We start from the raw sequence: 60,948 nt of genomic DNA, 5'->3' as shown, positions 1-60,948 counted from the left end.
AGTTATATGGCCTAAGGGAAGCAGAGAAGGGTTACAGCTGTAGAAGGATGCTAGAAGATTTCAGGAATAGGAAGAAAAGAGTAACCAATTTGGGAGAAGGCAGTAACTTCTCTGGGTTGGGGTGGGGGGTATGATAAACCTTCTAGGAGAGCTCTTTTTCTGTGCCATTTTATAACACCCATAATTCTACGCAAGAGTTCTATTTCTTAAGAAAATAAAGGACATACATAACCCACAGTGAATGTAAACAGTTTTATTTAGAAACAGATAGGTACCTGTTTGCATTATAGAATATAAAACTGGGTTTACACTCTATAAAAAATAATCAGTATCCAAATTCAAGAGAGCTAGCATTCACAGAACACACAATGTGGGTGTGCAGCTACTGTTCACCAGCCTCAGGCTTGATTTAAACCAAAAGGAAAAAAAAAAAAATCCAGGGGGATCATTAGAGATTAGAGTACAATGCTTACTGATGAGCACCCAGCATCCAGAAGTTGCTGTCTTAGCAGATGGAGGTTTGCTTTCTAGGTGCGTGACTTTAACATAAGGCCTGGGTTCTCTGTACCTAGTGACCTATGAGGATCTCCTGCCACACAATTCATGATGTGCCCTCTCCAAGCCAGGGTTGGTGGCATTATTAATTATCCCTGATCTTCTTAACAATAAAAATGGGGAATCTGGAAGGCAGAGAATTTCCACTCCCTTATATTGGGGTTAAAAGAATGTATCTGCTCTCAAGAGCTCAATGCAAAGGCTGGGGTGAAGTTACACGATATCCGGCTTTTTACCAGGCCAAGTAGCCCACCTCAACATGATTGTGGAAGACCAAAGGATACACCTAGGTTCAGATTATAATAATCACCCAGCACCACCTGAATGTATTATCCAGAAAGATATATGAAATAATAAAGGTTAGATATATATATATATATGTATTTGTCTTAGTAACCTGAGGGCTAAAAACTTGGAATATAATAATTCTCCTCAAAAGAGGTCCATCTGTATGAAAGGGACCAAAAAAAGACAGTTTCCTGTTACGTAAAATATAGGTAAAGTGAGTTGGGAACAGAGGTGGTTTCTTCAGCTCCTTCTACAATGTCCCTCTCTTTGATAAGGAATGGCAAAGTTGATTCATGATAAACTTTTTTTTGGCAGTGGGGAGATGGGGACATAGGGAGTGATGGGTCAAAGGCAGGAAGGGTGAGTGATGGTCCTCAAACCAGAGTCCTCTCATCTTTGAGTCTTAGCTCAAGCTCACCAGCTGACACAGAAACAGGCCTGGTAGTAAGTGGTTAGCATTCTGAGGTATGAGGATCCCTGGTAAATTCAGCAGCATGTGGTTTTTGGAAACCAGCCCACAAGATAAGAACACTGCAACCAAGCCCCTAACTAATACTGCTATTTAACCACCGTCCAAAAGAGAAAGGAAAGAAAAAAATCCCACCACACTAGGAGGTTCTAAGCTTTCATTTAAGGTGGTCCAAATAATCTTCTCTATTTTATCTTAGAGTTTCTTAAGAGAATCCTCATTCAGTGATCATTTCTCTCATTAAAGGCACTTTCAATGACATGATTGGAAAGGAGTACATTTTAACTGCAGTGCAGATTAATTCCTTGGAACACCTGGGGAAATAGGAGCTGAATGGGGGCACTTACAGCGATTCAATAGGCAAGACAGTCTTGAGCACTTCAATAGATGCATACCCAGAAAAAAGCATGTGCCCTAAAAACACTTGTATTTTTCCTTTAGTTTTCCAGCTGTTTCTATGTATAGCTCTGTAAAGAGATCACACTCAGTACTTGACTGACTTTCAAGACAGTGGCCCCAACTCTTCCCACCACAGCTGTGCTTGACAAAATTAGCAAACAGCTAGTCTTACAGGGAAGGAAAAAAAAGAATGAATGAAACCAAGTTGAGTCAAGCTTCCTTATAGCACAGGGATCGGTCCTTGCCCAGACAATGCCAGGACCTGGACCTGGAGCAGCTGAATGAAATATTCGGCCCCTACTACTTATGCGGTATACTTTTCAATAGGCAAGTTTAAGTGTTATCTCTCTAAATATAAATTGTGGGGACTATTTCTTCCCTTTTCTCTCTCTTGAACATTTCTTATTGATCTCAGGCTTAAAATTAATTAAGTCAGAATTATAAAAATTATATGATAAGGGTTGAGAAAGCGTGAAGGGCTAACGTTTGCCTACAAAGTGTGAGTTGAGGATCTTGATCCTTCATATCATACTCCCAACCAGAGAACAAATACAAAAATAAACACACATGTTATACATAATACAAAGTGTAAATCTACAAACACAAGTGTACTAATTAGAGTTTTTCCTCAGAAGCACAGTTTCCCTCCAGTCCCTCAGAGAGGAGGAGGAATGGGGACGGGATTTTTAAGACAGCTTTTCATGTCTTAAAAAGTTTGTAATAACAGTCTCAGTAGCGCAAACAATTTCATGTGAAACCAGAAGCTGTAAAAATAAATTACTTTTGAAGAAATGTAGGTTCCTCTGTCTGCAGCTCAGAACTCGTCATGTCGTACTAAGGCCTCACCAAAATCTGTGGCCTGGCTGCCCACAAATAAATCATACTTGTCAACAATCTCCTCCTTGGTAAGCTTGCCATCCTAAAAGTAGAGAGAACAGTGAATTGATGCAAAATATATTTCTCATTTCAAATTTAGAACACTGTTATCGTACAACAGGGGTTAGTCAAGATTTACGATTCTAATTCCCACTAAATTAAATGTGAACTCAATCCTCCCTGCCCACCCGCAACACACACACGTGCAAAGAGGGAAGAAAACAGCAGTTGATACATTTCTTATCAAGGAAGTTAAAAGTGGAAGGATGGAAATAATATAGCTCAATAGCTCAATGCTAGGGATATGGGTTTGTTTTTTGAGAAGAAAATGCTCCCTTTCGAGCAAAATGTGGGATATCTCCTAGATATGGGTAAGAGATAGTCAAGAATACCCAGGAAAAATACTTCAAAGTGAATCAAGTCTTTGTCTAACAGGAACAATGAAATATGCTAATATCAAGCACAGTCTTCAACTCCAAAATGACCTAGTCACCAATCAGATTCCAGACAGAACCCCAAATGACGGCTCAGATACTCATCTCAAGAATTATCTAGGCCAGATTCCCAAGGGACAACTACATGAGTTTCCTTTTCTCACATGTCTCAGGACACAGCACCTGGCTACTGAAGTGACTGAGCAAGAACTCAAAACAGACTGACCCTCAAAAAGGCTCAATAAGAAACTGCATTAGGGGCTTCCCTGGTGGCGCAGTGGTTAAGAATCCGCCTGCCAATGCAGGGGACATGGGTTCGAGCCCTGGTCCGGGAAGATCCCACATGCCGTAGAGCAACTAAGCCCGTGCGCCACAACTACTGAGCCTGCGCTCTAGAGCCCGTGCGCCACAACTACTGAAGCCCGTGCCTAGAGCCTGTGCTCCGCAACGAGAGAAGCCACCACAATGAGAAGCCCGCGCACCGCAACGAAGAGTAGTCCCCGCTCACCACAACTAGAGAAAGCCTGCGCACAGCAACAAAGACTCAACGCAGCCAAAAATAAATAAAATAATTAAAAAAAAAAAAAAAAAGAAACTGCTTTAAAACCAAAGATCAGTCTAAATAAAAGAACATTTAGAATTCTAGAATCCCCCAACTTTAGACTGATTTTCAGTTTGCTCTAAGGAGAGCATTCAAATCTCTGAAAAAGGTGACAGGGCTCAGCAGTAACACCGCTTTTTAATGAACTGAATGCCTTCTCAGATAATTGATCAAGGGTAATTTTAACAGGTTTCAGAGAAAAGCTGATTTATAAGCTCCTACAAATGACTTAATTTTAAAAAGCATATTTGATTTAAGAAGGAAACAACCAGCTTTGAGTAGGCAAAATGAATCTGTAAAAGATAAAAGAACAAAGGAAATAACAACAAAAAAGCAAAGATTTCTTGGGGTTCCAAAGATAGCAGATGATGCATGCTGGGCACAGGCTATATCCAGAGGCTCTTACTGAGGCCTAAATTCCTCCAATGCTGGGAACATTGGGCAAAGGAATTTCTAAAATGAGATCAGAGAGCTAGCGCTGTCCTGTAAGTTTTCAATCGCCAACTTTAGATCCACAGCCGACTCAGACTAATTAAGACCTTAAATGCTCTATGTACCTCAACAGGAATTCTTTAGGCAATCCCCTAAAAACAGACTTTGATCACTGATAGATTGTTTGGGCCTGGACAGACTTACCTTGTTTTGGTCGGATTCATAGACTAGGTGCCTGGCTTCTGCCTCTGCATGATCATAGTCTGAGGGAAGGATCCAGTCTTTGGTCTCTTCCTTATCCATCTTCCCATCACGGTTCTTATCTCGAAACTCAACAAATTGTTCTCTCTCTGTCTTTACCCATTCTGGCTCATCAGCATTTCCATCATGGCTGTACATGTCACCTGTGTGAATACACATCCATACAAAAGACGGGTTTGTCTTTTCTCAAAGACTGCTCCATGCAAATCTGACCTGACCCTTTTTCCTTATTCATCAGTTTGGAACCTAATAGCAGTTATAAGTGTATTTTAGGTCAGAGAGACCTTAAGAAGCAAGGCATTTTCCTGATGTGTGATTATTGATCTTGCAACAAGAATATTTCCAGCTGTTGGTCTTGAATGATATGAGAGCAAAGAGAATCCTTTAAAAAAAATGCAGAAACAAAGGGAGATGACTAGCATCAAGAAAGGTGAAGATCAGGACTTCCCCGGTGGAGCAGTAGTTAAGAATCCGCCTGCCAATGCAGGGGACATGGGTTCAATCCCTGGTCCAGGAAGATCCCACATGCTGCGGAGCAACTAAGCCCACGTGTGCCACAACTACTGAGCCCGCGTGCCACAACTACTGAAGCCCATGCGTCTAGAGCCCGTGCTCCGCAATGAGAGAAGCCACCACAATGAGAACCCTGTGCACCACAACAAAGAGTAGCCCCCGCTCGTTGCAACCAGAGAAAGCCCACGCAGCAATGACGACCCAACACAGCCAAAAATAAATAAATAAATTTCTTTTTAAAAAAATAGAAAGGTAAAGACCAACTTTCGTAAGATAGTTGTTCCCTACATCCCATTTCACTACTAATTAACCCGACCACTAGTTTTAGAAAGATGTGGTTTTAAATCCTCAAGAAAACTTGAGAGGTCTATAAGTCAAACTGTCCACCAACCAATTACAGAGTATACTTTAATTTTTTTTTTTAAGTATTTAAAAAAATTTTTTTTTTTTTATTTTTGGCCACGTTGGGTCTTTGTTGCTGCGCGTGGGCTTTCTCTAGATGCGGCGAGCGGGGGCTACTCTTTGTTGCGGTGCACGGGCTTCTCATTGCAGTGGCTTCTCTTGTTGCGGAGCACAGGCTCTAGGCACATGGGCTTCAGTAGTTGCAGCACACGGGCTCAGTAGTTGTGGCGCACGGGCTTAGCTGCTGTCAAAATTCTTTTAGGAATTACATGAGTGAAAGTCTGAAGACTCCTAAATTACACTATATCAAAGTAAGTGTACATGCATTTCATGTAAGGTATGGGAACACACCTAATATAAGTCTAAGTAACTTCTAAAGAGTTATTTACTTGTGATAAAAGTAATTTGTATGTTGGGACCCATAAAATGGAGGCTGCCCCAGTGGCTGGGCCCATGCCACAAATCTAAACCTAAGTCAGCCCACACTGCCAAGAAAACCTAACATGTATCAATCACAACCCTCCAGCTCAGCTTCAGTCAACTTACCTTACCCTTAGAAAAGACGACCTGCTATCTTTATAAGGAAATCAATCCCTGACCTCCTAGCCAATCATGTCCTACATCCGAGTTGCCCCTCTAATGTTTTATAAAGCCTGCTCTTGCCCAAAACCCCCTGGGAAGAATGCCCCACTGCTTGTGAGGTATTTTACTCCCCCAATCCATGGATTGTTTTGCCTTGAATAAAGGACATCAAACTTGTACTAAATTCTACTATTTCCGGCATTTGACAGTTGGCACTGTCATTTTCCTGAACTTGAGGGTTAAGAGTAGAACTACTCCTTTCTGTCTTAAACACAAATTGGGAGTTTCAGAGCAGGTCTTGCCAATTCTTTTTTCATGTTACAGCACATTCAGAAAACACAGTATTTGTATGATCCACTGGCCAGCACCCTGCCCTAGCTGTCCTGAGGGTCAGGGAGACCTTTCACTGTATACAGATTGGGAAATTCTGAATTAGGGAATACGTGCGTATTAGGAAACGCACGTTTTCCTAACGTGCATTTAAAAGACATATTTTTCTTTCTTTCTTTCTTTTTTTTTAAATTTGGCCACACCACATGGCATTCGGGATCTTAGTTCCCCAACCAGGGGTCAAACCCGGCCGCCGCAGTGAAAAGTGCCGAGTCCTAACCACTGGACCGCCAGGGAATTTCCTGAAAGACATGCTTTTAATAGAAGCTTGAATATACAACATAATGTAAGTGCATCTTAAAGCTAGAAGAGTAAGGATAAGAATTAATACTATTTAATTTTCTATTAAAAAATTCAACCTATATAATGATATTAAGGAATTACTAATTTTTTGAGATTTTATTTAAAAATTTTTAGAGATACATATGTATCTTAAGAGAGATATAACCAAATATTTACAGATGAAATGAGATGCTGATTGGGATTTACTTCAAAATAATAAAGGAGGTAAGACGTGGATATGGATTTAAAAGGACTGGCCATGGGTTGATGGCTGCTGGGACTGGGCCTAAGTATAGGGGATTCATTATACTATTCTATTTAATTTTGTGTATGCTTGCAATGCTGTATAATAAATTTAAATGGTTCAACAGTATAACTCTGGGGACTTATTAATGCTAAATGTAAGAGGCAAAGACCATTTGTTTCTTTTTGATCTTTCTCCTCAACAGGGCAGAAACTAGCATACCCCTAGAAACTGGAAGATACTGTTTGGGAGACTTTTTAGCTTTACAAAGCCCAGCACCCAAGATGTAAAAGTGTTTGCATTAGTTGATGATTTGCAAAACAAAGTCATACACACACAGTTGATAGTTTTAGTAGTTTCAAGAAACAATTGATCTATATGATGGGAGGGAGACAGAAGTATCTCTTTATTTGGCCCCAATGCTTGATAAATGATGGTACTTAACCATTACAAAACTTAATTCCTCTCAAGAGGTTCAAAATGAGTTCCTCCGTTTTAGCAATGGTGATAAAATGGCAAAAGCCAAGAATTAAAAGACAAAATAGTAAGAAAAAGAAATAGTCGACTTTGAAATGGGCTCAGTAAATGCACCTAGGCATTTATTTCCACTGTGCTGATGAACTCCACTAAAAAAATCATTTTGGAAAAAAATTCCATCTTCCCACTGCTCACCCCTCTCAAAGTACATCATGGAGTCTTAGAAGAAAAGAGTATTCAAGGAGTAATTCAACCGGAGTAACTCTAGAAAATAAATAGCAGGTATAATTAGACAAAATCTAAGGAGTGACTTGTTCAATGGACTGAAGTGACATACAGGGACAGAGGTAGGGGCTTAAGCCTCCCTTTCACACTTAAAATAAACATTCCAGGTAAAGATCAGAAGCCTAAAAACAAATTGTCTTATGAAACACAAAACCAGTGGTGCACTAGAATTAAGTTACTATGAGTAAAAATAAGAATTGGAAATATAAAATTATCTAAAATCTTTTAAAATGGAATGACATTTGTAACAAAGACATTTGTAATATCTTCCATCTCTTCTCCTTTACTTATGCTAATTTCCATCACACTAATTGTAAAACAATTTGCTCAACTACTTGGTAAGAGGCAGCTCCTTTTTTTAAAGCAATGGGAAAATCTTGAAATTATTTTGAGGAGAATAAAAACAGCTTTAGGGACTTCCCTGGCAGTCCAATGGTTAAGATTCTGCACTTCCACTGCAGGGGGCACGGGTTCGATCCCTGATTGGAGAACTAAGATCCCACGTGCTGCACGGCACGGCCAAAAAAAAAAAAAAAAAAAGCTTTACTTGAGAGAAAGGTATAGCATCTAAAATAAACAGAAAACTTGAAGGTATAGTAGCATCTAAAATAAACAGACAACTGGGAATTCCCTGGCAGGCCAGTGGTTAGGACTCCGAGCTTTCATTGCTGAAGGCAAAGGTTCGATTCTTGGTCAGGGAACTAAGATCCCACAAGCCGAGGTGTGGTCAAAAAAGAAAAAGGAAAAGAAAACAAAACCAGACAACTAAAAGGAAAAATGGCAGAAAGCAGTGATTTTTAAAAAAAGACGAAAGGAAACAAATTAGAGAACCTAGACAGAAAACATGAATAGAATACAGCAAAAAGGAAAGACTAAGAGGAATCAACAACTCTTAGTCACCCAACTGTCTCTTTTGTTCTATTTCCCAGTTTCCTAATGCCAGTCTAGGCTCCCTGCAACTCCTTACTGTCAATTCCACAGGGCATCTGGGATGCACTATTTCACTGCTGTCCACTACAGTAGCCACTGGCCACATGGGGCTACTGAGGACTTGAAATGTGACTGGTCCAAACTGAAATGTGCTGTAGTATAAAATAAACTTTTGAAGATTTGTATAAAAAAAAACTCTCAATGATTTATATTGATAACGTGTTGAAATTATAGTATTTTGGAATCTTAGGCTAAATAAAATACACTATTGAAATAAATTTCATCTGTTTCTTTTTATTGTTTTTTATGTGGCTATTAGAAAAGTTAAAACTATATATGTGGCTCACATTTACAGTTTGATTTGCCAGTGCTGCTACAGACACTTTATCATGACCCCCTATTCCTCACGCTGGTCTGACTTAATGATGTGCTAAGAGTTGACCCATGGGGTAAATTGTTTCCATTGGTGAACATATCTTCCAAAGCTTCTCAGCTTCTTCTAAGAAAAACACTAGAAACAGACTTACCAATATACTCCTCCAGATCAATGAAACCATCAGCATTCTTATCTATATCTTCCATTGTTTCCTAAACAGAAGAGAGTAATTAGACTTAGTATCTGGATGAGTTAGTTTAGGCAATTATTTTTCATTCATTAAAATACACACACACACACACACACACACACACACACACACACACGTTTATGTAGATGTGTGTGGGTATGGTTAAACCATAGGAAATTGTGATTTTTCTAGCTGAAAGAATGGTAAAATATTATCAATTTTTTATGCTTCAGCTTAAAATAACTAATAGTCTTCTTGAAGGAACACTTAATAGTGAACTATCCCATCAAGCCCATGATGATCTGGTAGCCCTAGTCATGCTTAACTCTAACAGGAGATGTGACCAGTGAGTACGTCTACAGCTATAGTCTATGTTTTATCAGTAGCTGCCTTCTGTGAAAATTCTTTAGTATCACTGTCATTACTCAGTACCTGATATTTTAAAAAATAGGATTTCCCCTCATGCTTCCAGTACGAAGCCACCAATGAAGGGCAAAATACATAATCTGATGGTACGTATTGTCATACTAAACAGAAAGCCTAAAGCACCATCGAGATCACAGAAAGACAGAGTGACAGAGCTTGGACTCAATCTGGCCAGCACTTGTATAGCAAGTCATTCTTCTAAATACAGAGGAAAGGCTAAAGGGGAAAGCGTAAGCAACAAAAAGAGAAAGCTTCCACTGAGAATCCTTGCTCTCACCCACCCACCTGTACTACTATATCCTTCATGTAGTCATACTCCTCAGGGTGCAGGAAAGCTGTGAATTCCTCCTTTGTGGCAATGAGGTCTCCATCCTTGTCTGCCATTTTAAACCTCCGCTCATCTCTAACCATCATCTGTTTATAGTTAAATCCATCATCAGGGTCTGGATCATCTAGAAAAGAAAAATTTAGGTCAAATCTTAAAAGACTTCCAGAAAACATGAAAATGTACGGGGAATCAATTTCCAAGAAAGATAAACCAAGTACTGAAGAATTAACTCTTGATTACTCAGGTAAAATTGCAGCAGTATAAAGACATTCAGTTTTGGTAATCAAAGACCTCAAAGTCAGGTCTGAGTTGAATGTAAATGCTTGCCATTCAACATGGAACCCTGGCTCCTGTAATCCGTTATGCAATGCTTCACTGTCACTGCTCTTGGGGCAACCAAAGAGCTTGAGTTTTCTAGATATAGCCAAGGGGCAGCGGTGGTTCTAAAGTCATATTGAGTTTGAATCCTAACTCTACCACTTCTTAGCCATGTGACCTTGGGCAAGTAACTTAACTGTACTTCAATTTACTCATCTGTAAAATGGAGATAATAACAGTGCCGGCCTCATAGGATTGTTATGAGGCTAAATAAGCAAATAAATAGAAGTTAAGTGCTAGAACAGTGCCTGGCACAGAGTTGGCTTTTAATAAATATTAGCCATTGCTATGTTGATTAAACATTAGGTTCTCATTAAAAAGCCAGATATCAGGAATTTCCCGGCGGTCCAGTGGTTAGGACTCCGAGCTCTCACTGCCGGGTGCCTGGGTTCAATCCCTGGTCGGCAGAACTAAAATCCCACAAGCCGTGCAGTGCAGCACCCCCCCCACCCCCCCCAAAAGAAGCCAGACATCAAAGGCCTTCTATCCCATTATAGGACATCTGGATTCAAGTACCAGAACACTACTTTGAATGGTCACACTGTAGTTTCTTAAGCCAACTCAGAAATACACCACGAGATACAAATGCTGTTCACTACCCCCCTACCCCCCCTCCCCGATTTTTGTAAAATTCTAGAAAATGCAAACAAATTCGAGTTACAGAAAACAGATCAGTGGTTGCCTTGAGGATTATAAAGGGACACAAGGAAACTGTTGGGGGTGATGGAAATGTTCATTTATTTCGATTATAGCGATGAGCTCACCGATACATACACGTGTCAAAACTCATCAATTGTGCATTTTACATACGTGCAGTGTATCGTATGTCAGTTTTACTTCAATAAAGCTGTTACAAAAGATAAATATTAGATTACAACCAAATTAAATTTGGATTTATCCACCTGTTAGGATGTTGAACTGCACAAGCAGTAGTTATTTAGTCTCTCTGTAAGAATCTAGAAAAATGAAATTTTGTTTCTTTAAGTTGAAAAAATGTGGAGTTAATGGCAGAAAAGGAAAAAAAAAACCTTTTCAATCTGAGTTGCTGTATAGACCAAATAAGGTAACATGTGAAGATATTTTGAAAGGAAAAGACACCATATTAAAGGTAAGAAATGATTGTTCCTACAACATATTGGTCAAATTTAAAAAAAGATACAGCACTAGTTTTATAAAAAAGACCCACAGGGTCCCTTAATAACATTACACTGTTGACTTTCGATATTGTAGTTCAATCTTTCCATACTTTAAGCACAGTTAAAAACAACAACAATAAACTACTGCTCTATTTTGAGAGATGAGCAACCTGAAGCTTCATTCTTTGTTGAGTGTCAAAATTCAGTGAGATAGTTGACTGAATCATGAGGCTTTGCGGACCCTATACATGTATACTCAAAGCCGTAACAGGTTAGAGACAAAGAATTTAAGGAAAGTACGATCTTTCGCAGATACTAAGTCATTTCTTCTAAACAGATAAAGCTTCAGTACAAACTATGTAACATAAATAAGTAAGATAACAGAAGACAACTTATACATTAAGAGTAGATTCTTAGCTAAGAGCCCTTCTCTCCTCCTTAGTTAAAACATGGTGACTGAAATCAAGTAGCCCGATAACATGCACATATATAAGGATGAAAAAGGAAGCTTTAAAACTTTATTTTTAATGACTAAACTCATGTGCCTATCATCACTGCTCAGAGTGCCGTTATCTGTCTTAAGCACCAGTTTACTGGGCCATCTGGCCTGGGTAGGCTCGTGATCTAGTTTTGGTATAGGCAGGGTGGATCATAGTATCTCATATTTTACTTGTGGCAGAGACAGGGTTAATGTTCCTTTTGTGGAAAGCAGATTAAAAGCTAAAATGATTTATACCTGAACTCAGTTGAACCAAGAACACGCTTTCACAAAAACTCCTCAGCACTTTTGTAAGGCACCTCATTACCCCGAGCACCGTCCACCCACAGGCCTCCAGGGAAACATGCCTTATAAAGACATTGTTTCTCCAGCCAGAGCTTCAGCTTATGCAGTCTCAGTCAGTAGAAATACCCATTACATTGAATCATTTGCCCTGTGAGGCAACAAAGCTCTCAACAGATTTTTATGCACATAATCATACAAAGAGTTTAAGATTCATTCTGGACAGCAAGTGAGTGACTAGATTTGAGCTGAGATTTATTAACACACGATTCTATTGAGATCACCAATAGCCTACCCACTGCTTTACATTTATAATTAATTCCAAATAAATCAGGAGGGTGTTGGGTCTCAGCCAGAGAGCAAGAAGCATGGATGCCTCTCTAACTGCACTGACTTTTTAATACACGTGTTTTTAATTGGGTGAAAGATATGTTTGGTTCTTGGGTAAGTGTCAAGCATAGAGAGAGACTGCCACTCTAGTCTTAGGAATGAGAACAACCCTGATACAGAAATAAAAATCTGTTCAACAGAAATGCATGCAGTCCTGTAATTAACACGGACAGCTGGCTATCCAGTGGGGGAAACAGACCATCATACCCTCATTGCTTGTTAGTCAGTGACAGAGAATGCCTGCTTTAACCCAGAAATTTACTTAATTTCCAGAATAAAAATGCAAGAAGTAACATTTATACATTCTTGTCTCAAACTGTAACCATGTGCAATAGAGGAATCTCACTAACAAAAACACCCTAAGTCATCGACTCAGTAAGATCGCCACCTAGCATTCAACAGCAGGCAAGTGTAATTAAGTAAAAGAAAATTACTAACAGGTGGCCCAAGCATACAAGCTACCAAATCAACAGAAAGCAATCAAAGTCACATTTATTTGCCTTGAAGCATTTCCAAAGCAGGCTGACAAACTCGTGTGCCAGAGAAAACAAATGGGAAATAATTCATTTCTAAACTTCAGTAAGCAGACATACTGAAATAGTTAAATTTCATCAAGGAAAACTATTATATTTGATCTTTATTTTATTAAGGACAGACAGTAATTTTCCTTCTATTCTCACCAGTTACAAAGAAATCTAATTTGGTCTGAATTTCAGGTACAACACTTTAATGTGACCATGTCAGGCTTTGAGACATCTCAAAGCCTCTTGCTTTGCATTGTTGGAACAATGTAGCCTTTTAAACGAGATCTACTACAAAAATGGTCTCTCTGAGGGATGACAGCAAGAAAAAATGGGGAAATGTATCTGAAATGCCGAAGATGTAAAAGATGTCAGACCTTAGAAAACCAAAATAAAACAAATTTTAAAAAATACATAATATACAAAATCAAAATTAATAAAGGGAAGGAGAATCAGCTCAGCATCAAACTATCTCAGATAAGCATAATTTCTTCCTTTCCTTCACTGTGTGACCCATTTGTTTCTTTGACTCAAGACCATGGTCTCTGCCAGGCTGACATCTTGCCCCTTACCCAGGTAAGTGCCATAAGTCACGTTTCTGTACTCATCCCAGGAGATTAAGCCGTCTTGATTCAAATCAAACTCCTGCCATTGGTTTTCAACATTGTCATATATGTATTTCTTCTGGGCGTGCTTAATCCAGGATTTCAGCTCCCCCTCCGTCACAAACCCATCTTTATCGGCGTCTATTTTATCTACAATCATTCTACAAGACAAAACAGTTACGTTTCAAGGTGCCGGCTCCACAAAGATTTTTCCCCCAGATAGTAGGGACCTACCTAAAACGTAGCCGTAGGTGGCATTTTTATACTCTTCCCAGGAAACGAGGCCGTCCTCATTGAGGTCATGCCCCTTCCACTGTCGCTCTACATCCTCGTAAATCCAGCGCTTTTGTGCAAATTTAATCCAGTCTTTGAGCTCATCCACAGTGACAAACCCGTCCTTGTCGCCATCTATTTTACTTACAATCTTTCTGTAGAAAATGCAGAGAAATCCAGCAAGAGGTTAAAAGGACACAAGGCTCTGGACTTAGCCAGGTGTGTGCTGTGGCCACAGGTGTTGCCCAGAGCTAAAGCATGGAAATAAAAATTGTTTCCAAAACAAAACTGCCAGACAGGCCATTGAAAATTTTTCTCTTAAGTGCCCGTTGCTGGTCTGAAATGAGCCATCCAGACAAGGCAAGCACAGTCCATGGCTGGTGTACTTGGATCCAAAAGTGAATCTGGACTATCCCTTTAGAGGTAGGTTTCAGTCAATGGTCAGAATTCAGGAGTGAATATCCATTCCTATCTGGGTTCTCCACTCTTAGTATCAAACAACATGCAAATCCTTATATTTTTCTTTATTGCTTTTACGAGAATCTCAATTTCTGGGTAAAAAATCACAACCACTGACTTGGTTTTCTAAAAATTCAAAAATTTAAAGCAGACTTTAAAAAATTCAGCTGTGTTTTCAAAAAAAAAAAAAACCAAAACACTTCTGTTAAAAATACAAAGATATCAAAAATAGTTCCAGGATCACTTATACCTAAAGTCAAGATTACTTTTTTTATGCTTTGTGACCACCTAGAGGGGTGGGATAGGGAGGGTGGGAGGGAGGGAGATGCAAGAGGGAAGAGATATGGCAACATATGTATATGTGTAACTGATTCACTTTGTTGTAAAGCAGAAGCTAGCACACCATTGTAAAGCAATTATACTTCAATAAAGATGTTTTAAAAAAAAAAAAAAAAAAAAAAAGATTACTTTTTTTAAAACCCCAAAACAGGTACACAGAGACAGAAGCATGCTTATTTTAAAAATGGCTAGCAGTTTATTATACACTATGTTGAACTGGATTTTTACATATAAACACAAAACCAGAGAGCTCTGAAGAAGTAATGTGGTAAGAATGTATATTCCTGATTATGAGAATGTTAATAAGCTGAGAGGGTTAGGGTGCAGATGATAAAGCAAAACTACAAAGCTAAAGAATCAATATACTTTGCCCTCCATGAGTTTCTTTCTTCTAGATCTGTTATGTTAATGACAGACATATTTTTAATGATTTATTTAAGGATTTCAAAATATGTGCATGATATGAAAACTTCTGTATAAAGATGCAGTCACTTACTTATATAAGCTAAGACAGCCTATGTAAAGTCACAAGAACTTTAAATCAAAACTTCCAATGGGGGACTTCCCTGGCGGTCCAGTGGTTAAGACACCGTGCTTCCACTGCAGTGGGCACAGGTTCGATCCCTGGTGGGGAACTAAGATCCGGCATGCCGCACAGTGCGGCCAAAAAAACAAAACAAACAAAAAAACCCAACAACTTCTAATGGAATTGAAATCTTGGCATACTCCTATGCTCTATTATTTGTAGGACTGAAAAAGACTGTCGTTTGGTAGCAAATAATGTTTTTCCCCAGTTTGTATTCATCTCATGAATACAACAATGGAAAGTGATTAGAATCACAGAATACAAGCAACACAAATTCATCTTGATATTGATATGCTGTTAGCCATGATTGTCTATTACTTAAATCTTATAATTAACAAACATTTTCCTTCAGAGAATCTTACAGCTTTTGCTCTAAAATGTTAAAAGGTAAAGCAGTAAGAAGTCACCTCAAATATCCTCCTCTATCTACATGGACACGGGATAAAAATTTTTTGCAACTTGAACCTGTAGAATTTTAACAATATTAATAAATTAAGTTTTAACCGCCCCCAAACTTCTGCATTATCTATAATGGGATCCAGTTTGTGTCGAAAGGTACTGGCTACCAAGATTGCCACTGTACCATTAAGAAAAAAAGGGCAAGGTACTTATTCCTGAAAGAAAATTTTAAACTATTATAAACAGCCTAAAGAGAAGGAACACTCAGATAAAAAAGGCATATGACTGTTTAAGATGGGCTTTTCCTAATGAAGTTGGCTAAATGCCATTCTATTCATCCCAACAGAAATATCCCAAATGGTTTAATTCAGAGGTTAGCAAACTTTTTCTGAAAAAGGACAGATAAGAAGAAATTTTCACTTTGTGGGCCACATATGGTCTGTCACATATTTTAAAAACAACAAAAATAACCACACAACCATTTAAAAATAAAAAAGCCACCCTTATCTTGCTAGCTATCCAGCCTGCAGGCAGTTGTGAAAGTACATTGGAAGTGGGCATGTCCTATTTCAGGCATGAAGCTCTAAACTCTGATCTTTAAAAGCCTGTGTAAATTTATGAAGCTAATGGTGTTGTATTTCTATGACACTGGAGAACCCTACAGATCCATGATGCCACTAAATAAGCACTCACTCCAGGACAGACACAATGTACCTAGTGGATCTTATATTATTTCTAAGAGGTAACATATGCCTTTACATTTCAAAAGGCATCAAACAAATCCTTTGGCTTTTTAAGAACCTGGGTCAATAAATGGGCTCCAGGAGGGTTCAAAATATTCCAGAAATTTTCAGCATGCAAAATTTTACATATATTCATATGTATGAACTTTCCCTTAGCTTTCACTAGACTGCCAAAGGGACTGGGCCTGTGACCCAAAAAGGATGATGAACTGCTTTAGTTCATTTCTATAGCAAATATATCAAGGGTGAAAACTTTATTAAGGACCACCACCTCAAAATAAATAAATCATCATTTGAAGGACACATAAATGAAAATTAAGTATATTTAGACTTCTTGGGGGTGGGGTTGAGAATACACACACAAGAAAAAATCTTCTATTTGTCAACATTCTTCATAAGAAAAAGGAACTAAAAACTGGATATTAAAATTGTTTTTAAGTGCTTCCTGAAGTCTTTTAAGTATTATAACTAAGGATTTAAAAATAGTAGTGAATTTTTGCAACTACAAGCATAGACAATGATCTTATCTCCTAATAATTACTGGCCTCCTAGATAGATGGGAAAGGGGGAATCTGTTGTTCCCAACCTCTGATGTATAGTCACGTACCAAATAATGTTTAGAAATGCCACAGTAAGTTAAAAGAAAAAAAAAAGTTCACCTGGAAATCTTGCTTGCAACAGTACATCACCTTATAAACTGGAGATATTTGCCATTATCTCCAATTTGGGAGAGGAAAATAGTACTTAGTTCATTCATACATTCCATGAAAAACATGGTTTTAACCATCTTATTCTAATCAAATATGGAGTCCGCTCATGTGTTGAACTTTTGATATTTACTGATGACAAAAAGAAACATTTTCTCTCTACTGAAGACTGTTAGCAGAGCTATTCCAGTACCTACACAGAGCCAGAACACCCGGATTGACACCAAACCTAAGGGCCCTTCATTATTTAACAGTAATTCTGCACAGAGACATGTGCAGACCAAAATGTAGGCTGGACATGCACGTTATTAACAGGCAAGACACGAAGACTGAGAACACCCTCATGCATCCCTATTTTCAGCCTGGAATGTTAGCACAGTTATAAGATTAAGATTAAAATTAAAAGTGAGCATGGTCCCTCAAAGTTAGAAAAACAACCTAACAGAAGACTAACTCTTTGATAAATTTCTGTTTTCTCTATCTACTTTCAAATGTTTTAGGAGTTTCTCATTCTACACAGCAAAATCTTTTGTTTCTGTGAGTGTTTAAGAATAAAATATTACATCCTTCAGTTAGCGGAAAACCCGTTGAAAGAATAAATTTATTTTGAAGTACTACCCAAAGCAAATCCTATAATGTCTTCTAATCACAGCACTATCCATGGGCAAAATATTTTTGGAAATTCCTATGTGGTATAACTTTTCAGACAAATCTCTTGAATATAGTTCAGAAAGTTACACCAATGGTAGCCTTTCATTGAGGAGAAAATGTTCACTGAATTAACCTGCATTTCCTTAAAAAGCAAGGCTTTGAAAGAGCTAAAAAAGACATTCTCAGATCCTCAGAAATAATCAACTGGAATTCTACCAAATCAACTCTTTAAATAAAAAGATGCCTGCTGAGAGAGCCACAGAACCTGACTATGGCCCAGCTGTTACTGAAATAGCAACACATACTCTGACATTAAGACCACTGCTTATTACAACCTTCTAAAAGGCAAGGTTGAGGGACTTCCCTGGAGGTTAAGACATCGCCTTCCAATGCAGGGGGTGCAGGCTCGATTCCTGGTCAGGGAGCTAAGATCCCACATGCCTCACGGCCAAAAAACCAAAACATAAAACAGAAGCACTATTGTAACAAATTCAATAAAGACTTTAAAAATGGTCCACATTAAAAAAAAAAAGCAAGGTTGGTTTGGTTTTGTTTTTGATTAAGCAAATATCTGACAATGAAACCAAAGAGGGTGAAGGACATCCTTGGAAACCATAAACTCTACAGAAATTAGTCAGTCCAGCAGTCTAATTTGCAGTTTATTATCCACTCAAAGACTTGGCATGGTCAGTAATAAATAGGTCACAGTTAGTTTTTAAAAATTAAAAGCAACAGGGTTGAGAAAACTCCCATGTAATGTTCCTTTGGGGTCAAGATGATGCAGTTTAAGCTGAGTCCTATAGTATCTGGCAATTTTATGCATAAATGACTTTGCTTTGTAGAATGAGGTAAAAACTATTATTCAATGGAGAAATGCAGGAAAGTGCTTAATTAAATTTTAGTGGTAGCAATTCTGTGGTTAGTTTTCAGAAGATGTAGTTCAATACAGCTTTACTGAGTGACTGAGCCAAAAGAGAAAAAAGGAATGAGTTGATTTATAAAGAAATGTCATTATTCTAACTAAGCCCCTGAGAGCTGGCACCTTACCCAAGTCTTTCCTTGCTCTCTTCTGGTGTCAGCTGATCAAAGGTTTTTGCTTCTTCAGCACCCAAGAAGGCATCATGGTCATAATCAAAACTCTGAGCATCATTGTGAACTTTGTCACTGAGCTGAGGCTCATGGTGTACACGGTCCTTCTTTTCCGTGGGCTTGCTCAAGGCAAAGGCTGTGCACAGGGACAGGCATGTAAGGAACTGTCGCAGGTCCATGATAATCAGATCTTAAAGAAAAAAGAAAGGTAGTTCATTCAGGAAGCAGTATGCTTAATAATGAAACAAGATATTAAAAGCTCACATCCAGTTACAATATTAATTTGATATTATCCCAAATGTTATTACTTAATCCATAAAAAAAAGTATGGTAGAATATCAGACTTCCCAGTTTTACTCTGAGAAATATTCACCAGTTTTCCTCATCTGATTGTAGGCTGACAAGGAATTATAGGAACAAGGAATTACTAGGAACATCCACCTTGTAAGTGGTCTCACTTCAAAAACACCGAAGTAGAACTTTACTCCTTTTGCCCAAGTTCCTAAGATTTAAAAGTGAAAGGACCAAGATTTAAATCCAGACCTACTGACTCCAAATACTTTACTTTTGTATTATATCAGTGGTCTGGTCTTCAAATCTGGCTGGTTATTAGATATCACCTAGGAAACTTTATTAAAAAAAAAAAAAAGGTTCCCCTACTGAATTAGAATCTCTGAGGCTGAACCCAAGCATTTGTAGTTTTAAATGGTTTCCAGGTGATTCTGATGGTTGTCAGATAAGAACCAACGATCACCTTCAAAGATCAAACCACTGAGATGGTACAGTGATGGATAACTGCCTTATCATTCTGTATACTTGTGTTTCCCAAACCTACCCAGGTATAAGGACCACCTGGAATACTGTTCGAAGTACAGATTCCCCAGCTCTACACTGTACGTTCAGAATCTCTGCAGTCACAGGTGATTCTGATGAACAAGCACAAGCCTGGAACATCTTATCGAAAACAGTGACAAAAAATCGCAGAGAAGCTGCAGGATAGAAACTGTTTAGAACTCTTGACAGATAACCTATGGTACTGTCCAGAGAGGTTAAGGTTTTAGAGAAAACTTTAAAATTAAAAATCAAGGCGGTATATGGGGAAAGAATGTAAAAAAAGAGTGTATATATGTATATGTATAACAGATTCACTTTGCTGTACACCTGAAACCTACACAACATTGCAAATCAACCACACCCCAATAAAAATTAAAAAAAAAAAAAAAATCAAGGCGGGATAGGGGGAAGACTTCCCTGGTGGCGCAGTGGTTAAGAATCTGCCTGTCAATGCAGGGGACACGGGTTCGAGCCCTGCTCCGGGAAGATCCCACGTGCCATGGAGCAACTAAGCCCATGCGCCACAACTACTGAGCCTGCGCTCTAGAGCCCGCGAGCCACAACTACTGAAGCTCGCGCTCCTAGAGCCCGTGCTCCCCAACAAGAGAAGCCACCGCAATGAGAAGCCCGCGCACCACAATGAAGAGTAGCCCCTGCTCGCCACAACTAGAGAAAGCCCGTGCACAGTAACGAAGACCCAACACCGCCAAATATAAATCAATCAATCAATCAATCAATCAATCAATAAATCAACGGGGGACTTCCCTGGCGGTCCAGTGGTTAAGACTCCATGCTGCCACTTGCAGGGGGCATGGGTTCGATCCCTGGTGGGGAACTAAGATCCTACATGCCGTGCAGTACGGCCAAAAAATAAAATAAAATAAAATAAAAAATAAAAAAATCAAGGGGAAAGAGTTTCCGAGGCTTTCATATTTTAACTAATTCTTTATCAGTAGAATACAGATTCTGAAGGCTTCTCCCCCTGTGGTGAGTATAAACTTTTATAATTTCATATTATCACTTACTCATTTCCTCTTATGACCAATCACTCCCTTAGTGGATGGGTAGATGGTTACTGGGCATGAGGCCTGTTGTAGGTTGAACTGTGTCCCCCCTCAAAAGATATGCTGAAGTCCTAAGCCCTGTACCTGTGAATATGACCTTATTTGGAAATAGGATCTTTGCAGATGTAATCAAGTAGGATGAGCTCTAATACAATGGCTGGTGTCTCTATAAAAGGAGGGAAATTTGGATACAGACACAGAGAAGAGAATGCCACATTATGAAAGAGGCAAAGATTAGAGTGATCATCTACGAGCCAAGGAACGTCAGTGATTGCTGGCAACCACCAGAAGCTAGGAAGAGGCAAGGAAGGATCCTCCCTTAGGGCCTTCAGAGAGCATGCCCCTACTGACACTCTGATTTCTAATTTCTAGCCTCTAGAACTGTAAGAGAATAAATTTCTGTTCTTTTAAGCAATGTAGTTTACGGTAATTTGTTACAGCAGCCCTAGGAAACTAATACAAGGCTACAGTACAGAGGGACACAGCATCACATGAAAGTTAAATGCATTATCTTGTCCTAATCTGCAGATTAGCCACAGGCTTCACCTTCCCCAGGATGTTACCAGTGGAACTATCTAATCTAAGGCTCATATTTTATATATAAATTTTTTTTTTAATTATAAAAATTCTTTCAGCATTGCTTCTAACTCAGTGATCTCAACCTAGACTGTACCCTAAAATCACCCGGGGAGTTTTTATAAATGACCACTGAACCCTGCCCCCCCTTAACCATAAATATTTTAAAAAGGCAGCCAAGTTGAGAACCAGTATTCTAACCAAATTCTCAAATGGCCATAATAATATCTTAAGAAATGTGACTTGAGAGTACACTTAATATGAAGAAACTGCATGTATCTGATCCTGCCTCAAAGTTTTGGGAATTAGAAGGAAGAAAGTGAATTGTGTCAAGGGATAAAGAAATCAAATACGCCAATAAATTAGACATATTTTAATGTATCCATCTCCTTGTAACCCCCAAATAGTAACTAAAAGAAGTTACATTGTATTTGCTTGGATTTACAAAGCATTTTGGATTTAATAAACTAAAAAATGCTTAGCACAGCTAACGGTGAGCACGTTACGTTACATAAAAATTCCTTAAAAGCGGAAGGAAAGCAAATAGAGGAAGATGTTTAATGCTAACACAATTTAGCTGATTATACAAAGGCACAACCTGAGGTCTCCTTGAGCAACTTTCAGGCTGTAAAAGGGCATACAAGGGCACTATTTGTGATCAATAGGAAAGCAGCTAAGTGGGGAGGTCCAGAAATGGCAGAGAAGGATACATCAATAGAGAGCAGAAAGTGTTCCAGAGTAACTAGGACAATGCCAAAAAGACAAACAGAAATGTTAGCTAAGGAGATAATGGGAGGCAGTCACTTCCCCAAGAGCCCATTTCAAAGACACACAAAAACGGTAATTTTGCTGGACAGTCGTTAATACAGATGAAAACCCATCAGAGGAAACAATGTGGCAGCACTGCCATAAGACCCACAGAGAAAGGGGAAGAAGGTGGTACTATTCTTAAGCTGTTCACCTATGTTAGGACTTGGCTATGCTTCTGAAAGTTTATCAATGTTGTTTCGTGCTATCCCATCAAAATACCCAAATTTGTATACAAAGATGCTTCAATTCAGATGTTCAATGATAATAGTTTATAATGATTTAAAAAAAAAAAGGAAAATGAACTAAACCAAAGAAGTGGTAAATACATATTAAATCTATATTGTGGAACACAACATAGTTTAAGAATGAAGCGGACCTATTCACACTGAAACTGACAAGGCACCAAGATATGTTCAGTGAACAAAAACAACAATAAGAAAGCATGTCGTAAAACAATGTCAAGATCTCATTTATATAAAAAGTAAAATCCAACAACCTCCCCAGCTTGTTTACATTTGTATAAAATATAACATATATACACGAAAATGGTGTGGAAGGATAAACATCTATCTGTAAACAGCAATAACCCCTAGGCTGAAGGGAGAAGACATGGGGGTGGGGTGGTAAGGTTCATGTGGAGTAAACTTCACTACTGTACTGCTGTGTTGTCTTATTTTTTGTAAATGAGCACACAGTCATGTGTATTATCTTTTTATGTGTATTACTTTCTAAACAATAGCATAAAAATTCTTTGCATTTTTAGGTAGCAAAGCAAACATTTTCAAGCCATTTCTCCAGATTGGAAAAGGAGATTGAAGGAAAAACACACATTTATTCTTAAGACACAAACCCTATTTTATAAAGTAAAATAACACTCCCCTAGGAGAATAACACTCCAGCCCACTCTTCAATAATTGAATCTAATCAATCAGATCAGTGGAACAGTAAAGAGAAAATCAGATTCAGTGACTCTCTCAAACATCACAGTATGCTTTTATTTTAGGACAAAATGAAACTTCCATTTCAAACTACAAATAATTCTTTAGACAAATAAAATCCTTTAGAGAGATAAGGAACGAGTTTTATGTTGTTATTTTGTGATATATCCAAATAATATCTATAATGTTAGAGGCTTACAGAATCAAGTAAAATCAAGAGTCACTGCAACAGAGGATTTTCCTTATGTCTATTAACAAGGGGGCTTCCCATGTAGGAAAATTTTATAAATGACTAATTACATCCCCAGAATAATACTCTAACAACTCTTGCATAACACCCTGACAACTTCTGCAAACCCCAAATGTTATAATATGAATTAATGTTTAAGCCCACTAACACTATCAGGGCCTGGGAAGGATACTGTGTAAAGTTTTGATACTGTGTAACATAAAGAAATGTAACAGATTGATTCACTGTGATTTAGAGGGAAAACTACATTTAAGATTGAGGTGTAACATCTTGATACAGTGATAAAAGAAGAATTTCAGAATAAAAGCCAAGTGATTCAGCTTTATCATTTATCCATCTCTCTATCCTTTCCCTTCTCAATTAAACTTTCAATCCTGCCCCTCCACAGGTTCCTCCATTCTGTCAATCAATACTTCTCAGGTCTTCATAATCCAAAATCAGTCTTTCTCAGACCCCATTATTCCTTCAAGCATGCTCTTCCCTTTCCTTCACCCATACGGTCTCTAGAAACTGCTGTCTCTGCTTCCTCACCACCTACTGTCACCCTGAAATCTGGGTTTCTATCATTACTGATGAAACTGCCTAAAAAGGTCATCAAGGACCACCTGCTGGACAAAGCAATGGTCCTACCTTTATCTCTCTGCAGCGGGCAATGAAAAATCTGCACTTTAGTAAGTTTTAAAAAATATGCACTTTGTGCCCACATATAATATATCAACTCCTGGCTATTAGAAACTAACAAAAGGCCCCTTGTTTCATGAATATAGACACTAAAAAAAGAGACTACTAAATTTATCTAAATCCATATACACATAAAAATGTCCAAATAGAAACAAAGGATATCTCCCAAGACAAAGGATATATAATGTGGGACAATGGGAGGAGTATAAAACAACTTCTTACACAAAGCATCTGAAGAACTACATTAGTGCAGTTATTTCTGAAGCATATTTCTCTTTTCAACCAAATGGAAACCAAATAATAGAAAGCTAAGACCCTTCTCTTTCTCCATCATGAAAGCTATTCATCAATGGATAACAGAACATTAGGAAAACATAATATACTACATAAATGAAGGACTTGGTTGTTTGAGTTTTTACCACATGGTCTAGGTGAGTCTGGCCACAGGTTTGTCAATTTTGTTTACCCTTTCAAAGAACCAGCTCTAGGTTTTGTTGATTTTTTCTATTGTTTTTTAAATCTCTATTTCCTCTCTGATCTTTACTATTTCCTCTTTCTGCTGACTTTAGGTTTTGTTTGTTCTTCTTTTTCTAATTCTTTCAGGTTGGGTTAGGTTATTTGAGATTTTTTTTCTTTTCTGAGGAAGGCCTGTGAACTTACCATGTGGTCTAAAGGTAAATCAATGGTTGTGAAAAATGCATCTCCCCATCTCCCATTTCTCAAATGACCTATAAGTTTCTCTTCCTCAAATTCTGTCCCTCCCTCACCAAGGGTAACATTTAATATTTTTTCTTAAACAAACAGAAAACTAGACCTGCACTGTCCAGGACAAGAGCTACTAGCTACATGTGGCTACCAAGCAGTTGAAATGTGGCTAGTGTGAATTAAAAAGTGGTGCGGGGCTTCCCTGGTGGCGCAGTGGTTAAGAATCCGCCTGCCAATGCAGGGGACACGGGTTCAAGCCCTGGCCCGGGAAGATCCCACATGCCGCGGAGCAACTAAGCCTGTGCGCCACAACTACTGAAGCCCGTGCGCCTACAGCCCGTGCTCCGCAACGAGAGAAGCCACCGCAATGAGAAGCCCGCGCACCGCAACGAAGAGTGGCCCCCGCTCACCGCAACTTGAGAAAGCCCGCGCACAGCAACGGAGACCCAACACAGCCAAAAATGAAAATAAAAAATAAATAAATTTAAAAAAAAAGAAGTGGTGTGTTACACTTTATGTCAAAAGAATGGTATTTTTGTATGTATTGGATTAAATAAATTATTAATTTCACATGTTTAAAATATTCACCTGTAAATCTAAAGTTACATATGTGGATTGTATTATACTTCTATTGCATCACGCGATGTTAGAGACACAAATAAAGGGCTAGAACAGAAAAGGTATCAAGTTACTATCATACTTTTGCAGCATGTCACCAATAACGGTCTCCTGCAAAGTTATTTTCATGAATTGTTCCAGTTAATTTATAAGGAAAAAAAGGTAACAGCATAGACTTGAATTTCTTTCAAAAACAATGATAAGCCTTAAGAATTAGTTTTATCCATTCAAAAATTTCCTTGACAGCTCTAAATTCATGCCATTTCTCCCCTCCTTCCCAATCATTTTTTATAAACATCCATTGGTCACAGAACACTTAAAAGTAAGTTTTTTCAGGGGAATTTAGATGTCTGGATTAAATTCAACTTCTCAAGAACGTTAACAGTGGGTGACCCCACAGTTATTCTGGTTGACCAAAGACCCACTGCTCAGTGTTAATAGTGGGAGAAATGGGTGTGGTGGTAAAATTCCAGTTCTGTGAGTTGGATATTTAGGGGGGGGGGAGAAAAAAAGGCATTCCTCTATAGTGCAGCAAAAGCAGAATCTCAATACTTAAGTGTCTACTTCAATTGGGGATTGAGGGCAAGAGCCTGACAGCAATTTAACTATACTAAGGCTCAGGTTATAAAGTCTAGGAATTAAAGGTATCTGGTGATCTATCTGACCTTCTTCACTTACAGACTTTAGTACAAGTACCACCAATGGATTATCATATTAAAGTAATAATGTCACCCTTTATGATTTGATAAAAGTTATGATAATGACAAACCATTTATTCAACATTTCTCTAGTGATCGATGGAAAAAATTTACATTAATATATTCTAATTCATTCTAGTTCATTAATATATTCTAATTATTTGTGTGACTGAAGGCATACGTTTATTAGTTGAGTATATAAAAGTGCAAACTTTGGCTGTAGAAGAAAAGCTTTGAAATGACAAACTATTACTCAGGTTTCATTAGTTCTATAACCAAAGCAACCCAGTATAAACTTAAAATTTTTCTTGCTACAGAGTAAAGAAAATTTCCTTTAAGAACTAAGTTCTTAGAAACTCTGGGAGAATCAAAGTTTCCTTTTGGCAGATGAAACTTCAATACATAATTAATTACTGTAGGAATACTATGTAAAATGTAGCGACAAGAGTTTTGGTTTCTAGTTGTAATTTGCTGTGCATGTGTAACATGCATAAAATGCTTGGGAATCCTTGCTTTAGTGCCAAATGTAAATAAATATAATTTTAAAATCCTAGATGAAACGACCTACCTACTATGATCACTCCAGCTGGAAGTGATCTGCACACATTCCTCTAAACTTTTATAAGACTTGTTTGTACCATTCCACAATAATGATCATAGGCTATCTTAAGTTGTCTCCTTAGCTCCTCTGTAGATGTACATTTTTGGAAGGCAGGGATCTCAGCTAATATAAATTAATTCCCCTCTACAGTCCTTAACACAGTGTCTTGCACTTTCTGTATACCAAAACATTTTATTGGATTAGTTGGACGGTACTTGGGAGCAACATAGTTCCTGCCAGCTGCCAGTGCTCCCCAACCCCCAATTCCCCTTACCGGATCTGGCCATCAGCCAGCAACAAGAAAAGTGTTATTTCAGCTGTCTTAACTCTAATACATAAATCACAGCATCAACAACATCCATATTTAAGAGTTCATAAAGACAGGGAACTAGGACCTTACGGCCTAGCAAGCATCTCCAATGGCTATCCCTGGCTACACCATGCGTGTGCCACACGCAGAGAAAATGTGTGTTAAAATCAGTGTACTGATCTCCAGTACTGGTGCAATGCACATAAAATGCCGAAAGTATCTTTTGACACATCACTGGACGAATGGAAGCAAACGATTATATTAACAGTGATGATTAAGAGTTGATTTCAAAGCTGTATCTGAGTACTATCCACGCAGGCATACTCAATTCATCTTTGTTAGCTCGTGTTTCTCCTAGCTGTGATTCTCAAAAGAATCCTATTGGAGACCGCTGAATCCCTGTAAATCTCAGATTAGGCCCAGGTAAACTCAGATCTCTCGCCACACAAACACAATTTACAGGTTACCTCTGGACCCTCATTTGTAGTACAATACATAAATTCTTCAATGATGACCACTGTTGGGTACCCGGTTAACTAAATCTACTGAATGAGGTCAAACATGCATTTGTCTTGTGTCAAGTCCCATTCTATGGCAAAGAATAATTTATCAGAAATTCCACGGTTCTCTACCTCCAAGCTACAAAAACAAATTAGAAGCAACCTTATTCCTGACTCATTAACGTAGACTTTATGGTTCATGCCAGGAAGTGAATGTAATTCAACTCTCAAAGACACTATTCTGGGACTTTGTACACTTAGGAATTCAGATCAAAGGCCCTGAAGTTTTAGCAGGAGACCCAGGGAGCTTTTTGCCTTGATGCAAAAGCAGCTTTTGGAACTGCAAATCACACGACTCAATCAGGGCAGCTGTAGGGAATTAAGTTTATTGATGAACACAGCACGCCAAAAATCAGAACTAGGGTCTGGAGCTAGAAGCAACAAAACAAGGTAAAGATACAACCCCTTAATGAAGCTTTTAAAACTACTTTCCTTCGCTGACCGAAGCATGCGGCCAAACATGGAAGCTCGAAATATTCCGTCTTTTCTTTAAAATTATAGAGTTAAAAAAAAAATCACATAGTGTCTTCATGCTTTCTTCCCCCTTGTTTCTACACCCTCAAAGTCAGCGAACACGACCTTCTTGGCAGATGCAGATGTCCTCTCGGGATGTGGCCCTGGGGCGGAGCTGGTGGACACAAGCAGGCCCAAGTGTGGGAAGTGGCAGGGAGCTGTAACAATAACGCTATCTGACTGCACTCCGACCTTCAGGAGGTAAACAAGAGTGACCTTTTCGGACGACGGGCTTGGTGACTGGCGGGGCCCAGGGCCAGAGGACGTGGCAAGCCAGGCACGAAACTGTACCCCACAGGACGCAAAGCCGGGAGCCGGAGTTCGCAGGGACCCAGGCCCCCTCCCAGAGCGCAAGGGAAGGCGAGCGGCGGCCTCCGACCCAGGCTGCGCACCGAGGGTCGGGCAGTCGCGAGCAGCCTCAGGCCTCGGAACCCCGAGCTGGCAGAAACAGAGGCCCTGAGACAAGGAGGCCCTGCCGCACCGGGAGCGAGGCCCAGAGGACAAAAGGAAAGTGAACAAGGGGGAGGCGGCGGCGGAGGGAAGTGCACGGTGGTACTTACCTCTCACCGTTGCGCCCACTGCCCAGGATACCGCGGTTACAGCTCACCCACCGGCTCAGCTCTGGCGCGCAAGCACCGCCCAACCGGAAGCGGTTCCGCGCCCCGCCGCTGTCCTCCACGCCGGCAGCCTCCGGACCAATCACCAACAAACCCGCCGCGGACGCACAGCTTCTCCGGACAGCCATTGGCCCTACGGTCTCGTGGTCCGGATTGGCTGGAAAGCGCCACGTCCCCGCGAGCGCGCCGAGTTACGTGGACAGGATTGCCTCCCAACTCTCGTCCCTGGTCTTGTGGGGTTGGCGGGCCCCAGCCCCTTACTCCGGGGGGCGTGTGGGCGCGGCTGTCCGACCGCCACGTCCTAGTTCGCAGCGCTTGACTCGGCCTCCATAGGGCTTCTTAAATTATCCTCATTATCTTCATGCCCACAAGAACCCAGGGCCGAATTAATCCGACTCTATCAGTCGCCAACTATTGATATATTGAATAATCCCACCCCCCCCCTTTCCCTTCAGCTCTGCCGCCTAAATGGGGTATCGTACAGGATTTCAGTCGCTGGCTACGGCTTCATCTCCCACGACTTCTCGCGTGTCGCGCTCGGGCCACCACCATCTCGGTGTTTCCTAACTGCCCGCCCTTTCACATCTCCATAGTCTTTCATTATCAACCAGGAGTGAGGGCGTTTTCCAGAGTCTCTGCCTTGTGAATGACAATAGAAGTCCCGATTCACAGAAATCACGGTTTACATGTTAGCTCTAGAAGCCTTTCCTGACCTCACTAGGCATAGTAATTCCTCCCTTATTTACCTTCATAGCACTTTGCATCTTTGGTACACTTTGCCAAATTTTGCTATATAATGCTGCTTATCCATTTGTCCTCCTCCAGACTAAGCTCCAGGGGAGAGATCTGCCTTTATTCATCTTTGTACCTACAGCTTTGCGTTTACTGCCCAGTTCAAAGTAAATGCCTAATAATGTTAAGTGAACTGAGTGGGTGGAACCCAAAGAATGTCCCTGATTGAAGAGGAACACAGGAAATTATTAACTTATTCATTCATTTTCAAGTCATGAAATTAAAGTTAAATTAAATAAGGGCTACTATGTTTGCAATGTCAATGGACTATAAACCTGTGTTCTTAGCACATAAAGCCTCTATAGTTTAAAATCCAGTTGAGACACGTGGTATGCTCATGAGAGAGTTAAATACAAAGCAACTTAGTTTACTTTAAACATCAAGATGAGAGGTTGACAACCGGTGGGAATTCAAAGCTGTGGCCCTGACCCTTGGTGGCAACCAGAGAGGGCTTCCTAAGAAGGTGTGACTCAGGCTAGACTAAGAAATTCCTGAATGCCCTATTCAGCAAAAGGAATAACAGGAACAAGGGCAAGCAGGGGACAGAGTAGGAGGTAACTGCTTAGGTCAGGTAGGGGACGAGGGAGGTAAAAAAAAAAGGGGGAGTGGGGGAGCCTGTGCTCTGAGGAGCCTGAGCTGAAGGCAGTGGGAATTGTGGGCCTTCTTCTGAAGGTTTCTAAGCTTGTACCTTTGTGGCAGATGGAATGAGGTTGAAAGTGTTCTTTCAGGGAGGTGCATCTCCTAATAGGGGTTAACTATAATAGAATAGGTTGCATCAGGAGATATTTAAAAAACTATTTTGAAAATGCCTCCTTGAAGTCAGGCACTGCACTAGGTGCTGGTGAACCCACAAAGAATAGGACATGGTCCCCGCCCTCAAGGACCTGCAGCCTAGTGGGAGAGCCACCATCCTGGAAGTGTCCTAGAAGAGGCTGGATAATGTAGTGGGACTCTGCCAGAGATGGGGCCTGTCAACCCTGAGATTCCCTGTGGATGAGGGCTTGGCCTAGGCAAAGCAAGAGAAATGCAAATGAACACTTCTATACAAGGGAATTTTAAAAAGTGGAAACAACAATTTCCTGGACTCAGTGACTGCTTGGAAGAAGGAAATGAAGAAGGAACACTCAAAAATTTGAAGCTGTAATCATAGGAAACTGGGAGAATGAGCTAGATGAGTGGAAGATGGGGGAACTGAGTTGAGTTCAAGACATGATGAGTCTAAGGTGATGGCAGAACATCGAAAAAGAAAGAACCAATAGGCTGGAGGAGATACTTAGGGTCACTGGCCAGGCAGCAGCTGGTGGAGCCATGAGAACAAATGAGCTTTCTGAGGAGAGAAAAACAGATTAGGCCTCATGGGAGCCCAAGAGTTAGAAAGAAAGCAGAGGAGGAAAAGGACATGAGGGCTGACACACATAAGAAGTGTCACCATAGCTGTACCAAAGGCCCATCTAACTGTGGATTCTGTCTCTGAGAGAAGCACTGAAGGACTGTTTATGGCAGGTATAGTGATGTCAGCCTCAAAAGGCTGATGGGGTTCTTCAAGCATCCCAACTCTGCTCATGTGGTGCAACTGAACATTCACTCCACAAATGAATGTATTGTGTCCTGTATGCAAGACACTGTTCTAGGCACTGGGGATACAGCAGTGAACACAATGGAACAAACTCTGTCATGGTGCTCATATTCTGGTATGCGGCCAATAAACAAGATAAAAAAGCAAAATATACAGAATGAGAAGTGGTGATAGGTACCACGGAATAATATAAGGCAGGAAAGGAGAAAAACAGGTGTCAGGACTATCGGGAGTGGTGTTGCTGTCTTTGAGAGGGTGGCCAGGGACGGCTTATGAAGAGGATGACATGTGAGTGAACATCTGAAGGTGGTGAAGAACATCCCAGGGAAAGGGAACAGCAAGGGCAAAGGCCCTGAGCTGAAGCCTGCTGGAGTGTTTGAACAGCAGCAGGAAGTCAGGGTGGCTGGGTACAGTAACTGAGGAGAGGAGAGGACATGAGGTCAGGGAGGTAGTAGCAGGGATGGAGGTAAAGGGGAGAGGGACACCATGCAGGGCCTTTAGGCCATTGTAAGGACTTTAGCTGCTACTATGAATGAAGTGATGTAGAAGAGACTGGCTAACTATTTACCAAACTGTTTCTTCTTCATCCTGTGACACAGCTAGACTATATTTCCCAGCCCCCCTTACAGCATGGCCATGTGACTGAGCTCTGGCCAAGGGAAGAGAGGCAGAAATGATGTCCGCTACTTCCAGTACTGGCCATGCAAACCTGCCACATGCCATTCTCCAAGCTCTTTCTCTTTCTGTGGCAACCCTGGAAACTGTGTAGTGCAGATAGCAAGTCACAAGATAGAAGGAGCCCAGGGTCCTGTTAAAGAGCCACTCCATGAACAGGAACACCCTTTTTGGACTTTTCTGTGTGTGAGAAATGAACTTCTGTTGTTGGTTATTTTATGCCATTGATATATCAGGGTTTATCTCTTACAGAGGTAGCATTACCTTAACTAATACAGATGGGAAGCCATTGGAAGGTTTCCAGTTCTCATTGGAGCAGAGAAGTGACATGACCTAAGATTTTAAAAGGGTCACATTAGATTGAGAAGGTTAAGATTAGAAACAAGCCACCCACTTAGGAGGCTTTTGCAACAATCCAGGTGATGATGGCTTGGTCCAAGGTAGTAACAGTAGAAATAGTGAGAAGTGTCAGATTGTGCATATATCTTGAAAGTATCAATAGTTTCAAAGGGTTTCCTGATGGGTTGGAAATGGGGTGGAGAGAGAGGTGTCAAGGATGACCGCAAGGTTTTGAGCAAGTAAAAAAATGGAGCTGCATTTACTAGGATAGAAAAGACCTTGTGGGGAGCAAGTCTTGAGGGATACTATTGAGAGATTAGTTTTGGACATGTTGAGATGCCTATTAGATATTCAAATGGAGATGTCAAGTAGGCAGTTGGAGCTCACAGTGTCTGGACTAGAGATAAAATTTGGGAGTAACTGGTTTATGTGTGGTATAAAACCATGTGTTTTGATTAGAAGAGACCCAAGACTGAGTCCTGGAAATTTCTAGTGTTTGGAGATGGTGGTGGTGGTGGGGGTGTTGATGAGAATGAAGTAGCAAAGGAAACTGAGGAGAAAAGCCAGTGAGGGAGGAGGAGAGCATAGTGTTCTAGATACCAAGTGAAGGAAGTGTTTCCAGGAGAGATCACGTATGTTACGCGCTAAAAGTGAAGTGAGGACAGATTGACCATTGGCTTTAGCAATGTGAAGATCAGGTTTGGTGGGGTAGTGGAGGGGTTAGAGAGAGAATGCGAAGCAAGATGTTGGAAACCCTTTCAGGGAGTTTACTATAAAGGGGAGCAGAGTGGGCAGAGGGGCCAAGAGAGGTTTTGTTTTATTTTGTTATGTTTTTAAATGGAAGAAATAACAGTTATGTTTTGGAGAAATACCAGCATGTTTGTTACTGATGGGAAGGACCTAGGAGAGAAAATCAAACTGATGATGTAGGGAGAAGGGAGAGTTGCTGGAGCAATGTCCTTGAGTAGGGGAGATGGGATGGGATCCAGTACAAAACGGGAAGAGTTGGACTTTGCTTAGAGTGAGACAGTTCTTCTATATTAATAAGGAGAGAAACTCGATCTGCTGGTCCGATTCCAGGTAAGTGGTAGGCATCGTGGTGAGAACTTGGAGTTCTCTTTCAGTTGCTTCTATGTCCTCAGTGAAATGGGAAGCTGGGTCATCAGGAGGCAGTGGGGGGTTTAAAGAGGGAGAAGATGTGAAATAGCCATTCAACAGAGAGAACATATGAGGGGAACATAGTATGATCTCCAGGCAACATTAAGGACCCTCTTGAGGCCTGAGATGATGACTTTGAGGTGAAAATGGTTAGTATGTCATGTGGTTTTTCTCCAGGCAAGTTTAGTGGCATGGTGCAGTTGGCGGAGAGTTGGACTTGGTCAGTGAGTAGAATAAAGTGGAAGAGACACAAAGGTGCTGAGGGTACTTGCAAGGGAGTGATAATATTCAGGATGGATTCTGAAATCTAGGCTGGAGGGGAAGGGACTGAGGATGTGAGGAGAGTGAGGGATAGTGAAAACCCAGAAGGAGCAAGAAATTGCAGGATTGGTGGGGTTGAAGGTTTATTGAACTCAGGGAAATATAGGAGATGGTATAGTTGGAGAGTAGGAATAATGGGGTGGGGTGCAGTTATTAATGACAAACTCTAGGGTAAAATCAGGGGGGTCAGTGGCTGAGGAGGGTGAAGGACAGTAACAGCGACCAGGGTATGGGAAGGATCATCTGAGTGGATATTGAAAGCACCAAGAATTAGGACATAACACATCCTTGGCAAGAGTGATGATGGTCCAGGAACTTACTTTTTAGCCCTCCAACCATTTCAGTCTGAAAACCACTTCAGTGAATGGGGGGAAGGGATAGTTAGGGAGTGTGGGATTGACATGTACAGACTGCTGTATTTAAAATGTATAACCATTTGCTGGGGCTCCGCTGCGGGAAGGAGGACGCTGAGGAGGCGCCAAGCCGCGCCACGCTGTGGGGGAGTCGCCCGTGCAGACGCGGGGCCCATGGCCAGGACCACCAGCCAGCTGGGGCTTCCCTGGTGGCGCAGTGGTTAAGAATCCGCCTGCCAATGCAGGGGACACGGGTTCAAGCCCTGGTCCAGGAAGATCCCACATGCCGCAGAGCAACTAAGCCCGTGCTCCACAGCTACTGAGCCTGTGCTCTAGAGCCCGCGAGCCACAACTACTGAGCCCACATGCCACAACTACTGAAGCCCACGCGCCTAAAGCCCGTGCTCCACAACAGAAGAAGCCACCACAATGAGAAGCCCGCGCACCGCAACGAAGAGTAGCCCCCGCTCACCACAACTAGAGAAAGCCCACGCGGAGCAACAAAGACCTAACACAGCCAAAAATAAATAAATTTATTAAAAAACAAACAAACAAAAATAAAATAAAATGGATAACCAACAAGGACCTACTGTATAACACAGGGAACTCTGCTCAATATTATGTAACAGCCTAAATGGGAAAAGAATTTGAAAAATAATAGATACATGTATATGTATAACTGAATCACCTGAAACTATCACAACATTGTTAATCAACTGTACTCCAATATAAAATAAAAAGTTAAAAAAAAAAGTTATTTTGTCACTGCCCCCCCCCAAAAAAAAAACCACTTCAGTGAAGAAAAAGACCCTCCTAGGATATCCTAAATCAAAGCAAGACATCCAAAAAAACTTTCCAATTAGAAGGTTGGGTAGCTTTTCTGAAATACTCATAGTCTGGTTTTCATTGAATGTGAAATATTGTGCATTTTAAATAGAGGCCAGTCCGTGGGCTGTCTGGCAGACCCTCCTTAGTGACTCTCTTGATCTATAATTTGTGAACCCCTGATTTTACCTATACTTCAAGCCTGGAACCTCTGATTTACCTGTGCTTTGAGCCTGTGTCTCTTCTCTTTGGAATCTCTAATAAGCACTAACAAGATATGTCAACATTTCAAGGGGGTGTCATATGCAAAAGAAAGTGAGCCAGTGTTTGTAGGGCTGAGACAATAGTAAACTTTGAAAGTTTGAACACAAAAGAGAAACTCTGCCTACTTCACAGACCTTGTCTTACAACCTCCTGCAGGAACCTTTCTGCAGCCTCAAACCCAAACCGCCATTTGGAACAGCAGGGCCAGGCTAGCAAGTTCGAGTTAGGGAATGCACTAAGGAAGAAGGTCTAAAGCTTGAATCAGAAAAGAGACTAACAAGAGAAACTGGCAAAAGGGACATTTAAGGAGAAGCCTTTGGCTGGAATTCATTTCTGTCTCCTCATCCTTATCCAGAGGAATCTGAGCGGAGAAGAAAACACATATCTCTTTTGGTCTATGGCCTTACTTTCAAGTTTTAAATTAGATAAATAGAAGCTCGGTGAGGCCTCTCTCAGAGGTGTACTTTCTCTTGTCCCCTCTTCTGTTTCTTTCTGTCACCACTTTTCTGCATCTTCCCTCTTCTCTGATTTCCACCCTCCACATTCCTCTTCACCCCCGTTTTGTTCTCTTTCACCTCTCCTCTGGTCCTGGTCCTCTTTCCTTCCTTCTCTCCATCGTGGTCCTGGTTCTTCTGAGAGCACGTCTTCTTGTGCTGGAACGGAGGTGAGGTGTGGTGATGTGCAGTGGTGAGGACATGAAGTTATGGACTGGAATAATGCTTCTCATCCAGGAGCCATGCTCCCAAGTGGTTCTCCAGGGAAAGGCTATGTTGTCAGCGTGAGATGGTTCTAGTTTTTCCTTAGTTACAGCTTTCTCCTCCCCTCCATCCAGACAGAGTCCCTCAGAAAGCTGAATGCTGCAGAGTGGCATTGGCGAGGGTTGCGTAGATTCTCTCCAGTGTGAAAGGGTGGCTCAAATAGAACTTCCTGTAGGTGTAGGAGAGAAAAACTTACAATAAGATATAACGCCTTAAAAGCTCTTCTGGGGGCACCTAGATACTTCTGTTAATTTTTAAAATTGTCAACTATTAATAACAGGTAACTTTTAAAGAGTTAGTGGTTTATTGATAATATTTTACTCTGGAAAACATATAACCACTTCTACCTTCTTTAAGGATCTCTCTCTGGTCAGAGAGAGGCACAAAGGAAGTACTTAATGAATAATTGTTAAATGAATACATGGATGGATGGATGAGGCTTGGAGCTTGGGAAGATAAGGGCTGGGCCCCAGCTAGGGCCCCTAGCTCCTTCCCACTCTCCTCAGTGGAAGGTTGGGGCTCCCAAGGAGCTCAGGGAAGGAAAAGGAGCTCCCCACCCCGCTGCAGAGGCAGACCTTCACGCCTCCCACACTGCAGGGAGAAGGCAGCTCTAGTGACGACAGCGTCCTGCTAGTCTCTGTCCCTTCAGAGCCACTTGCAGGAACTCCCAGGGGCCTCTGGTGGCTCTGGAGCTGCCATACTCAGGGTTTCATTCAGGCCAGTTGGAGGTACAGAAGAACAGGGCAAGAAGAAAGAGGGCTGAGGGCTTCCCTGGTGGCGCAGTGGTTAAGAATCCGCCTGCCAATGCAGGGGACATGGGTTCGGGCCCTGGTCCGGGACGATCCCACATGCTGCGGAGCAACAAAGCCCGTGCGCCACAACTACTGAGGCTGCGCTCTAGAGCCCGCGAGCCACAACTACTGAGGTCCGCGCACCGCAACTACTGAAGGCTGAGCGCCTAGAGCCCGTGGTCCACAACGAGAGAAGCCACCACAATGAGAAGCCCGCGCACCGCAACAAAGAGTAGCCCCCGCTCGCCGCAACTAGAGAAAGCCCGCGCGCAGCAACTAAGACCCAATGCGGCCAAAAATAAATAAATAAATAAATTTATTAAAAAATAAAATAATAATTAAAAAAAAAGAAAGAAAGAGGCCCCCCCACTCCCACCCCACAGCCTCCTGGAATCATCCCCAGGACCTTAGGACCTGAACCCAGACCTGAGGTAGGATTCCAGGCCTGTCCCAGGAAGGCAGCTGGATTAATCCCATCACCGTACCTATGAGTGGTGCCAGCCGGGGCCCGGTGGAGGCTGCCAGAGTGCTGAGGAGCGAGAGGGGCTGCGGCCCAGAGGGGTTCTCTCTTTCCCACTCTCCATAGGTGAACGACTCCCTCCAGCTGAGGTCACGGGTGCAAGGGATGGAGTCTTCACTGGGACGTTTTTTTTCTAGGTCAAAAAGGGAACGCATTTGTGTACTTTAATTCACAGAGCACTCTCACAGAGTCCAGCCAACATTTGCGAGGTGCTTATTATGGGCCAGGCACTGTTCCAAACAGTTACAGGCGTTTTGCTCTTTTAATACTCACAACAACCCCCGAGAGGTCAGTGCTGCCATAGTCCCCATTTGATGCATGAGGATTCTGAGGCCCAGCAAGGTTAAGTCACTTACCCGTGGTCACAAAATGAGGAGGCAAGGCCAGAATTCAAAGCCAGATAACCAGGCAACAGAGCCCGTGTTTTTACCACTACATCATGTGAACAAGGCAGTACCAGTAAAAGGAGGCAACCAACGTGGCTTGGAGAGGTTAACCAAGTGAATTTCCCTAGGAGATTCAGCTAGCGGAACTGGCAATGGCCTTGAACCCAGATGGCCTGAAGCCAGAGCCTGTTCCTGGTCCACTTGGCTTCAGCTACTCAAAGGGTGGCTTGCAGCCTAGCAGCCTTGGCATCACCTAGAGCATGTGAAAAATGCAGTCTCAGGTCCACCCAGACCCACTGAATCAGAATCTGCATATTAACAAGATCCTCAGGGGATCATTTGCACGTGAAAGTTTGGGAAGCACTGTGATAGGTCACACCACCCACTGATAGGGAGTTGAAAGATTCAACTACACCGGTAAGCTTGGGGACGCTGGCTTTTCCAAATGTAGCGCCCGCTCTCTCTCTCTCTCTCTCTCTCTCTCTCTCTCTCTCATCATCCAAAAGTTCCAAGAGGCTGGGGTGTGACTGTGCTTCCAAACTGAAAGGGTACACTACCTGGCCCAAAGAGAAAAGAGGGGTTCCTTCAGCTCCAAGGAGAGAACAGGGTCCTGAGGACACCCCAGGATGATTAATTGAAATCAGCCTAGGGGCATCTTGGGAACAACAGTTCCCATGACACAGATGTCCTATGAGTCTGAAATTCTAGCTGTTCTCTCAAGTCCTAGAAATAAGTTTGAAATATTCTCTATTTCTGTCTTCTTCAACTCTAATCTCATGCAGTATGTTTTGAGTGTATGTGTATGTGTATGTGTGTGTGTGTGTGTGTGTGTGTGTGTGTCTGTGTTTGAATGTATGTAGAAAAACATTAATGAATCACCATTGTACTAGCAGTCACATAATATGAGAAAGCACTTCTAGACTTGGAGAAAACGTGGGCCAGCAATCAGCTCTATTTACCATATAGAACAGGGGTTGTGAATTGGCAGCCTCCAGGCTCACTTTGGTTTGCGGATACCTTTTGTTTGCCCACTAAGTGTTGGCCTGTACTGTACTTTAGTATTTTATGATGTTGGGGGGGGGGTATGTGATATAAAAATTCAGATTTTTGTTTTTTCTTGAAAAATCAGAGTATCTGGCAACCCCAGGCCTGTGTTGCAGCATGACAACAATTAGTTGAAGCTTTAATTGAAACGTTCACTTTTTCATGCCACTGTCCCCACCACTCCCTATTGTCTCCTCAATGCTGAAACCAAGTGTCAGCCCAGCTGTTGTTTTACCAATGATAGAGTTGAGAGAAAACCCAGCCATTTCTTATATCTATGATACTTAGACTCTTTACTCCTCTATACCCCCTGCAGATGTTTGCGTTGCAACCCCTGGTTTGGATAAAAGTTGGCACAGCTCCCCCGGGATCTACACATTCCTCTAAATCTCTAAATATAACATGATATTCTGGCTGCCTCCTGAGCCAATTTGGAGGAATAATTTCTTAGTGGTGTGGTGCACAAATATTTATTGAGCTCCTATTGTGTTCCCAGCCCTGTGCTTGCCACTGTAGAAATTCAGAGGCACCAGAAAAATTTAGTATTGGTTGAAGAAACAAGACTTAAGCCTATGAAACAATTAGGGATATTACGTTGTGTAAGAGAGGTTATGAACAAGGAGAGATTTGTCTGGGCAGGAAGGTGTCGTGAGTGGACCTGAAAGGTTAGGTAGGATTTAGGGTGGCGTCAGGAGGAAGGGAGGAGAGGGGGATGAATAAGGCATGGGGAAGGGTAGCTGAGGTTTGACCAGAGCAGAAGATTTGGGCTGGAGAACAGGAGGAGTCAGAGGGCTCCCATTTGAGGAGGGGATAGTGACCAGGTGAGATGGGTACGAGGGGAAAGTTCATGCAGGATCATCCATGCCAAAATGAGTGGATCTGGGGTAAACTAGAACCCGGAAATAAATAGGGAACAGGGCTGCTGTTTCCAGAATGGGTCATGCTGTTTCACACAGACTCTGTGTCTCTTCCTAGAAACCCCGCCTCATCCGCCTTGGCCAGCCCACTCTTACTCATCCTCTCTGACTCAGCTCAGAACCCAGGCCTTCTGGGACAGCTTCCCGGGAGGAGTGAGGGAGGCCTGCCTTTGTGCTCCTGTGGCACCCCAGGCTTGAGTTTTGAATGTTGCCTGGAAGGAGAGGTTATGTAATTTGGGGATTTACCCATCTGACTCCAAAAATTATAAACCCCTTGAAGGGGGTGCTGTGTCTTTCTTCACTGTGATTCCAAAGCCGTCAACAGTGTTTGGCACTTACCAAGTGCTCAGTGCATGCTTTTGAATGAATAAATGAATGAATGAACTAGCAGAGGTTGCTGCCGTGGTCCAGGCAAGAGGTGATAAAGTGGACTAAGGTGGGATCTGTGGGAGTAGAAATGAAGTAAAGAATATAAGAAACATTTGAAAGAAAGGAATTAATAGGATTTGATGCCAAATTGACTATGGTGGCCAAAGATCCCAGAGGAACTCAAACTAAGGTACAGGAGGATGATGGCAACCCTGACAGCACCAGGAAAGTTGGGATGGGGTGCTAGAGGCAATCTTACTCCTATATCTGCAGAGCAGAAAATTCTCCGAGACAAGGGTGCCCCGTGCCCTCCGTTACCTGGACTGTCCTTTTTTTTCTCTGTCTTTCTGCTGCTCCTGGAACTCCAGCCATTTCAGGATCAAGGAAATGGAAGTCAAAAGGAAAAGAATAGAGCATGAAACTCTCATTTTAAATCTTGTTTCTAGTTATATTTTTCCTGATGCAACAAAAGCTTTAGAGGCAGATATAAATGTGAAAAAGGCCAGCTGTGGCTATATTGGGTGGGTGTGACGCATATTAAAGTACCAGAAGAAAAAATAGGGAAGGGGGAGGTGGGATGGGGTGGAGTTTGGGCAGCAGAACCCAGGCTGCTGATTTCGCTGAGGTGGAGTGGGTGTGACTCCATCTGTTTGGTCCTGCATCTTGGCCATTTATTTTATTTGCTGTACGTTGCATGTTGCTGCCAATGTGCAAAAACTGCTATAACTGCAACCAGACTAGAACCTGCCTAAATGAGGAGAAAAATCATCACTCAGGGCTTCATGCTGAGAAATTAAAGAGAAGAAACGAAATGTCTGTACAAAGCAATCATTGAGATAAGGAAGCAAAAATTCAATGTTCCCTGTTTCTCACATCCCTCTGATCCGTCTTGTACATGACAGCCCAGACTCGGTTGCCATAGCTCCCTGGCTGGTCTCTCCACACCTAGCCTCCCTCTCTTCAAATCACTGTCACTGCAACAGCCAGCGTGACCTTTTTAAAATGTAAATGGGATCACGTCACTTCCCTGTTTAAAATGCTGCTAAGGCTCCCATTACACTTAAAGTCTAAATCCATTCGCATGGCTTCCCAGCCCCTGCCTGGCTTGGTCCCTGCCCACTTCTACGTATGTCGTCCTACCACCATCCCCACTTCCCCACTGGCCTTCCTTCCCTTTCTCTGCACTCACCAAGCTTCTTCCTCAGGGTGAAGCCTCATTTGTTCCCTTACCCTGCACAGCTTTCTCTACCCTTTATCTGGCTTGTGCATGTTTCTCCTTCAGGTCTTCGACGCCTCTGACCTCCTGGAGATATTAAAAGCTATCTGTGCCAGAGATTGCCAGTAGGTCCCCAGCATGCCCTTTTCCCTTCTCCCTCCGGGGCAGAACATCTAATTTTGTGTTGGGCCCATGGCTATGTGGAATGGAGGCTGCATTTCCCAGCCTCCTTTGCAGCTGGGTGTGGCCATGTGACTGAATTGTGGCCAGTGAGGTATAAACAGAAGCCGTCCTTCCCAGAATAATAAAGAAAATCTGTAAGTTAACATTCTGAGACAGTCAAAATATCTTGCTATTAGATATCAAATATCTTCCTCCATTAGAGTCCAGGGCTCTCCAGCTCAACAATGTGACATCTTACCTTCTTACATCTTCCTTCATTCCAGATCTCTGTATGATATACAGAGTGACAACCCCAGTATAAATTCTTTAACAGCGGGCAACTAACAAGTCTGTTTCTTGTGTTAATACTTTTTCTACTTCCAGATCAAGTTAGAATTAATAATACAAGCTAATTTTTTTTTTTTGGCCGCGCCGTGTGGCTTGCGGGATCTCAGTTCCCTGACCAGGGATTGAACCCGGGCCCTCGGCAGTGAGAGCGCAGAGTCCTAACCACAGGACCGCCAGGGAATTCCCTACAAGTTAATATTAATTGAGAGTTTATTACATCCTCCTGTAAATTTGCTGAGGATGGGCCAAGCACTTGATTCATGTGAGCTCATTTAATCCTGACACTATCTGCTTGAGGTTGGCACTACCGCAATTTCCACTTTATAGGTGTAAAAACCGAGGCCCAGCAGAGTTAAACAATATGCCCCCAAGGGCTCATAGTCAGAGTGGTGACTTGGGCCCAGGGTTGTGTGAGCTCTTACCCATTATGAGAGATTGCAATCCTCTGAGCTCTCCTGGTTTTCAGTTTATTACTGGCATTCACAAAGAAAACTTTCTTTTTTTAAATTCTGTCTCTGAGTTGCTGGTCCCTGTTACGACAAAAATCTCCTTCTCTCTGACACCTCGTTATTCTATTCTGGTGACATTTACTAATTTTTTTCTGTTCTTCCTTTTCTTTGACACCACAAATCAAGTTCACTAGGACCCCGGTTCCCATTTTATCTTTGCTCTCTGGCCGTGGTGCCCTGTGGTCTAAGTGCTCTCGACCTCTGTCTCTCTCATACCAACCAGTCTTAAGACGCAACCCTACGTCATCTGTACACGTAAGGACATTTCCTCAGGCATGGAGAAGACAGGCCTGCATGAGGGAGCTTTCCAGAAAACATTAAAAAAAAAAAAAGGTGACCATAGAAGCTCCATAAAGTTCAAGCAGAGGCCAGGTAAGTAGGTAAAGGAACCCAGTGATAGATGATGACATTTTAAACAATGTTTTGACTACTTTTCTGTAGGACTAGAAACTAGTTTAGAAATTAGGTTTTACTTTTCCACCTGTGTTACTAATTTATTCTTAATATTGAAGAAGCTACTTTTCATTTTTTATAAAATTCCTCCTCTGGGGTGAAGCCCACGATGCTTGTGGGGAAGGAGAATTAGGCAAAGAGACCAGGAAAAGGTTGCCCTGAGTCAAGAATACAGACTGGATACTGAGGGGCAATACTTCATGCACTTCCCTGTGCCCATTAACCAAGATAACTTGGTTTCTGGATCTCCCAGCGCAGACCATCTGGGGACGTCATGCTGGCTGGATTTGAGTCATGTACCTGAACTGGCTGTGCTGGTGCAAGTCGGCAAAGATCTGAGAGAGGGCCTCACTCTCCCCCTTGGCCATCAGCTGCGTGAGGCTCTCGCTGGGCTGGGAGGCTTGGAGTTTCTTCTGCACTAACTAGATGGAGGAAAAAAAGCAAAACCAGGTGGTTAAGTTCTTAGTGTCTCTGCATTTTCCTAATATCATGGTCCAGACCCTAAAGGTTAGAACTCAGCTGTCCTATCAGACAAGCCACGCCAACTACACAGAGAGGCAATTCTGAGGCCATATCTGTTTGTTTATACCCCCGTACTGTTATAAATATCCTTTGGTGTCCCAAGAATAACATTGTCTCTGAAAACTTTAAACATAATTTAGTAGATAAGCTATTCTTATTAACATACCTTAATATGTTATTGAATAGCCTATTAATATAAACTTTAATAAAGCTTATGCTACTTGGTTTTATATTTAAATGGAAGGGGATTAAATGTTTATTGTAGGAATTTAATGTTTTTCAAATTCATTTCTCTAAGAAATATCCTACGTTGAGCTACTTTTTATGTCAGAGTAAAACTGCCTTTTTCCCTGTTGCCTGTGATGCCCCACAGATGCCCCAGTTGTGCACGCTGCTCATACTCATTCAATATTTATTGAATATCAACTATGTGCCAGGCACTGGGGAAGGGAAGTGAAGAAAACAGATAAAAATCTCTGCCTTCATGGATTTTGTGTTGTAACTCAAGTCAGGCTTCTGTTCATTATACTCTATGGCCTGGGGCAAAAAGCCCCAGGTGGCTTCCTTGAATGCTATCAAATATTTAAAGAAGTAGTAACACCAATCGTCACAAACTCAGAAATAGAGGAGGAGGGAACACCTCCCAAATTACTCAATAAGGTGAGTATTACCCTGATACCAAAGCCAGGCTATCACAAGAAAACTACAGACCAATATCTCTAATGAACATAGATGCAAAACTCCTTAACAAAATGCTAGTGAACCAAATCCAGTAATATATAAAAAGGATCATACACACCATAACCAAATGGAATTTATTTCAGGAACACAAGGCTGGTTTAACATCTAAAAGTCAATTAATGTAATATACTATATTAATAGAATAAAGGACAAAATATGTGATCATCTCAGCAGATGGAGAAAAAGCATCTGGCAAAATCTAATACCCATTCATGATAAAAATTCTCAATAAACAAGGAATAGAAGGGAATTTCCTGAACCTTATAAAGGGCATCTACAAAAATCCCATGGTTAACATCATACTTAATAAAAGACTGGATGTTTTTCCCCTAATACCAGGAACAAGGCAAGGATGTCTACTTTTGCTACTTCTATTAAACATTGTACTGAAGGTTCTAACTAATGCAATAAGGCAATAAACAAATAAATGGATCCAAACTGGAAATGAAGTTAAGCTGTCTTTATTCGCAGATGACATGAATGTATGCACATATGTAGAAAATCCCAAGGAATCCACAAAAACCACTACAACTAATAAGCAAGATTAATACACAAAAACCAATTGTATTCCTGTACACTTTCAATGACTGATGCAAAAATTAAATTAAGAAAACAATTCCATTCACAATAATATCAACAACAATCAAATACTTAGGAATATATTGAACAAAAGAAGTGTAGAACTTGTAAACTGAAAGCTACAAAACATTGCTAAGGGAAATTAAATTAGATTGACATAAATGGAAAGACATTCGATATACATGTATTAAAAGACTCAATATTGTCAAGATGGCAATTTTCCCCAAATTGATATATAAATTCCACATGTCCTTATCAAAATTCCAGCAGGCTTTTTTTTTTTTTTTGTAGAAATCGACAAGTTGATCCTAAAATTTACATGGAAATGCAAAGGATCTGGAATAGCCAAAACAATTTGAAAAAGAGCAAAATTGGGAGATTTACAACACCCAGTTTCAAAACTTACTATAAAGCTACATTAATCAAGACATTGTGGTATTGGCACAAGAATAGGCAAACGAATCAATGGAACAGAATTGAGAAGCCAGAAATAAATCCTTACATTTATGGTCAATTGATTTTTGGCAAAGATGCCAAGACAATTCAATGTGGAAAGGATAGGCTTTTCAACAAATGGTACTAGGACAGTTGTATATCCACATGCTAAAAAAAAAAAAAAAAGTACTTAAAAAAGTACCCCAACCTCACATCATACACAAATATTAATTCAAAATGGATCAGAGACCTAAATGTAAGAGCTAAGTCTTCTAGACTTCTAGAAGAAAATATAGGATAACATCTTAGTGACTTTGGGTTGAACAAAGAGTTTTTAGATACAACACCAAAAGCCTGATCCATAAAAGAAAAAATTGATAAACTGCATTTCATCAAAATTTTAAACTTTTGGGCTTCCCTGGTGGTGCAGTGGTTAAGAATCCACCTGCCAATGCAGGGGACACGGGTTCAAGCCCTGGTCCAGGAGGATCCCACATGCTGCGGAGCAACTAAGCCCATGCGCCACAACTACCAAGCCTATGCTCTAGAGCCCGCGTGCTGCAACTACTAAAGCCTGTGCGCCTAGAGCCTGTGCTCTGCAACAAGAGAAGCCACCGCAATGAGAAGCCCGCGCACTGCAACAAAGAGTGGTCCTTGCTCGCCGCAACTAGAGAAAGCCTGCGCGCGGCAACAAAGACCCAACGCAGCCAAAAATAAAAATAAATAAAATAAAATTTTAAACTTTTGCTCCTCAAAAGACATCATTAAGAAAATGAAAAGACAACTCACAGACTGGGAGAAAATATTTACAAATCATACATCTGATAAAGGACTTGTATCCAGAATATGCAAAGAACTTACAACTCAATAAGAAGAAAAAAATCAATTTAAAAATAGGCAAGGGACTTCCCTGGTGGTCCAGTGGTTAAGACTCTGCGCTTCCACTGCAGGGGGCCTGGGTTTGATCCCTGGTCAGGGAACTAGATCCCACATGCATGCCACAACTAACAGTTTGCATGCCACAACTAAGAGTTTGCATGCCACAACTAAGGAGCAGGCGAGCTGCACCTAAGAAGCCGGCCTGCCTCAACTAAGACCTGGCACAACCAAATAAATAAATAAGATAAATATTTTTTTAAAAAGTTTCAAGAAAGATTTGAATAGAAATTTCACCAAGAAGATACATAAATGACTAATAAGCCCATGTAAAGTTGCTCGACAGGAAACCCTAATTAAAAACATAACACATCCACTAGAATGACTTTAATTAAAAAGATAATACCATTGTTTTGTTTTTGTTTTTGTTTTTTTTGGCCGTGTGGCTTGTGGGATTTTAGTTCCCTGACCAGGGATTGAACCCAGGCCCTCAGCAGTGAACGGAGTCCTAACCACTGAACCGCCAGGGAATTCCCAACAATACCATTGTTGGTGAAGATGCGGAGAAACTAAAACCCTCATGCATTACTGCTGGGAACGTAAAATGGTACTGTCACCTTGGAAAACAGTTTGCCGGTTTAAACATAAACTTACCATATGACCCAGCAATTCCAATTCCTTGGAATCTACCCATGACAAATAAAAACATACCCTAACATACATCTATACAAAAGCTTGTACACAAATGTCCACAGCAGCATTATTCATAATAGCCCCAAACTGGAAACAATCCAAATGTCCATCAACTGGTGAATAGATAAAACATGGTATATCTATACAATGGAATACTATTCAGCAATTGAAAGGAATAAATTATTGATAATCTGTGACTCTACCCTAGAGTTGGCCCCATGCTATGATATGGATGAACTTGAAAAACCTTATGCTAAGTGAAAGAAGCCAGACACGAAAGCCTATATATTATAGGATTCCATTTATATGAAATGTTTCAGAAATATGAGTAGAGATTGAAGACAGATCAATGGCTGCCTAGGGCAGAAAGTAGGAACAGGGAATGACTGCAAATGGGCATGAGGGAATTTTTTAGGGTGATAGAAATGTTCTAAAACTGGATTGTGGTGATGGTTGCACAACTCTATACATTTACTGAAAAATTTGAACTGTACACTCAGGTGAATTTTAATCAGTAAAGCTGGTTAGAAAAGGCCTAAGGCAAGGCTTCCCAGGGTGCCCCCATATCAGCTCACCGAAGCTCTACAGCTCAGCTCTGGCCTTGGCTGGAGGAGCCAATGGTGCCCAGTTACCTGTGAGTCTCTTGAGGGACTGCAGCTGTTCTTGGGTACCAGGCAGTGAGTGACGAGAATCCTAGGGTCTTTGGTGGTGATGGACAGGCCCTTCTGCAGAATTTGAACCAGTCGGATCCAGAAGCGGAAGACAGTCTCAGGATGGTCAGGGTGGAGCCTTAGGTAGTAGATCTTCTCCGTGACTGTCCTCAACCGCAGGATACGTTGAAAGCGGTCACAGACCTGGAGCTCCACAAACTTCAAAGGGAGAATCCTGAAGGCGTGAGGGAAGACACACATTGACAACCCCATTGCTTCTGATCCAACCCTGTCTTCATTAAAATGAGGAGTGTCTCCTTCAGAACTGAGGCTTTGGTGGGTAGGAGAGAGAATGCTTAGCACAGTGGTGCTCAAACTTTGGGGAGATCAGATTCACCTGGGGAGCTTGTTTAAAATGCAGACGCCTGAAGATACCCTCAAAGATTCAGATTCAGTAGGTCTGGGGTGAGTCCCTGGAATCTGCATTCTAACCTCTCCCCATCCTGCCGTGATTCTCATGCTGGTGTTCCCTGGATCCTGCTTGAGAGGGACAGCCTGGGAGTAAGGTAGCTGGGGTCATAGGGCTTTTCAATTTCCTTCTTGATGGCACAACAGGAGCTGGGTCCCACTGTCCAGCTTGTGCATTCATTGACCTCAATGCCTCAATTACTCTTCCCAAAGGAGCTAAGATTCAAGGAGCTGGCTTTGGATCTAGTTATTAGTCAGCTGGGGCTGGGCTGTACTTGCCATAGGTGTACCTAGAACATAATGGAGAGGTCTATCACTGAAGCAACATAGAGCAATGAAGGGTTTACTTGGACTTCTGGGAATATCTAGAGATTCTTGAGATATCCTACAGAAGAGGCTCAAACATCTAAAAGGGCCGTTTCATCCCCGACAAGCATAATGTTACAGCACCAAGTGAGACTTCGTTCCACTCACTTTACCAGTAGGAAGACTGCAATGCAGCAAGTAACTTGTGACTCAAAAATTATTTGAGTCTAGTTAGTTGCATAAGGACTAGAACCTGCATCTCCCAGCCAGTGCTTCATCTGCCAGACTGCCTGGCTTCCCTGCCCCTTGGCCCAAAGTGGAGAGATTTCCTAAGAATTCAGTGCAGTGAATGCAGTGAGAAGGAAAGAGGGCATGTAGACTGGCCCTCACTCCTGTCCACTTTATGCCCCCCCCTTTGCCCCACTTCAGGATGCTTACCTCTTCAGGATGATCTTGGGGGCTGTAGTTGGTTGGTTCCATGTCTGGCTCTGCCCATGGTGCCATTTGACGCTAGCCATGAAGAGGATGTTGGGAAGAGGCAGGCAGGGCACAGAGGAGGTCACCCCAAGGGCCATGGTGTTGGAGGCTTTGTAGATGTCTATCCAGTTCCTGCCCTTTTTGACCTGCAAAGCAGCACCGCCAGGGCACAGTCTGAACACTGGCAGAAGCAGCAGTATGTTTTAGGCGGGAGTTTCTCAGACTCAGAACCATTCACATTTTGGGCTGGATAATTCTTTGCTTCGGGAGGAGCTGTCCTGTGCATTGTAAGATGTTTAGCAGCGCCCATGGCCTCTGCCCAATAGATGCCAGGAGCAATCTCCACCCTCCCCCCATACAAACTGTGATAACCCAAAATGTCTTCAGACATTGCCAAATGCCCCCGGTGGCAGGGGTAAAATCATCACTTGTTGGGAACCACAGTTTTAACCTATATTGATTAAACAACTGTACCAGTATTTACTTTACCTACTATTAGCAACTGCCCACAAGAGTTCCTTGACGTGTGTCACACTTCTGTGAATCCTCCCCAGACTGTTTCCTGGATTTTCTTTGAAAAACCTGTCCTTTGGCACTTTCTTGAGGGGCCCTATTATCTCCTGCACCTTTTCTGAGCTGTCATGTCCCTGTAACTTCCAAGTTCTGTTTATTCTGGGCTCCATCTGGCCTGAGGGGAGCCCAGACAAGGAAACAAAAATGCACTGAGTGCCGTTGCACTAAGGCCTTTGCCTCCTGTGTTTCATGGAACAGCTAGGTCAGTCCCACCCTTTTTACAGTAGAGGAAACTGAGATTCACGGTATGCAGGTCACCTTCCTGATGACACCTCCTGATAAGAAAGCAGTGGACCGGACTCTGAGCCCAGATCTCTCTGGGCGTCCAGCTCCTATTCTTTCACCCACCAACATTTCTGTTCTGAACCCTCAAAGGGCAGCTCATTTTACTGCCTCTTTGTTCATCTGCTTTGAGCTGACAGCCTGGAGGAGGAAGTAAATTGAGGGAGGAAGCTACCAAATCCTCCACTCAGAGCAGACAACACTTGACCTCTCTCTCCAGAGTGACTGCAGGAGAAAACCTATCTGGAGCTCAGGGTCAGATGGGGGTAGCCTCGCCTTAGGTTCCTCTCTTTGCCTCAGTTGTCACTCCACTCCAGTTCCAGGGACAGACTCTCCATCACATTGTGGGAACAGATTTAGAGGAATCAAGGAGTGCCATTCTGAGCGGCCCAAGAGTACCTGGACAAAGTTGCTTTCAAACACCACTGATTCAGGAAACAGGTTGAATTCTGGAGAATGAACCATCTGGCAGAGCAGTCCCTCCTCCACACCCAGGCCCACTCCAGGATTTGGTTCCCTATCCACAGGAAAGAGGCCCCTGAATTCTTCCCAGGCATTCAGGGAAGGGAAGGTTGGATAGGATCTTGTGACTTTTACTGTCTTCTTCGATTTGTTCCAAGTCTTTCTATGTGGAACTGATGACAACATTTCCGCACATGCTCAGGGGCCGGCTGCGCATTTGTCCTGGGATCTCCTTCTTCCCTTCTGGCCTTGGGCAGCTGGCCAAGGCCTGGGACCACCAATCAGATCACAATGATGAATGGATGACATCATGAAAAACCAGGGCAGGCCTGCAGGAAAGGGAAATGCAGAGGAGCCTCCCTTTTCCTCCAGAGTGCTTTTACAGCTTGTTTAGTGCCCTGGCAGGCCCCAGCCCTTCTCAGGACCTGAGCTCCCCCAGAACTTGCTAAGAAAGTACTGAACCAGGCACAAAGCAAAGAAGGAAGGCTGTTAGGAAGCTCCTTCTGCTTCTAAGAGGAAAATACCCTCCCTGCCTTTCAACCCTCCCTTACTCTGAATGCGACTACCCCCAAAGAGTTTTAAAGGCTGTTGTCAATTTAAAACCCAGCCTTCCTGAGCTTTGTACCATGTGGGCCCCACATGCCCTGGTTTATCTGCAGTAGCCTTTGCTGTTTCTGGAAGGAGTTGAGGGGCTGTAGGTGCCTGCTCTGTGTTCTCCTACAGCTGGCTGGCTACTTCTGCGGGCCTTATTTCCCTGAGGAAGTCAAACTGAAGAACCGTAGAAACAAGTAGTTTCTTACCCAGAGGCTGGCTTGGTGAGGGTACCAGCTGAGAGGAATAGAATCCCAATGAGCAGCTCTGCTGGATCAACAAGCCCTGCTTCCTCATCCTTGAGCCAGAGGAAGAAAGAGCCCAGATCTTGGGGTGGCTAGATCAGAGGCAAAGAACCGAGCAGGCCGACTGCTATTCAAGTCTATTTCAGGGAGAAATCACATTCTAGTTTGGACAAAATTCCAGAATCTATTAATCATCAAGGTACATTCACCATTAAGGTTAAATACAGTCAATTTAGAAAAGCAATTTGACAACCAACATATGCAAAGTACAAGCATGGAGGTTTATTTTTGTATTTCATTATCAAGTCAGGGAGAAGGCTGAAAGGTCACAAGGCTTTCCTTATCTGATTCCATCAGCTCCCTCTCTGAGTCGTTTCTATTACGCCCCTGCTCTATCGGCTCCCTCATGGCTAAAGCAACTTCTGCACTCACGTTCCTTGTTTTCCTTTGTTTACCATGTGGGAGAAATGTCCTCTGTGGTAACATTCTCTAAGGATGGGGTCAGAGACTGCATCCTGTGGTTTACATTTCCCTGGAAACAACATACAGTACAAAAGTGATGGCAGTTAATACGCTGATATGATGCTTTTCACAGTTAAAGCTTACCTGCAACAGTAAATCTTATTGGCTTAGATACATGGTTTGGATATATTTGGCCATTGAGACATTCAAAAATTCCCTTCAATATGGAAGATGACTTTTTCTCTTTACAAGCCTGTTGAGCCCATTTTTGTGGTGTGTAGAGGGTGGCTTTTTAGCACCCAGTCTAAATAGCTAGTTGTGAGGAAGCAAGCTTTCAGCTCTAAACAAAATGCTAAACAATGATAAAATGGTGCCTTAAGTTCCTATTCCTTCCTACCTGCCCCCATCAAACCTCAAAAACTAGCACACTGAATCTTTTAAAAAAACATTTGACAGATACTTAGTTGTCTATCCCAAATCCATTCTCTTCTTTCCTTTAGTAATAGAATCGTTGGTTTTTAGTTGGACACAAGTTTCTGGAATAAATATTACATTTCCTGGTCTCCCTTATAGCTAGGTAAGGCCATAGGATAAAAAAAAAAAAAAAAAAAAAGAGGTAAACTCAAATGTTGGGTGAAATTTCTATGAGGAATCATTATGGGAAGGGGACATGTTCTTTTTCACTCCTTGTTTTTCCCTTCTGACTGGAATACAGACTTGATGGCTGGAGCTTGAGCAGCCCTTTTGGGCCATGAAGTGGCATGCCAAGGATGGTAGCATAGCAAGATAAAAGGGCTCCAATTCCTTGCGAATCATAAAATTATCATACTAGTCCTGAACGCTGTACCTCCAGACTTCTTTTAAGTATGAAAGAAATAAAGGTTTTCTGTGACTTTGAGCCAGACTTAAAACAAGCTGATAGAACTATATAAAATGACTTTCTACTCTTCTGGACAAACTTTACAGGAAATTATGGTACTATTTACCAATAATTCTAAGCAATGAAGAAAATATGGTTAATTTAAAATCAAGTTGGACCTTAAGAATGACAAACAGGGCTTCCCTGGTGGTGCAGCGGTTGAGAATCTGCCTGCCAATGCAGGGGACACGGGTTCGAGCCCTGGTCTGGGAAGATCCCACATGCCGTGGAGCAACTAGGCCTGTGAGCCACAACTACTGAGCCTGCGCGTCTGGAGCTTGTGCTCCGCAACAGGAGAGGCCGAGACAGTGAGAGGCCCACGCACCGTGATGAAGAGTGGCCCCCCTTGCAGCAACTAGAAAAAGCCCTCGCACAGAAACGAAGATCCAACACAGCCAAAAATAAATATAAATAAATAAAAATTTAAATGTTAAAAAAAAAAAGAATGACAAACATAATTTCTGGAAAAAGTTGTATAACTATATACTCCAGTAATATGAGTAACTTATTGGTTTTGTTTTTCTGTGTATACATTGATGTTGATGCTGTCACAATTGTTGACTTTTGCACATTTACTGATGAGCACTTTGGTGAGAGTCTCCTCGACTATGTTGATTGTCCTTTGGTTTGAGGCTAAAGTCACTTTGGCAGGGTTGGGTATCATTTCAAAAGCTTGCTCAAGAATGACCAGGAGGGACTTCCCTGGCAGTCCCGTGGTTAAGACTTCTCCTTCCAATTCAGGGGGTGCAGGTTCAATCCCTGGTCAGGGAGCTAAGATCCCACATGCCTCAGGGCCAAAAAACCAAAACATAAAACCGAAGCAATATTGTAACAAATTCAATAAAGACTTTGAAAATGTCCACATCAAAAAAAATCTTTAAAAAAAAAAAAGAATTATCAGGATATCTGGTTGTCAGTTGAGGCTAGGCCCAGGTTTTGTGGGGTTTAAAGCTTATACAGTTTTGGAGACTCTTAAAAATAAAAAAGACTGGAAGGAGGGGTGAGTCAGGAGTTATTGTTTAATGGGTACAGAGTTGCAGTTTGGAAAGATGACCAGGCCTCAGAGATTAGTTGTGGTGATGTTTGCACAACAATGTGAATGTAGGTACTGCCACTGAACTGTAAACCTAAAAAATGGTTAAAATAGTAAATTTTACATTGTGTGTCTTTTACCACAATTAAAAAAAAATGCTGGAGCATAGAAAATGAAATTTTAAAATCCTACAAAAGTATGATACAAAATTGCTGGAGGTCCTCCTAAGGCCTTGGAATGGCCCATGTGATTAAGGAACCCTGAAGCTTAAGCTTTATTATCTTCATGGTAAATATGTTCCATTTAAATATGTGTCACTATTTTAAAAAAAAACTGGGACTTCCCTGGTGGCGCAGTGGTTAAGAATCCGCCTGCCAATGCAGGGGACATGGGTTCGATCCCTGGTCGGGGAAGATCCCACATGCCATGGAGCAACTAAGTCCATGTGCTGCAACTACTGAACCTGTGCTCTAGAGCCCGCGAGCCACAACTACTGAAGCCCACGTGCCCTAGAGCCTGCGTGCCACAACTACTGAGCCCACGTGCTGTAACTACTGAAGCCCAAGCGCCTAGAGCCCGTGCTCTGCAACAAGAGAAGCCACTGCAAGGAGAAGCCCTTGCACCGCAATGAAGAGTAGCCCCCGCTCACCGCAACTAGAGAAAACCCGCGTGCAGCAACGAAAACCCAATGCAGTCAAAAATTTAAAAATAAAATTAAATTAAAATTAAAATTTAAAATTTAAAAAAATTGTATTACATAAGGAGTACATGTGCTTGTAGAATAATAGAAAATACAGACAAGTTTAAAAACAAATAGCATATTCCTACCTCCCAGAAAACGTCACTGTAACAGCTACACGTGTATGTACTAAAATGAGATCATACCATAAAAATTGTTTTATAACTTTTTCATCACCTGTTTTATTCAGTCAACACTCTCTACCTTTGTCTTTTGGTATTTTATCTCCTCTCAGTTAATTTCCAGGCTATATTAAAATTTATTCAATTAATTCCAATTATTCTTATAGCTGGTTTATCCAACTCAGTATCCAATCCAGGACCACAATGCCCCTTAAGTTTATTTTAATCTCATCCAGTTCCGTTTTTAGAACACTTACTAGTGGAAACAATTAAGTCAGTTGTCCTACAGAGTGTCCCACCTTCTGGATTTCTCTGGTTATTTCTTTGTGTTTAGCTTGCTTCTCTAGCAACTATATTTCCTATGAAATAGAAGTTATATCTCGGGACTTCCCTGGTGGTCCAGTGGTTAAGAATCCATCTTGCAATTCATAGGATGCTGGTTCGATCCCTGGTCGGGGAACTAAGATTCCACATGGTGTAGGGCAACTAAGCCCACACGCCACAGCAACTAGACAGCAGCCTGCGTACCGCAACAAAGAGCTCGCATGCCACAACTAAGACCCGACACAGCCAAAAAACTAAATAAACAAATTAATTTTTAAAAAGTTATATTTCAAGGGCAGATGGATTCAGGTAGTAGTCACTATTTCTTAGTAAAGAGCTACCATGGGATCTATGAAAGATATTACTATCCTCTCCTAAAGAATGTCAGTAGAAATACATATAAAGAATACATAACAGAAGAAAAATGATTTCAGAAAATAGAATAAATTCTTTGAAAAGTATCTTCTCTGCACTCTAAAGGAAACTGAATACAATATGGGACCCTATGGAACAAAAATTCAGAGATACCAAAATTAGATGAAAAGAAGACTTGAAAAGGTAAGGAAAAAAACAGAAGAAAAACCCAGTAAATATCTGAAAGTCACAATAGAAGCCACAAGAAGTAGAGTTGATATGGCAGAAAACTGAGTCAGAGTGCCATGGATAACACGTTTGAGAATATCACACAGAACACAATAAAGAAAGGTGAAGAGATGAAATGATTAGAAAGAAAACGACAGCTATGTGAGATGTTTATATTGACCCAACATACAGCTAGAGTCCTGATGAGGAGGGAACAAATGGAATTGAAAAAATAGTCAAAAGCATAAAAGAAAAGCCATTTCTGAAACAAAAAGACTCAATTTGGCAAATGAACAGGATTTCCTATATTCCAGGTAAATCAAGTAAAGAAACCACTGAGCTCAGAATAGCTCTTCTGAAGTTCCTAAATCTCAGAGATAACAAAAGCCTCCTACTACAAACATCCAGATGGAAGAAGCAGACCATCTACCAAGAAGAATAAAATGAGACTGACCTCAGATTTCTTTCCAGCAATTTTAGATGGCATAAGACAATGGAACAGTGTAGAAAGAGTGTTGAGGAGGAAAGGATGTGACCCAACAATTCCATAAATGGCTAGAAATTAATTCAAGTGTCAAGGTAGCAAAAATAATCTTAAAACTCTAAGCTCACTAGAATAAATAAAGCCATAAGCTTGTTCTTTGAAAAAGAAAACTTAGACGAACCACTAGCTAACACCTTAAGTTTTAAAAAGGAAGACATAAAACATAAAATTTGAAATAAGAAAACACAAATAAGTACAAGTAATAAGGAAGTACAGGCTCCTGGGTAAAGGTAGTATCATGAAGCTCTATTACTTAGAGTATAGTCTAGGTAGTCAAAAGCCCCCAAAATACAGTGAGTTAAACAAAACAGAATTTTGATTCTCTCTTACATAGTGGTCCAAAGGTAAGCAGTCCATAGCTGGTAAGAGTATCTCTGCTATTCTCAACAGGTGGGTTCCAAGGTGGTTGCTCCAGCTCCTGCCATTATGTTTGCATCCTGGCCAGTGAGAAGGGGAAAGGGGAAGGGGAGTGTACACTCTTTCCTTTTAAGGGCATGGCCTGGAAATGGCATAATCACTTTTGCTCACATCCCATTGGTTGGAATTCTGTCACATGGCCACACCCAGATACAAGGGAAGCTGGGAAATGTAGCTTTTAGCTGGGTGGCCATGAGCCCATGTAGAACTGTAGAGTTCTATTATTTATTATTTAAGGATGAAGGATATTGGTGGATTATCAGCAGCCTCTGCAAAGAAGCATGTCACAGAATTACTCCCTCTGACATCCACAGTAAATACATATTTTTTTTTAACAGCAAAATTTTAACTAGTGACACTCTAACCAGGAAGGAGGTTAAGTGGTGGCCAAAGGATAGGGAAAACAGAAAACCTGGGTATGGCCTGATAATAAAGAAAGCAAGTTAATATAATTGTGTGTGTTCTCACAAATTACCCACCACCCCCAAAAGGAGAGAGGCAGCCTGAGGGATGAGTAATCAGCTCAGGGAAAACAACAGTAAGAAAAACCTTCAAGACTAGAAGCCCTTATTGATCACAGCACTGCCTCTGCAGAGACAGAAAAGCTCAGCTGGGCTCACTGTTTTTCAGATCTCCAGGCTGAATTGACAAAGATTATTCCATGAGAACAGGATGCATCTCCAACTAGAGAAAAGGACATTTAAAGGGCCATCAGGAGAGATAGCATAGCCCAAGATCTCACCTGGACGGACAGTCCAGAAGAGATTGGAGTTGAGAAGTGAGTTGGAGTGAGGGCAGAACAGGCAGGATGTAGCTGAGGGGCTGGGAAGGGGCGGGAGAGAGCCTGGGGGGAGCGATGGCACTCATGGGATTGTACCAGGGCACAAGTGATGCTGTCAGAGACTTGCTTCCCTGAGAGCTACGAAGGTGTAGGACCAGCAGAGCAAAGGAGCAGCCCCAGGGTGAGGTGAGAGCAGGAGAAAGTGGAGACAGCAAAGTAGGCTTAAAGTTGTTGTCTGTTCAAGTATCATCAAGTCAACCAGGAAATATCCAGGAGCAGGTCAATACTCCCATATGATGGTCCTCAACCTTGTCAGACCCAAGTTCCCGTTTCATGGCAAATATTTCGTAACACCTCTTCTGCTGTTCTGAAATAAAATACAGTGATTATACCATATGTAAATATAAATATATACACATATGGGTTTTCAAAATCGATGTGCTAGCTCAACTGTCATATAAAAGGAAAAAACTATAATAAAAATATATATTCTAATATGTAAATGCTTGTGTATGACTCTCAGAAGTCAGAATGAAAGCTAATCAGAGACCTGTACTCAGAATGCAGTAGTTACAAAAAAAAAATAATAATACCCTTGAAGGTGTATTGAACTGGCTTCTGAAAAACAGTAAAAGCCCACTATAGTTTGACAAGTGAGGTCCCAAATAGTCAATCAGGTGGTGTGGTGTCATTCTTAAGTTAATAAAATACCTGAGGTTAGCCTACTCAGCCAAGGGGCTGGGAGGTGCAGATCCAATCCACTGGGGTCCCGCCTGCAGTGTGGCGCCACCTGGTGCCAGTCATTCGCTCTGCTACATCGTCAAGAATCCGGTCTGCTACATCGTCAAGAATCCGGGTCTTGGGGTTGGGCTGGGCCCCTGGTTTAGCAACTAGGCTGGGCTAAGCCTGCAACCAAAGGTCTCAGTGATGACGGCTGACAGAAATGGGCGCAAGAGGGACTGACACTTGTGAGAAGAGGCCCAGAGGCCATTGGCCCTACTGCCCTCTGGACTTTGAGACTCACAAGCTGCCCAAAGTTCCTGCCAAGCTGTTCTGGGCTTTACTTTTCTCATCTGTAAGGTATAGTTCAAAATAACAGCTATCTCACACAATTGGGAAAATTACATTAGATTGTAGAAGTGGAGACAATTTGAAAAATGCAAATCGTTTACACATGGAATGTCCCGAGTGCGTGTGTGTGTGTGTGATGATCTGATACCACTAGTTGCCACATTCTTCTTGCATCTAGGCATGGCCCTTGAATGGTGGTGAGGGGAGGGATAGATATGACAGAAATTCCTTTCGTTCTTCGTGCAAGGCAGCGTGGAGACTTTAGGGGGCTATAAGACCAACTTAGAATAAATTATGACTACTTCTTTGTTTGTCATGGATACATGGTGTGTTTCCGGTTATTGTTGCAACTATTAACATTCAAAAACAAGGTTTTGCTTGGGGGCATAATAAAAAAAATGTATCTCTCCAATGGGGAAATGAGTTGATTTATCCTAAGTCAGGCAGGAATCAGAGACAGATTCGAAAACCTGAACCATCCTCTCTCGGGGTATTTCTAGATTGTTGTATTTCTGGTTGTTTCCATTCAAGTTATATAGCTCCTGAAAGTGGCCTTAGCCTTAATAATTCTAGGTTTTCATTTATTATTTTTTTTAATTGTCATTGGTAATTTTTTTAATATAAAAATTTATTTATTTATTTATTTTTGGCTGCATCGGGTCTTCGTTGCTGCGCGCGGGCTTTCTCTAGTTGCCGTGAGCGGGGGTTACTCTTCGTTGTGGTGCGCGGGCTTCTCATTACGGTGGCTTCTGCTGTTGCGGAGCACGGGCCCTAGGCGCGTGGGCTCCAGTAGTTGTGGCACACAGGCTCAGTAGTTATGGCTCGCCGGCTCTAGCGCGCAGGCTCAGTAGTCGTGGCGCACGGGCTTAGTTGCTCCGCGGCATGTGGGATCTTCCCAGAGCAGGAATTGAACCCATGTCCCCTGCACTGGCAGGCAGATTTCTTAACCACTGCGCCACCAGGGAAGTCCCTAGATTTTCATTTTAAATGCTCATTTTATGAAGCTTTACCATTCTCAGTGGTTGTTTTTCTTTTGAAACCATAGTGTTGGATTTCTCAAGATTGACCCCTTGTGGGCTTTTTTTTTTTTTTTTTTTTTTAAGCAAGATAAGGAAGACTTTATTTGGGACAAGAGGGGTGGGGGGACTAACACAACAGGTAGAGGGACCACCGCAATGGAATTTTGCAGCTGGGGAGAGAGATCGGGCTCAACTCTGAATGCAGGATGGATAGGTGGCAATTTATAGCCAAGGAGCAGGGTGAGGAGAAGTGGATGGAAAATTACTAAGAGGAAGCATCAGGGGTAAGGAGGATTCTGGCTAAACTGACCAACAGGATTCTTGCTGAAGATAAGACATGTTTTGTTTTGTTTTCTAAATCAATGGCCTGTGGTTCTGAGAGTTAATTAGTGGATCCCTTGGTGGCCCCAGGATGCAGGTCAGGACCTCTCATTTCTACATATTCACTGTCCCCAGGTTCTCTGCTTCCCCTACCTGCTGTCTCATCAATACCACTAGAGTCTTAATGGACCCACTGTTGATTATTTCTCTTGAGACTTACGAGGGCATTTGTGAAGCTTTCATCTCACTTCCATCACACATTTTAAGTGGGTCCATCTTGGTATTATTCCTTGAGGACATTTTCTCTTTTCTCTGAATTCCATTTCAGAAACTTTAAGATGCATTCTTACATTGTTTGGGGGATTGTTTTTGCAAATGTCGTGTCCTGGTGGGCTCTAAATGACTCTGGATAACAATGTTTTATCCCTTTTCCCTTTTAAATGATGTGTTTATTGGCCATTAAAAGCTTTACCAATCCCTTATGTTGTGTTATTTTCATCTAAGAAATAGTCTCTGGGAAGTCAGTTTCACTAAGTTCATTCAGCAAAGCCTATAGTTTCTTCCCTCGTTTGCGGGGAGGAACAACATGGGGCAGCCGGAGCTGGCTGTGGCAGAAATGGATTTACTTAACAACCTTTAACTGGGTACCTGGCAGGAACCAGGCACTGGAGGAAACACAAATGAGTAAGACACCTGTGGTTGCCATGTTTACATAGCATCCACTTTTCTGGGGATAGCAGCACATCAATTAGACTTCATGGTTGTAGGCACAGGAAATGACAGGCCAACCTAAGCCAAAGAGAATTCTTTGGAAGACTATTGGGAGGTCTTGACAACAGCTGAAAGTTAAGGGAACCAGACTCGGGGGATTTTGGGTTCTTGTCAGGAATCAAAAGAGGAGCAATAAGCTGGATGGATGCCCGGCCCCTGTCACATAGCCAGCAGTGCCTGGTCAGGATGCTGCCCCCACTGCCACACCTTCGTTTGTGGGGATGAGCGACATCCTTGCTCAAGATATAAAATTCAGGAGGGGGCATCCAGTTAGCTAAGTCCATAATGGACCTGAAGGGTGAGGGGAGGGAATGGTTACTGGAACCAGAAAGGGATAGTTGACTGGAAGAGGCTGCCATGAGAGGAGCAGTTTTCTTCTGTTAAGGGACACACAGCCAGCCTTATGCTACTACAAGGGAGGGAATAATTGTCTTGACCCCATCCTCCCCTCTCCCTCTGATCTCCTACCTGGACTTCCCACTGGCCAAACCCACCTGGAGACCCCAGGCAACGGGCCCTTTGATGTAGGCTATACAGATCAACTTGTACAACAGTCAGGAACCATAGGCATTCTGGGGCATGGAGAGGGTGGAGAAGGGAGAGAGTGAGTTTGGAGGGAAAAGGGAAGGTAACTGGCACAGGTAGGCACAAGGCAAAAGCTAGGTTCCTGGGTCATTGAATGTTAAATGGAAAGCCACAAGGACAGAAAACATGGTGGAGACATTAAAGCCAGCGACAGTGTCCCAAACAAAGTGTACATTAAATCCAAGTCCTACATCCTTGGTGCTGCTCTGGGTCTGCATTTTCTAAGCCTGTTTCTCCAATTGTCTCTGATTCTGTGAGTCAGCCTCCAATGGCATGGTGTGGTGGGTACAAAACCCCAGCTTTTTCTGCCGAAGATAGAGTAGTTCCTATTGCTTGCAGCTGAAGGACTCTGATATCGAAATTGGTACTAGAGAGTGGATTGCAGGTTATAGGTCCCCAGGGAGTTAATTACCCTAACAATATGGAATAGAATGCAGCAAGATTCCAGCAATATTCTGGGAGGGGAAGTTAACTGTCAATGGCCCACAGCTAATTAAATTATAAGTTGTTGATAATGAGGACCATTTGTTGGCTGAGGGCATCTGGGGGAACAAGGTGGCTGCTGCCTTAGGACAATATAAAGGGTATGAAGACTTCCAGGACACTGGGGTACAATGGGTGCTTCTGATGACACTGAATAACTCAAAGAAAGAGAAAAAAATTTCAAAGAACTCAGAATCTGGTTCTTTGGGTTGTTGAATTTTGAAGACTGCCGAAGTCACAGCTTCAATCCAGTCTTTTATGTAAAAGAGAGGCACAATGAAACAGAGTGAATCTCTAACAACTGGAACAGGAACAGCTGACAAGACTTGGAAGACCCAAATCCTCAAATCCTTCTGGAAATTTCCCACTGCCTATCCCTTGTGAGAGGAAGCCTTTCCCTTCTTGCAGGAAGATGCTAAAAATTCCCCTCAATGTTAGGAGGCTGATAACCAGAATTCAATTCCACGATGTCCAGTGGGTGTTGGGTAGATAAGTGTAGAAATAAATGTAGGGAAGAAAAAGTATTT

General features: G+C 41.8%; 2 protein-coding genes across 3 annotated transcripts; both read right to left on the bottom strand.

The window, feature by feature from the left end:
- Positions 1–238: 238 nt before the first annotated feature.
- CALU (calumenin) lies at positions 239–28,620 on the bottom strand. Of its 2 annotated transcripts, none has more exons than XM_061198699.1 (7): positions 28,516–28,620; positions 18,756–18,987; positions 13,786–13,979; positions 9,698–9,864; positions 8,948–9,008; positions 4,259–4,458; positions 239–2,630 (listed from the first exon to the last, which is right to left on the bottom strand). In XM_061198699.1, exons 2-7 carry the CDS (start codon positions 18,974–18,976, stop codon positions 2,526–2,528), a joined length of 948 nt encoding a protein of 315 aa, XP_061054682.1. In that variant the 5' UTR covers positions 18,977–18,987; positions 28,516–28,620; the 3' UTR covers positions 239–2,525. The 2 variants fall into 2 exon arrangements, with proteins under 2 accessions (XP_061054682.1, XP_061054683.1); XM_061198700.1 differs by lacking the exon at positions 13,786–13,979 and adding an exon at positions 13,519–13,712.
- A 6,707-nt stretch (positions 28,621–35,327) lies between these two features.
- GARIN1B (golgi associated RAB2 interactor 1B) lies at positions 35,328–49,598 on the bottom strand. Its single transcript, XM_061198256.1, has 7 exons — positions 49,350–49,598; positions 48,057–48,241; positions 46,827–47,079; positions 42,649–42,770; positions 39,979–40,016; positions 36,905–37,077; positions 35,328–35,528 (listed from the first exon to the last, which is right to left on the bottom strand). Exons 1-7 carry the CDS (start codon positions 49,596–49,598, stop codon positions 35,328–35,330), a joined length of 1,221 nt encoding a protein of 406 aa, XP_061054239.1.
- Between the last annotated feature and the right edge of the window lie 11,350 nt (positions 49,599–60,948).

Source organism: Eubalaena glacialis, chromosome 8 (assembly GCF_028564815.1).
Source record: "Eubalaena glacialis isolate mEubGla1 chromosome 8, mEubGla1.1.hap2.+ XY, whole genome shotgun sequence".
Taxonomy (NCBI): domain Eukaryota; kingdom Metazoa; phylum Chordata; class Mammalia; order Artiodactyla; family Balaenidae; genus Eubalaena; species Eubalaena glacialis.
Note: the sequence above shows the minus strand (reverse complement) of the source record. Positions and strands in the feature narration are given on the sequence as shown.

Excerpts from the sequence above, each read along its gene's own strand:
- CALU (XM_061198699.1), bottom strand. The coding sequence starts at position 18,976 with ATGGACCTGCGACAGTTCCTTACATGCCTGTCCCTGTGCACAGCCTTT. Across the intron at positions 13,980-18,755 it reads GAGAGCAAGGAAAGACTTGG|AAAGATTGTAAGTAAAATAG; the intron begins GTAAGGTGCCAG and ends CATTTTCTACAG. Across the intron at positions 2,631-4,258 it reads ATGAATCCGACCAAAACAAG|GATGGCAAGCTTACCAAGGA; the intron begins GTAAGTCTGTCC and ends CTCTACTTTTAG.
- GARIN1B (XM_061198256.1), bottom strand. The coding sequence starts at position 49,598 with ATGTTGTCATCAGTTCCACATAGAAAGACTTGGAACAAATCGAAGAAG. Across the intron at positions 40,017-42,648 it reads CACCAGCACAGCCAGTTCAG|GAGCAGCAGAAAGACAGAGA; the intron begins GTACATGACTCA and ends CTGGAGTTCCAG. Across the intron at positions 35,529-36,904 it reads TGGCACCACTCATAGGTACG|CACAAGAAGACGTGCTCTCA; the intron begins GTGATGGGATTA and ends CCTCCGTTCCAG.